Genomic DNA, 72,089 nt, shown 5'->3' on the forward strand with positions numbered 1-72,089 from the left:
TATGATATTTGGTTTCCTCTTATTTTGCCTGAGAATAATAATAAGTATTTTAAAGTTTGTTGTGAAGGGTGAATGGGTCCCGTTTTGAGAATTCTCCTAGTTCCTATTAATTTCATGTTAATTATTCTTGGTAATTTCTTGCTTCCTTGTTTTGTACTTTGCTCCCTTTCCTTAACTTGGATGGAAGTTTTGCCTGTCCTGCACTGTGTTCTATCCACTCAATTACAATAAAAAGTATTTGAATAATGAAAACTTTAACTTTTTCATCTTCAAATAGAATAAACAAAGGCTTTTTCTTAGGTGAGGAAAATTAGAGAACTCGATTTTTAAGTAGAAAACAGCTATTTCATATTCTTTGTCAGATTGAATAGTTAGGATGACAACAAGAAGAATCAGTCTATTTTCTAAAAATTATTTTTTCAGGATATAGTATATCTATTTAAGAAAAATCTGATAACTTAGATGATATTGTGTCTATAGATTAGAGTATTCTATTACTTTTCAAAATTCTTTTTCTTCTCAAATTGTGACTAGAAGGAGATTAGATTTGTCATCTAATTCTTGTCTGAATAATTATTTGTTGCTTTGTTATTTTGGTTCTTGGGATTTAGGGATTCCTGAATGTGTTAAGGGCCAAGCTGATATATTTCTAGATTTAAGGTTTTATCTAATGTGGGGGTGAGTGAGGTAGTCACAACATTGTTTGGGGGTTCTCTCTTTCCTTGGAAAATTATTACTTTCTCCCTGAAGTTAGGAGATTAACACAAACCTGGAAAAAAACCCATTGACTACCTGTGCTAATATGCAATAATCAAAAAAATATTTCACAAAATCAAATTGTGATATTTGACTAAAACATTTTTTCATCTCATTTGTAAATGGAATGAGACTGTTTCACATGTTGGGACTGTAAGACATTGTAGATCTTTCTATTTCCTAAACAATTTCTTTTTATATAAATTTGAATTGTAGGAGGAAAGTATGTATTTGCAAAGACAGATCAGTCTGTGTTTTCAAGAATTGCAATGTTGTAAAATGCTGGTTGTCTTAATAATGATTTGGAATGTGACATACTGCTTGTCCTAATGATGAATTTCTCTAAAATTTTTGTTGGGTTTGGCAAAAGTAGCTTCAAATTTGAAATACTAGCCTGGGTTTGTATTTGGTAATTTTAGTATTTTAGTCTTTAAAGACAAAATACATCATGGAACAAACAAAAGGAATAATGGCTTTGTGGGCATCAGTAGTTATGATGGTGCTTCATGAGTAACTGGTAACTAGCCTGTGCTGGTTACCAGTCAATGGAATTTGGAGTGATGTGTCAGGATATCAGGCACCAGAGGAGTAAAACATCTACCCCTTTTTATAGACCAGAATCGCTTAGCATTTTCTGCTTCTACCTGTTACAGTTTGGAGTTACCCCCTTTAAAATAAATCAGCTAAGCTGTAATCCAGCATCTCTCTGACAAAAGGCTCACATTCCTCAGAGTTTCTTACAAATTTTTTGTTGTTTTTACCCTTTCTCCCTCTTTTTTTATGGCCTGAGATTTTGAGCTTCTGTGGAATATGTTAGAAATACAACAGTGACAACGTGAATTTCATAATTCTGTGGAATAGGGTTATAAATGAGTTTGGGACATACAAACTATTTTCTGGTTCTATTTCCATTTCTATTTCCTTGATTTTACTGTAATACAGCCACTGATTCAGAGGTTGGCTGGAAATGGAGATTTGATATTCCACAGGCAGCTCTTTGCTCCTCGTACTTTAGGGTATTTGGAAGATGTGGATGAGATCCAGCACTTCAACAAGGCTCACAGATATTTTCACCAGAAGTCTTTAAAAGAAATGGGGTTGGACTACTGAAAATATAGTAAATGCTACATGCCATATTTATTATGTGCAAGGCAGCCCTGATCTCTGCCCGCAAGCGATCTCCATTTCAGCAGCATTTTCACTACTACATGGCCCGGCAATTCTTCCAGAAGGCTTAGAAGGGAGTGAGAAGGCTCTAGGAGTTTCTAGCAGGAATAAAAATATCAAAATGGAAAAAATGGAAAGAAGCAGATTAACATAAGGGGAGAAGGAGGGAATGGTTGGAAAGGGGATTAAAAAGTAGTGTATGCTTACTGAGAAAAGGGGTTGACAGGACGCAGGCATCACAAGACAATTGTGTTAAGAGCTGCTCAATGACCTGGCCACCTACCCCTGTAGGAGTTGCTCATTGTTAAGGCATTTCACACCATTACAAAGGTCCTGTATGTGGTGTTATCAGTTTTGGGCAGTTACAAGTTGCTGAGAAAAAGCAGGATTTCTGACCACTAGCACAGAGTATACTTCCTCTCTTTTATGGCTCATTGTAAAAACATTTGAACTGACCTATAAGTTGATAAATGCCAACTGGAGTCAACTCACTTGTAAAAAAAAAAAATATTTATGAATGCAATTTGGCTACAAGGATTCTTTAGTATTTTTGCTACTTGGAATCAAAGATTGAAATTAATAAGACCAGAAATTGTATTTTCTCCCCTGTGTGGAAAAGATATTCAGAAGCTTCACTGGATCACAGTAGATGCTTGTCCTCAGGACACACCCAAGTAGCTGTGGCTTAGCTTTTTCCTAATCATACACTGCCTTCGCTGCCTAACTCATTCTTTCAGGAAACACACTTCTTGACAAAATTTCCCTTTTCTTCAAAAAGCCTTTTCTGGTCTGTCTGGGTTATGTATTGACCTATTTATTTTGTGTGTGGGTGGTTTTTGTGACTCCACCTGGCTCAAAAATTTAATAACTTAAGTCTAAATTTTCAACTATGATTATAATGGAAATCCTTACCAAACTACATGTGCACCTGTTTCATTTCTCCTGAGTTTGTATATCTATGGTTGTTTAGCTCAGTAAAATGGGTTGTGTTAATGAAGCACAGGTTATGGTTTTGATGTGTAAGTGCCAGATAGCACACATGTCCCACAGAACAGACTAAGCTTTGAATCCAGAGAGGGATCCTGCACATGAATGGCCATGGTTCTGGAGGGCCAGGCAAGAGAATGAAGGTAAAGCTGAGTAAGTCTGTCTTGATAAAAACAACTCACTTGCAAGCCTTCTTTATGAAGTGTCTTCTCTCAGTAGCAACTTCTATGCATATGAAAATGAGTGCATAAATATGTGGTGGATGCATCTGCAAGTTTTTAAAGTGAGAACTTGACAGGTTTGGGCTAGTCCCAGAAAGCAGAATAAGCAAAATTACTACAGTGCCAGTACAAGGGGTGGAGTTTCCATAAGAGTTAGGCCACTGCTGCTCAATTTCCTGCCTCTTTAGCCATGGAAAAAAACAGAGTCTGCAATTTTCTTTATAAAACATTGTATAAACAACTCTATGGGGTGGTAAGACACCAAAACCTTTGCTGAAGGGTCTTTTCTGGTCTTGGAGAAACCAATTGTTCTTTTCAAATCATGGATTGAGCACATTCCTTATGGCCGGTTGCTCTGTGTAAAGAAAGGAGACAAATGGAGACCTTTAGGAATCAGAAGAAAATACTCCAAAACATGTTCAAAAATACACAAATTAAGTCAACACTGGAAACATGAGGAAATACAGTAGTCCCCCATGATGTAGTTTTCACTTTCCCTGGTTTTAGTTACCCACAGTCAACCACAGTCAGAAAATGTTAAATGGAAAATTCCAGAAATGAACACTCACAAGTTTTGAATTGTGTGCTATTCTAAATAGTGTGATGAAATCTGATAGGATCCATACCCACTTCATGGGAGATATGAATCATCCCTTTGGCCAGTGTATCCATGTTATATATACTAACTGTCTGTTAGTTACTTAGTAATCACTTGGGTTATCAAATGATGGTTACAATATTGCAGTGTCTGTACTCAAGCAACCCTTACTTCATAGCCTAATGCCGCTTCACAATGTTTACACCATTCACTTCACTTCATCTCATTATGTAGGCATTGACATTATCACAAGAAGGATGAGTATAGTACACCAAGTTATTTTGAGAGATACCACATTTATATAATCTTCATTACTGTTTATTATTATGGTTGTTCTATTTTGTTAGTTATTGATGATCTCTAACTGTGCCTAAGTTATAAATTAAATTTTATCACTGATGTGTATATGTGGAAAAAAAGGGAAAATATATAGGGTCCCGTACTATCCACATTTCAGTCATGAGTTGGGGGTCTTGGAATGTACCCTCTTTACAAACGGGAGGACTAGTTTATACTTAACTAAATATAATTGGATTCAAGTGGGCAAATAGTTTCATCAAGGGACAGCATCATTCATGAAGTGATTCTCAAGCAGAGTAATATTCCCGCATTGGGAACGGTATTCTAATAGGGTATTAGACATGAATGATGTTGACTGGATGCATTGCATGAGTGAACACAAAGTGTGAGCTATGGAGCATGATCACAAATGTATGTCACCCAGGCTATTGTCTTTAAAAACTAAACAAACAAAAATCTTTGGTCAAACTTAAAACTATTTGTTGCTAATTTCTTAACCTACTCCAGTTATGAGATCTGTGTGCAAATATCCAGGTTCTCCTCTTTCTGGACACATGGTAGCATGGTACTTCTCTGCCTTGTGTGACCATGTAACTTGCCTGAGCCCATAAAGTGAATTGGTACATATTGTGAGACACGGCAGTTTTTTTTTTTTTTTCTACTTTCTCTTTTTATTGTTGCAGCAATGGTATATTGGATGTGTTGAGTTGGATTCTTCATTGGCCTGGGCTTCTGCATGAATATAATAAGCACAGCTTCCCTAATGGCCTGCAATGAACATGTACCACAATGAAAAATAAATCTTTTTTTGTGTGTTAAGTCACCAGAATTTGAGACTTGCTTGTTCCCATGGCATAAGCTAGTTCTTCTTGGATGATAAAAATATTATACTCACATTCTCTTTATGCCTGGCCAGTCATTCACTCCTCAACTCCCTACATTCTGATTTCTATCTTAATACTAATGGAATTATTATACAAAATGATGGTTTTAGGCCTTATTTTACTGGACATCTTTCCTGCAGTTGATGTAACATGGTGTGGATGGGTGTGTTCTTTGTTTCACAAATTTGAAGAATGAAGTTTATAGACACAGAGAGAGCAAAGTAACAGAATTTATTAGAGTAATAATAAAAAAAATTCAGAGCTCTCAAAGGGGGCAGGATCCCAAGGTTTCCAATAAAAAAGTTTACTGTATAGGGGTTTTTGAAGGCATGTATGATGACCCAGTGCAGACATTGGTGGGGCAAGGGATGCTAAAATCAAACTATCAAGTTCTTTAGCTGGGTGTGGTAGCCCATACCTGCAATCCCAGTGCTTCGGGAGGCTGAGGCAGGAGGATCATGTGTTCAAAGCCAGCCTCAGCAAAAGCAAAGCACTAAGCTACTCAGTGAGAGCCTGTCTCTAAATAAAATACAAAATAGGGCTGGGGATGTGGCTCAGTGGTTGAGTGCCCCTGAGTTCAATCCCTGGTATCCCTCCCCTCAAAATTCTTCAAGCTCTGAATTTAATAAGCCAATCAGAATTGTATAATTTCATCCCTTATTGACATAATTCAGAGGAGGGGTCCAATTTTGTGGTTTGACACATCTGTTGGGGAGAGGAAGTGCTCCAGGTAAGGGTAGATTTGGTGGTTCAGCTGTTGCTAGGGGTAAGGGTAGTTAAGGAAGAAAAATTGTGGTTGAAGTTGTTAGGAGCAATAACAGGTGTTAAGGAGCCCTTGTGGTTAAAGCTGTCAGAGGCAGCAAATAAGAGAATGTTCTCCAGACCCAATGTCTTCTTCGAAGATGGCATGATGTTCTCCTCTCTTCCTTCCCCTTTCCAAGGCCCTTATCTTGTCTGCCTATGGGAGGTCTACTTTCTGCCTCATTCCCTCATTGACACTGTTGACCATTTCTTTCTTAAAACTGCTTTCCTTGATATCCACTTTTGATTCTATGCCAGATCATTGACCATGTGTATTAGGTGTAAAGACCAAATAAGTCCATTCATTTTGCTGTTCTAATGAATATATTTGTAACCAAGATGCTGATGACCTCCAATAGTTCTTCTTGCCCCAGTATCTACTCTGCAATGTGGACTTGTACAGAGAAGGGTCCTTCAAAAGAATCATCCTACCTCCAAGTGAGCTTCTTTCTCTCTCCAGAACTGTTGATTCTTTAAAGTCACAAAATCATTAGCTGAGAGTCATATTGGATTTCTCCTCCCTCATTCATGGTGCCCCAATTCAATTTGTAACCAGATACTAAAATTTTGTTTCTAAATTTCATCTCCCTATCTTTCCTTCCACATTGACTTCTCTCCCATGAAAACCAACCATTTAAGTCCTCATGTTTGCCTCCCAGGTTCCTCTAAGAATCTTTGGATTGGTCTTCCTATATCAATCCATTCTCTGTGTTTGAAAAAAAATCTTTCTGAAAGAGAAAATGTTTCATGTTCCTATCATTTTTACTCAAAATCTTAAATGTAACCTCATTACATTAAAATTATAATCTAAACCTTTTGCAGGGCTCTTAATGGGCTGTTTATACTAACAGTCTGGTCTTGTCACCTACCACATGTCTGATTCCAGTTCGCCTGTGCTTTTCTGCAATTCTCTTTGTTTTTGTGCATTTTGTCCCTTGGACTTTATTCATCTGGCTGATGTCTACTTTTTATTTAAAAATCAACCTAGTCATTATATCTTTCAGAAAACTTCCAAACTCTTCAACATTGTGTTTTAGAGGTCTTTTCTCTGAGGTCCACAGTACTAATGACACTGCTTGGTGGAAGGTATGGGTCAGTTTCTCCTCCAACACTGTGTTTTGCTCAATTCTGTAAGCCCATCTTTCATCTCTTTATTCTCTATATCTAGCAAATGCCTGACACACATTGGTTAAGAAATAAAATGCTGATGAGTGAATGTAAAGCTGATAAGCCTGAAAAGTTGATTATGAACATTTTTTTTTTTTTGGTACCGAGGTTGAACTCAGGGGCACTCGACCACTGAGCCACATCCCCAGTATGTTATTTAGAGACAGGTTCTCACTGAGTTGCTTAGTGCCTTGCTTTTGCTGAGGCTGACTTTGAACTCATGATCCTCCTGCCTTAGCTTCCCAAGCTGCTGGGATTACAGGTGTGCACCACCATACCTGACTATGAACTTTGTTTTTAACTTAAGAACTTTTGGGAACCATTATAGATCTTTAATTAGGTCATGGTATACAATGACAGCTGCAGAGAGTAATTAGAATGGGAGGGAGTGGGCATTTTTTATTTCTCAGAGATGACGTGAAATCTGTTGCTAATGGTAAGAATGAGGAGAGAATGAGAAATTGTGAGACTGTGGCTCTTGTTCTCCAGAATTCTGTTTCTTAGAATTCTCTCTATAACTTACTTTTGCTATATTTAAAGGAGAAGGCAAAGTTGTTAAAGAATTTGTTAATTCAGTGAAAAAGAAGCCAATATATTTAAGAGGTAAACATCTAAATTTTATGTTTGAAACTTAATAAAAATCTTTCGCAACTTCTCCATTAATGATCACCTTAATTTTAACATTTCTGTAATGATCTAAGAGTCTTTCGCTTTTGTTCTCACTGTTTCGTGGAAAGTCTAACTAGTTCTATTATTCGATCAATTAACCTCTGCTTTATTCTTACAGTTTTGCTTTTTCTCTTTTTCCCACCTCCTTGGACTGTCCAGACACCACAGGAAAGAAGAAAAGGAGATTGAGAGGGGTTGGCTCTGACCAGAGCTGTACTAAGGAATAAGCCTCCCAACCATTTCTTGGGCTCTTGAATCCTGTGTCCTCCCAATTTTTTCAGGGCTGGCAGCTTGCTTATCTCTAACAAAAGTTAGGCATGACTTGAAATGTCATACTGCAGAGAAATCACTTTCCTTGTCACCAGGAAAGAAAAGAGAGATGGCTTCTTATATCTGGAATCTGGCACTCTCCGCCTTTTGGAACTCGCTTCTCAGGCTCTGTCTTGGCCTTGGCTTGAAGAAGGCAGGGTTGCTGTGTAGCACAAGGAGGTGCAAAAACAAACATGGGCACAACACCAGATACTTGACTGCGAGAAATGTTCTGAAAGTTATAAAAGTGAAATACTACTTCCAGCTGTCACTTTATGCGAGGATTAAGCTGAACTCAAGGGGCTGCAGAAACTAAAAGATAAAGGGTATTGTCCATTACAATACCTATGCAAATTGCACACATTTCCTGGTTTTTTTTTTTTTTTTTTTTTTTTACTAATGAATTCTTCTTGAACCCTTTGTCTACTCATCTACTTTCTTATTCTTACTTGATGTTGCTGCTGCTAAGGTATTTGGCAACATTTTGTATTATTTCCTTCTTATAGCTAAGAGCACCCTGCCCACTGGTCACCCTTCCTTGGTAGGACATGTTGTCCCTTGTGGTGGCTTCTTCTTAGCCTATGGTCTACATAAACCATTATTGTTTAAATGAACATGGCATCCAATGATCAGAGTGTAACACAGAAGTAAGCACACAGTAACTTCACGTTAAGACTTTCTGGTTGATAGTCTATCTTTAGACAGATGTTGTTTTCTACTCATTGATTTCTATGATTCATAGCTCTTCATCACAGTGTTCTGTTCAATTTATACCTCAATGACTCAACATGCATAAACTGCTCAGATGATACATCATTACCGGTGCTCGCACATGACCACTCTTCAGACACCTGGATACAAACCCTCAGTCCCTGGGAGGCCTTTCCTTTGCTTGGTTTTGCTCCATTTCAAGGTCAATCGCAGCTCAAGATCACATAGCAGAGATCCAGAAGGGGATGTAGCCACATTTTGCACACACTTAACTAATTTTCATTTTTACCATGGCAGTTGCTGGGCTGCTGCTGAAAACTCATATAGATGTATTATAGGTTTCAGATGAATGGGACAGGGAGGATTGATTTTTAAACACTGTTAAACTAGAAGAACCCAAGTCTTCCTCCCTATCCTCAAACTTGTTAAAATAAGATCCCATCTGAAATCCAGCATCTCTCAGATGGACTGCCTTTATTAGACTTTGATTATTTCTGACTGAAGGAACTCCTGAAGTATGGGCGTCATTGCTGCTACTCTCAGAGAACCACTTCCATATGTGGACTCAGGAGTCAGGCACTTGGAAGAAAATAGGCTAATCTGATTATACACCATGGAGCCCTCCTAAAACTGTGTCAACACTGGCAGAGGTATTTCTCAAAGCTCCTGCCAGAAGGAAGGCAATATTTTTGTGAAGTCTGTGAACCTTCATTCAAATTCAAAACCTTCATTCAGCCTTAGGAATTCATACTAAACAGACTGTCTCATCCTGTGCCAGCTGACACCCGGAGTAATATTCTGCAAAATTAAATATTTTTACTAATGGTGCTGTTCCTTAGCTATTTGAAAATATTTTCTAATAAAGGAAAATGTCAAAGCATATTAAGAGTAATATTTTATGCCATTCAGTCATTAAAATCTTAGGCTATGTAATGAAAAACAACCTTCCTCACCATAACTTCAAGAGTTTCCCTTGTCCTATGTTAGATAAAAATGTAGCAGGTATTAATCTTAAGGTTCATTTCAGTTTTTGCCTTGTCAGTATTGTTCATCTTTAAAATTCTTTCAGAAAGACACTATCAAATAGCATTTGAAGTCAAACCCTTTAATAAAGAGAAGTGCCATTATGTTGTTATCTCAGAAAAGTATTGCAAATAACTTTATGTTCATTAGTCATAAATGCCCTCAATGAAAGTCTTACAATTGCATAAAAAAATCAAAGATTTTTAGGAGCAATTATCATTTCCATTTTATAGTTGCATGATCTTAGGCACAAATAAATCTAAGTAACCAAAAATTATGGGAAAAATAATGGATCAAGAAGAGCAGGTTTCTTTTCTATTTTTACAAAACCCCCTTTCACATCCCCCCTTTATTTTACTCTAGCTTCCACATATGAGAAAAAACATTAAGACCTTAACTTTCTGGGTCTAACTTATTTCACTTAACATGATAGTCTCCAGTTACATCCATTTACCAGCAAATGCCATAATTTCATTTTTCTTCATAGTTGAATAAAATTTCATTGTGTATTTTTTTAATATTTATTTTTTAGTTGTAAGTGGATACACAATATCTTTATTTCACTTTTATGTGGTTCTGAGGATTGGACCAAGTGCCTCACGCTTGCTGGTGAGCACTCTAACACTGAGTCACAACTCCAGCCCTTATTGGGTATTTTTACCACATTTTCTTTATCTATTCATCTGTTGAAGGGCATCTAGGCTGGTTCCATAGCTTAGTTATTGTGAATTGTGCTGCTAAACATTGATGTGGCTGCATCCCTACAGTATGGTGGTTTTAGATCTTTTATGAATATTCCACAGTGAATTTCACCTTTATGTATGTCCATAATGCACTGATTTTTAAAGTAAATATAAGTAAATATATAAGTAAATATATAGAAGGAAGATCAGGGAGAGGAAGGAGTGAAGGGATAGGGGAAGCACTGGGAACCAACTTGGAGCAAATTTTATTCCATGCTTATATCATTATGTCAAAATGAATCCTAATGTTATGTAAAACTAAAATAAACTAGTAAAAGAAGAGTGGGTTTTTATTTTGAGAATGTATCATTTATGTATCTTGATATTTTTATTGGCTTTATAGATACGTATCACTGACAGAGATACATTTTGAGAACTACTTCATTAGACAATTTGTTATTATGTGAACATGCAGAGTGTTGCACAGACCTTCATGGTATAGGTCCATCATTTGTTGTCTCTTCTTGATGCAATCAAGAGTTACAATAAACACCAGATTTAAGGCCACTGCCATTATAATTTGACCTACTTTTTACTGAAAACTTTAAAAAATAAGGTAGAAGGAATTCACCCTGAAATTATGATGAAAAGGTCAGTGTACCAAGTACCTCACATAGTTGTTATGCATTAATAATTGTTATAACATAGTTGTTATGCATTGCACATAGTTAATCATATGCACTAGACTTTCATGGGACTGGAAGCAGAGTAGGCTTGTTTTCACCAGCATCAGGGTAAACTTTTGAGTCACACATTACACTGTGATGGCTCTGATGTCACTAGTAGGAATTTTTCAGCACCATTATGGTCTTATGAGACCACCATCTTATATGTGATTCATTATCAACTGAAAAATATTTTGTGGCATATGACTGTATTATAAATCACTTGAGGAAAAAAATGTAATTGTCACTATCAATTTGTGTATTCCTGCTTTTTAGACTTCCAGAATCACTTAGCAACTTTTGGCTTGCAAAATTTATCAAAATATTCTATGACAGGAACTCTGAATCTATGTTCTGTGAACCCCTGCCAGTCCCTGAGACACATTCAGGGTGTTTTCGAGGTCAAAACTATTTCATAACAATGCTATGAAACTATTTGCATTTTCCCCTGTGTTGTATTTGCACTCACAAGGAACAAGTGACATGAATAAAACTGCTGGTGGCTTAAATCAAGACAGTGGCTCCAGATTATACTAATAGCCTTTTTGTTTTTGTCATCAAATATTTACAGTAAAATTAATAAATAAATAACAAATTTTAAAGTGCACTCTCCCTTAATGTCCTTGGTTAAGTGGCACAAAAATTACTGAATTTATTATCTTGACTCTTGAGTACACATCTTTTTAGTGTGCTATGGGAAGTACACATAAATTACTCTGCTCTGTACCAAAGCATAATGGTTATCTCCAGGGAAGTACTTCTATGATTATTGGGGTTGTAAGCTGAATCAGCCACTTTTTTCATGGAGCACCAATTTTAGTTGAAAGAATTCTGCCAGTCAAAACTTGCCATTCACACTTGGTTACATGTTTTCTCAAAAATGAATGGAAGTAATCCTTTTTGGTTCATAAGTGCAATGATTGAGTGTTCACGTAGTTGTGTGAGATGTGCCCGTCACTAAACCTTGTTGCAACATTGGCAGACTACTGTTTGATGTGAAAAAATAATTGAACAAAAGTGAGCCTGTCTTGTTAGGGAAAAATAACTGACTATATATATATATATTTTTTGTCAACAATAAAGTGCAATTTTTGAACCAAAATCCACAATTGTGAAAAAGTTGCATCTAGCACAAGCTTAAAAGCATACCAATACTTTAAGACTTTTCAGTGAGACTGTGATCTCATTGAAACAAATGATCAATATACAACCTATGAGCAAAAGATTCATTCAAATTCTAAGATACATCGATGGATTTTAGTGTAACAGAATCCAAAAGTTTCATTGAAAGTTTTTTAGATTCCACGTTGCAACTAAGAAATTCAAGAAATTACTTATCATTGAGTTTTGGTAGAATGGTAGATGAGTATCTATAATTCTCTGAGATGTTCGTTAGAAAACTTTCCTCTTTTCTTTCTATGTATCTGTGTGAGACTGGATGTTCTTCATATACTTCGTTAAAACAAACAACACATTGCCACAGATTGTGTGGGGATGTAGATATGAGAATCTAGCCTTGTTCATTCTCATATTAAAGTGATTTGTAAATGTGAAAGAATGTCACTTTCCTTACAAATATTTATTTTTTTGAAACATTTTTATAAAAACATGTCTAATTTCCAGGGCAGTGAGTACCAAAAGCTAAAACACATGAAACAAAAGGTCTTTAAAGTCTGGTTGATTTTTAAGTGGGTAAAAGGGTCCCAAAGGCAAAATGTCTGCAAACCTCTGCTCTTAGAGAAACAAAGCCCCCATCAGAAAGAGAGAGGAGTCTATCTGCTCCAGGAGCCTGCTGGAGGGAAGACTTTCGTGTGGGATGTCAGTGAAATGAAGGTAATAACATGGCACAACAGGGCGGATCAGGGCCAGCCAGCAAAATGGATTAGATTGTCTACGTTTTATTTTAGTTTAGTAAGGAGACTTTTCCTAAAGTGATTTTTAAAGCAATAGTACTAGCTTGTTCTCTCTCTAAAGACATTTTGTTTTTATAAAATTACAGCCTGGAAAACACACTATGTGTTTAGTCTGAGTAGGTAGCCTGAGTTGTTTGTTAAATACTAGATCTCAGATTTGTGGCTGTTCCTCAAAAATAACTACACGACACCAGCAATTAAATTTATGTATCATTTTGATTATTTATACTTTAGCGAATCAAAGGAGGTAAATAATGGTCTGCAGCCGAGTACCTCATCAGCATTTCGTTGGCGAGCCCTTGAGATTCCGTCCATCACAAAGGTGGACACAACACATAATCTTCCCATTAACCAGTCTGGAGGGAACTGTCATCCAGGCCTGCTTCCATTCCAACGTCTTGCCATTTCTAGGGTTGGGTGTTCTTGTGTCACAAACGTGCCTTTTGAACCATGTAATGCAGGCATGTTTAGTCTCAACTATTTTCATATTCCTCCTTTCTTTTAATCATCCCAATTTAGGGATTTGTTAGCCTTGCCTCCCAGAGTACTACAATACTGAACACAAATGTAATATTGCATTGAATTATACCGCCAGCCAATGGCTTCCCTACAGAAGATTACTGACCAGGGGGTTCTCTGTCTTTCATGGGGTTGGCTGTTCCAGCCAGCTTCACGTTAGTTCATGTGATGAACATGCTTTTCATTCCATCTTAATAAACAAATAAGCTAGGCAACTTTCATTCTGCCTCAGAAGGTGGGCTTCAGTGACAGGAAACCATACCTCAGATGGGAGAATGGACTAAATCACCTAGACTTACCCTGCCCATTGAGTGAAAACTAGCTAAATGGTGGAGGGGAGCAATTAAAGCAGCTGGGGGCAAATGTGGTCTCAGTCTCCTCATCTGAAAGAAAGCCTGAAGTGGAGGAAGCCCAGCTTGCAGTTATTCCACACAAGAGTTAGTGGCCTTCCACCTTATGACATGCTACACAATAATCTTACACCAGTCTGCTGCTTGTCATCCCTCAGGATGAAAACATCAATGGTATTTGCAGCCAAAATTTTTATTTATGAGAACAATCAGGAATTGAGGAAATTTTAACTAATGGGGATGATCCAGTGGGGTTTGAAAAGTATGAATCAAACAAAAGGATAATTTAGGATTCCAAAATGAGTTATAAACTTTAAAACCAGTAGTTTTTAATCTATCTACCTAACTTTGTCATCGGTAGTTATAAAAACCCTTGATAAACTGAAAAAGTATATCTATTGAATCTCTCTGAGAATTCCGTTTGATTAGGAATGGTTGGCTGCCTGAGGTTTTGTGGGATCCGGGGCTCAGTCAAGATCAGAGGGGAAGAATAGCACAGCTGATTAATGATTGTGTTTAATTCTCTCCATAGTGTATGCTGAGTAGTGTTATCCCTATTTCATTTATGAGCTGAGTGCAGAAGTAAAATAACTTGCCAGAAATATATAGCAGACCTGGAATTGAAATACTAAATACCTCTGAGGGACTATTAGGCACTCTGTTACCACAGATGAGCCACAACTAAAAATCTGCAGGCTACAATTGCTTTGTGAATGCTGTTCAGCTCAAATGTGCTTTCCTCTCTGAATAGTCCAATTAAGCACCTCACACCCTGGTGATCTTACCTTCCTTTCAACCCTTGGAACATTTACCATCATTTAGCCCTTTGATGCAAAGCTGGTATCTGCACTGTTTGCTAGCCTTTTACGTGATTAAATCACATTTTTTTTTTTTTTCAAATTCATGGGACATGCATTGAGAGGTGGGATGCTTCCATATCCTCCCAAAGACAAGCCTAGTACCTTGTACCTGGGTAGATATTTAATAAATCTTAGTTGCTTGCTTGATATGACCTGCCACCCTGTGTTATATTAAAAACTGCTTAACCTAATATTTGCCACAGACTGAAGGGGTAATCAGATAATTATTTCTGGGTCAGTACTACCTGGGTATGTGATTTAGAATTGCAAGTGTCCTGTAGCCCACAGCCAGTGCTCTGGGCCCTTCTGACCATTATGAATGCCTGTTTATCTTCTTGCCTTCATCAACAGCAGCTGTTTATTTAGCAGCCTGACTTAAGACATTCCATATATATACTCAATGAAGGCTTTCTTTCACTATTATTTTTCTGCAGAGGGTGAAATGCTGTCTTGTTTTTCCAGTTCTCCTCCTAAGTGTGATGATTTAGATGTTCCTGCTGTTAACTGGCAGCTTTTCCATTTCCTTCTACCATCAAGTACCCCAGACTTCACAGAAGCCACTAATGAGCTTCTTGCCTTTCAGGCCCCTGGTTCATTAATAACATAGAATTTCAGTAATGCTTGAAGTTCTGGACCTTACTTTTTTTCCCTCTTTCCTTCCATTAGAAAACAAACAAGCAAGCAAACAAAATATGTTATTTGCTGCACCTACTCACTCAATCTTGCCTGTTTAGTGTCCTAAAATAAAGAAGTAGTGCAAAAATCAGATTCAGCTTTCCAAATGAGCTGAAAACTCACAGACTTCAAAAGGAATATGCCCCCCCTCTTTTTCTCTTTCTACCCATATTTAGTCTTTTCCAGTGGTACTTCATGTTTCTAAGTGTGCTTCTTTCCTTCGTCCTAATATTGACCAAGTTCCCAAGTGTATGAGGAAAAATTCTAGGGACTGTGTGGATAGAACACAGAAATGAAAATGTTCCTGCCCCATCCCTTCTGCTTGACTTCTGGCTCTAAATGATGCCATTCATTCTGCCCGCCTGCTGGCCCTGAACACAACTTTCTCTCATTCAGACAGTGCCAAGAGAGCATCAATGCCCTTTTGTGCTGCCTCCCTTAAGCCTTGCAGTAGCACAGAGTACAACATAGCTGTCAGCAGCAAAATGCCAATCCCGTCAAACCTGCTCTTCCTCCTGTCCTCTGCTGACCCAGCAGTCTTTGCGGCTGTGTCTTCTCAGAGTGGGTTTCCAAACAGAAGGCCTGAAGTCTTCCCTCCCAGGGTCTGCCCGAGTGCTTGTTAGAGTTGCTCTGCTGGGCAGAGAGCAAAGCCTGCTCCTCTCAGCGGATAGTTCAGCCTGCTGGTCTCTTCCCCTTCACAGTCTCACTTATCTCACCTCAGGGGAGAGTGGGGTACTTTTACTTTCCTTTTACTATCTTTTTATTTTATCCTTTATTTGGCTTCTATGTCAGGGCTCACACACTCCCGTACATCAAAAATACATATAGAGATAATTGCAAAGAAAAATAAAGGCATTTCTGCCTTCTCCAAACATACGGAAGTCATCATTCCCTGGGTTCATAAACACATGTTATGTCTGCCTCTGCATTCTTGCCCAGACACGGACAGTGTTTTATTTTCCCTTCTGTGAAAAATTCTAAGTTTCATCTCTTGTGAAATTGTCTTGTGAAATTGTGTCTCTAGACTCAAGTTCAACTTGTGTGAAGTCATACAGAGGAGACAGATGGATTCCCAGAACCTGTGGGGTAACAGTCAGCTTTTCCCAGTCCCCTGGTCAATCCCCTACCTTGTCAGCTCTGGGAAGCTAGAAGTAGTCGCTCCTCATATCATTACATTAATTATGCAGGGTGGAAGCATAGGCAAGCCTTCTTTAAAAAGGCAGAAAACTAGAGATTACACTTCTTTTATGTTTGTGAGGTACTCATCACTGCTCCACTAAAAGTTGCTGCTTTTTTTTTTTCTTTTCTAAATATCCCATTCCTGAAACTTGGAGCTTTTGCATTAACCCAGATTCTACTAAGGGGAATTAGTCCTTATCTGAGACTTCAGACAGTAAATTTTTTCTTTTCTTAGCATTGAGGCAGGTTTGAGAATGGTTCCCTGGTCTTTTTTTTTTTTTTCTTCTAAATGATTATGAAAAATTCTTTCCTTTATGCTCAATAAAATAGTCTTCAAAATTTCACACCATGAGCACATAACTTACTTACCACTTATGTATCAATTAATGTACTAAAGAGTTGAGAACCACACCCCCTCCCGCACCCATGGACTTTTGTGAATTTATTGCAGGGTCCCTGCTATCTCCAGCCTCATCTCTAACTTCCCTTCAGTTGCTTTTCTCAGCTGAAATGTTTCAGTATCTATTGGACACTTACAATGTGTGAGACCTGTGCTAGTGACATGAGGATCACTGAGAAATGGCTTCTGCCCCATTAAACTTGAGTCCTGGGAGTCTGGGGGAAGAGTACCTGCAGAGAGGCATCATGTGTATATGTATTTATAATATAATGGGATGAACTTGCTAAGAGGAAAGAAAATCAATTTTGTGCAACCTCCTACCCACTATGAAAAGGTTCACAACTCTGTTTAGGGGTGTCCGTTGTAAACAAGCACCACAAATCACAAAGCACATTTGAGTTGGCTTGGAAGAATGGTTACCAGTTGCACAGCACTCTGGAGAAGAAAAGGCATGTGGAACAGAGAATGTACCATGCTTGCAAACATTTAATGGCTTGGTGGCCATTAACAGGCAGGGCTGGTGTGAATAAAATGAGATATTTGACATGGCTGAGTTGTGACTAGGGAGCCTTCAATATTTGACTAGCTTCCTATTGCCATTTAAATAATATATAAAAAATAAAGATTATTCTACTATACTGAATGTATAGGCACAGATTGAAGATTGTTAAGAATGGATTTACCTACTGTCTTTGTCAGTCCTTTTTTTTAATAATATTTTTAGTTGTAGATGGACACTATACCTTTATTTCATTTATTTATTTTTATGTATTGCTGAGGATTGAATCCAGGGTGTCACAAGTATAAGGCAGGTGCTGAGCTACAGCCCCAGCCCCCTCTGTTATGTTTAAGAGTAACACTGTCAAAGTAGTTAAGGTCAATTAACCAATGTTAACTGGTGTTCCCCTTCTCAAACACTGACTCTGGTTAATCTTCTCCCCAGTCCTTTATCCTGATGTAGATAACCCAGGCCTTCCTCTTACTTGTCAGTTAAATGACTGAGTAACAGACTATCAGTGTCTTCCATATTTATATCAGTTCCTTGCCTTATTGTCAGGAATCGCTAGCTTCTAGTTTTCAGATAGAGTTTGTTGTATAACAATTTCAAATATCAATTTAGATATCTTTATTTATTTTACTTCCCCAAAGAAAAGGTATTTTTAGCAAAAACAGACTATTTGTACTGACATGTACTATATATCATGTACTATATGATTCTCCCCTTGATATTTGAAGATTCCACTTTCACAAGTCATGTAATCAATCATTGATGAGTGACCATGAGATGTTGGAGTTTGAGAAGAGTCTCACAGATGCTTTAAGGGCTGCAGACTACACATTGCTGCTCTATCTGCCCAGTTGTAGACTTTATCTGGGGCCTTCTCAGAGAGCAGGACAACAACAACTTCTATACAAATTAAATCCTCTGCTCTGGTAACGTAGAAACAAAAAGAATAGTTTATGCATTTTGCTTTGGCTTTATTCCCTTCCTGACAGCTCCAAAAGTGTGTGAGAATCTCTGGGTTATATATTGTATTGGAGGGATTATATGCATAAAGAAGGGGGAATGACAACAGCAGAAAGGTAAGTGAGAGGGAAGAAGAGGGTGGAAGAGAAGAGAGCAGGCTGGAGTGAGGACGTGCTGTTGTTCACACTGAGTGAGTCTGTGTGCAGGTGCCCTGTGGTCTTGTGTTAATATTAACAGCTAGGAGAAGGTGGATCTGGAGGTGGAGAGCCAGGGAGGGGCGGGGCAGGATTCCTTTCTGCTGAAAGCAGAATGCAGTGGTGGGCTCTTGTGAAAATTTCCCTTGGGATTGCAGCCTTCTCTTTCATGAACTTCTCACTCCTGTTATTTCCAGTTCCGGACCATCTGATCAGAGACTACTGGAATTTCCAGCTCTCTAGGCACTAATTTCAGGGGCTGAAACAGCAGCCCCTTGCTGCTCCTCCCACAACCACTGCTGCCCTGCTGGGCTGTGGGGTCCTGCCAGCCCAGGCACTCTTGCCCAGGAAATAGAAGGTGGCATTTAAGTAGTACTTAGGTCTATCCTAACCAATCCTAAAGACACTGAATCAGGCCAATTCTAAATTAAGCTTTCTTGAGTAAATGAATAAGGACTCAAGAAACCTCAGAGTGGGGGAAGAAAAAAAGATATGAACACTTGAACTTCCAAATGTATTTCTACTAACCTCCAGTTTTTTTTTGACAGGTATTACCATGATTCAATGTTTCTATGACTTATTTTTATGTTTTAGGTATTTCCCATATTTAACTTTGAAAATGTATCTCAATCACATCTCAATATTTAAAATACCCAATAATATTATCTCAGAATTGGAAGAAATCTTTACTTTTTTTTTTTTAATGAGGAAGCTGAAGCTTAGGAAAAGCAAATAGTTTGATTAAAGTTTCACAGCTGGCAGAGGAGGAAAAAACTGATTCTCCTGGTATAGGATAAAACAGGCTTTCCATCATAAAATTAGATCAAATCAGATTTCTGGGACATGTAACAAAGTGATAAAGAAATGGGTATATTTTTATTTCATAGAAAAAAAAAATTTAAGTCCTTCAGAAAGTCACCTTGGAGTAGCTACATGCAGTTTCCCATGTTTTGCTTATCCAAAGGGTGAATTGCTTGGTGTCTCCAGATACTCTCAGAACCAAGGCCTTAGAAATCTATGGCTAAGATGCTCCCTTTTGACCTCGGAGCAATTACTTTCTCTGAACAAAAAGCACACTACAGGATGCCAGTGCCTACTGTTCTGGAAAAGGGCAGCATTGCCTTAGGATTCAAACTCAGATTTCCACAGTGCTCTAAAACTCGGCACTGGGTCACTGGGCCTAAGCTCTGCGCTAAAGCCAAGTGGTGTTTAAACCACCAGACTGAACGTTTGTGCAGCATGGCCATAGCCAAGCTTGCAAATGGGACTCGACTGTGGTTTCAGATCTGTCTGTGTGGGGTTCTGGAAAGAATGCTGGTTTGGGCCAGGCACACAAAATTCTAGCTCCACCTCTGCCTCTGATCGGGTGGTCCAGAGTAAATCCTGTCAGCTCCCTGGGCCCGGGTTACTCATCTTACATGCCTCTGTTAGGCTCGGGATCTTGTCTATAGACAGTTCTTCCCACTGACAAATGAGCTGGCAGAAACGAAGCGTATTTGTGAAGGTAATAGTTTAAGAAATATATATTACTATTTATGTTTTTAATTCTTAAAATTTACAAAATATTGAAACAATTAAGTCTTCGTTATGTCAAATATCTCCCAACAGACCTGTGTGCTAAAATACAAAGGTAAGCATTAAAGCCAAATCTGTATCAGCACACATCATACAGAGGATGATCATCTGGTCTCTGTGCCTTTTAGATTACTTATACTCAAAAGCATGCATTGTTGTAACAACTAGGGAAAATATGTTAGTGAACTGTGGGCTTTGGCATGAATGATTCACAGCCTGTGTATTCTTGTTTCAGAAAATCCTTTCCTTTTGGAACCATTCCCTTTACCAGATCTTCATTTGTGAGCAAGTTCCATAACTTTGTCTTTTAAAATTAAAGCTAAAATAATTTATTTTTCTGGATCTTTTTTCCTACTAATTTTGTTCCTTTATCTGGATATGTTTGCCAAGTGTTATCAATAAATTCAGTCATCCACTCAACACCCATTTTCCAAAGCCTGCTGTGCACTACTACTGCATCGGAAACAGATTGGTGACCAAAACAAATACAGTGCCCTGCCAGCATCATGGTATTTTGGATTCAAATAATATTTCTAAATATCTCAACTTACATTGTAGGATTTTCTATGCATTCAAGACTAAAAGTGAACAACCTACGTTGATCAATGTTCTGTCTTATTTGTTCACCTCCATTTTATTCCTCGATCTCTGGTCTTTCAGCCATTCCTCTTCTCCCTTTAAAATCAGATTCTGACCTTTACTCCAGCTGAAAGCTATTAGATAATCCATCTTTGATTACAAGAAAGCAAAGGTAGGCAGCTCCAGTGTAATTATTTATCTATGACGATCATAACCTTTCACTCTGTCATTCTAATCCTAAGCCTCAGGTTCTGCTCAGTCTTAATCCTTCTTGGTCGCTTAGCATTGCTGGGTCAAGTTTTTCCCCCCACATTTTTTAATTGATGCATTATACTTGTACATTTTGATGGGATTTATTGTTACATATTTGTACATACACATAATAATATAATTTGGCCAATATCAATCCCCAGCACTTCTTCCCTCCTTCCCACTTCTCTCTCATCCCTAGATCCATTTCCTCTACTGATCTCCCTTTGATTTTCATGAGATCTACCTCCACCTTTGTTTTCCTTTTCCTCTTTAAATTCTACTTTTTTATGAGAAAAAATAAACATATGACCTGTAACCTTCTGAGTTTGACTTATTTCAATTAACATCATGGTCTCTAGTTCCATTCTTTCTCCTTAGGCAAATGCCATAATGTTAATTTTTCTTTATGCCTGAATAAAACTCTGTTGTGTATATATAGCACGTTTTCTATGTCTATTCATCTGTTGATGGACACATATGTTGGTTCCATAGTTTGGCTATTGTGCATTGTGCTGTTATAAATATGGGCAAGCATGTATCACTCTAGTAAAATAACTTTAATTTTTCAGAATAAATACTGAGGAGTTGTATAACTGCATCATATAGTTGTTCTAAGCTGAGTCTTTTGAGGAGCCTTCATTTTGATTTTCATACCAGTGGTACTAATTTACAGTTGCATTAACAGTGTAAAGTATTCTTTTCTCTACATCACATCCAGTTTTTATTATTATTTGTATTGATAATTGCCATTCTGACTGGTGTGAGATGAAATCTCAGTGTAGTTTTGATTTGCATTTCCCTAATTGTTAAAGATGTTGAACATTTTTCATATTTTTATTGGCCATTTGTATTTCTTCTTTTAATAAGTATTTGTTTAGTTCTTTTGCCCATTTATTAATTGGGTTATTTTATTTTTTTGAGTGTAAAGTTTTTTGAGCTCTTTATATATTCTAGATAATAATCCTCTGACAAAAGGGTAGCTAGCAAAAATTTTCTTTCATTCTATGGGTCCTCTTTACATCTCTAATAGTTTGCTTTGCTGTGCAGAAGCTTTTTAATTTGATGTTGTCCCATTTATTAATTCTTGGCACTATTTCCTGAGTTTTAGCGGTCTTATTGACAAAGCCATTTCTTGTGCCTAAAAGCTAGGGTGTTGACCCTACATTTTTTTAGGGGTTGCATAATTTCTGGACTAATTCTAATTTCTTTGATCCATTTTGAGTTGATTTTTATGGAGGGTGAGAGTGGGGAGCTCCCCACAGCAGCCAGAGTAAGGGTCTAGTTTCATTCTTCTACATGTGAATAAATAGCTGTCCCAGCACCATTTGTTGAAAAGACTATCTTTTCTCCAATGTACAATTTTGGCACCTTTGTCAATGATCAGATGACTATATCTGTGTGAGTTTGTCTTTGTGTCTTCTATTCTGTACCATTCGTCTATGTGTCAATTTTTATGCCAGTACCATGTGGTTTTTGTTACTATAACTCTACAGTATGATTGTGATGTCTCCAACATTTTGTTTTTTGGCTTAAAATTGCTTTGGCCATTCTGAGTCTCTTATTCTTCCAAATGAACATTAGGACTAGTTTTTTTTTCTAGTTCTGTGAAGAATGTCCATGGTGTCTTGATGGGGATTGCATTGAATGTGTATATTGCTTTTGGTAGTATGGCAATTTTAACTATTAATTCTGCCTATCTATGAACATGAGAGGTCTTTGTATATTCTGAGGTCGTCTTCAATTTCTTTCTTCAATGCTCTTACTTTTAATTGTAAAGATATTTCACCTTCTTAGTTAGATTTATTCCTAGGTATTTTATTTTATTTTTTATTGAGGCCATATGAATGAGATTGTTTTCCTGACTTCTATCTCAGCAGATTTGTTGCTGATATAGAAAAACTATTGATATTTGTATGTTGATTTGGTAACCTGATACTTTGACAATTTTGTCCATTAGTTCTAGCAGTGTTTTGTGGGTTTTATTTATTTTTCTATTTTATAGTTATAGGATTATGTCAACTGCAAACAGTGATAATTTGATTTCTTATTTTTCTATTTTTATCCCTTTTATTTCCTTCTCTTGTCTAATTGTGTTGGCTAGAATTCCTAGCACTATATTAAATAGAAGTGGTGAGAGTAGACATCCTTGTCTTATCCCAGATTTTAAAGGAAAAGCTTTCAGTTTTTCCCTATTTATTATGAAGTTGGCTTTGGGTTTTTCATATATAGCCTTTATGAGGTTGAGGTAAGTTCCTTCAATTTAGTTTCTTCAGTGTTTTTATCATAAATGGGTGCTGAATTTTGTTGAAAGTCTTCTCTGCATCTATTGAGTAAGTAATTTTTGTCCTTAATTCTATTTATGTGGTGAATTACATTTATTGATTTGCATATATTAAGCCATCCTTGCATCTCTAGAATAAAACCTACTTGGTTGTGGTATACAATCTTTTTAATATGTTGTTGAACATGATTTGCTAATATTTTATTAAATATTTTTGCATGTAAGGTCATCAGGGATATTATTGGCCAGTATTTTTCTTTTCCTTAATGTGTCCTTATCAGGTTTTGGTGTGAGAGTGATGCTGATATCATAAAATAAATTTGGAAGTGTTCCATCCCTTTCTATTTCATGGAATAATTTGAGAAATATTGGCATTAATTCTTCTTTAAAGTTTTGTTAGAATTTAGCTGAAGAATCATCTGGTCTTGGGCTTTTCTTTGTTGGAAGGCTTTTTATTACAGCTTATATCTCATTACAGTTATTAGGCTGTTTAGGTTTTCTGTGTCCTCTTGATTCAGTTTTGGCAGATTGTATTTGTCTAGAAATGTATGTAGAAACAATAATAGCAACTTTTCTATTATTATTCTAGTATATCCATTCCATTAGCCTGTATCCTGCAGCCTTCTTCAATTCCAATAATTCTTAAATTTAGTCTCTTCCTGTTATCCCATAGTTCTTGTGTATTCGGATCATGGTTACTTATTACTTTTTCATTAATAGTGGCTGAATGTTCAAGGCTGGCCATTCTGTCTTCCAGCTTTGAGATTCTGTCTTCAGAATGGTCTACTCTATTAGAAAAACTTTCAACTGAACATTTAATTTGTGTCTATCATTTCTAAGATTTCTGTTTGATTCTTTTTCAATATTGCTGTCTCCTTATTGAACTTCTCATTCTAATTTTGTACTTAATTCATTCAGTAGTTTTCTTGAATTCTCTTGGAATTTATGGATCATTTTTATAATGATGTTCTTAAATTCCTTATCTGATATTTCAACCACTTTAATATTTTGGGAGTTATTTGATGGTGAATTATGACCTTTAGTAGATATTTGGATAGCTTGTTTTTTTCCATATTTCTTATATTCATGTATTGGGCTTTATGCATCTATGGAAGGGATTTCTCATCCAAGCTTATGTGTGGGCCTTTTGGGGCATAGTTTTCACTTGCCAAAGTGTTTTAGAGTGATCTGGATTGAGACCAGGCATGATTCCACAGCCTTGATACTATTTCTGATTTTGCAATAGCAATAGATGTCCCTAGATGGAATGTGGGGGTCCCATCCCTACCCATATATATTTGGGATCTGATTCTTAGTTTGGATTTTTGTTTCTTCTATTCTTCATATTAATGCATAGCTGGAGATTGACTGTCATTAATTTGTGTCTGGAGAAAGGTGGTGTCTTTTGGTTGACTTCAGTTTCTACTCTGTGAATGTGTACTGTTCTTATAGGTTCCTAGTACCACACAGAATAAGGAGAAACAAATAATAGCAATAACCAGTAGAGACCCAAATTAAATAATTGTACATTCCTACTACCACACAGAATAAGGGGAAACAAACAATAGCAAAAACCAATACAGACCTAAATTAAATACTTAGTTCCAACTATAACATCTACAGTGTTCATTGCCACCAAAACAGAAATGGTAGAGTTTTCAATTGCCAGCAGCAAGAACAATAAGTAACTATGGACTATATCTAGCATTAAAGCAAACAACAGTTGTCAAATATGTCATCCATAGCAGTAATAGTAATGGTGGACAGGATTATAGAAACCAATTAGTTCTATAAGATAGTAAAAATACAGTTAATTAGAGGAAAGAAAATGTGATAGGAAGGTGGAAAAGAGTCTACAGTTTCAAAAAGTGAACAGAGAGAATGTAGAAGAGATGTAGTTTGTGATGGTTATAATGAAAGAATAGGAAAAAATAGAAATAATAAAGTAAAAGGAGAGTGAAAGAGAGAACAATAAAATTTGGCTGTTAGCAGAAGAAAAGAGAGCATAAAAATAAAAGAAATGGACAAATGAAAAACAATACAAAACAAAACCAAAATATACTAATCAAAACCCCTAACCATCAAAAGAATGAACAAGGAAAAATGACTTTGGATAAAAATGTTAAAAATGAGAAAAAAAGAAACAAATATGGGTATGTATATATGTCCATGGACCAATCAGCACAAACACACACACACACACACACACATAAAACCACACAAACATAAAACAATAAAGAAAAAATTCTTAATAAAAATAAATCAACTAATGGTTCCCATTGATGTGATCTGAGAATAGATGGTCAGTGTCTATGCCTGACTTTCCATTCTTCTTGAACTATGTACTAAGTGTGAGAGCAAGGGCTGAGGGTTGTTAAACCCTTCCTCATTTTGTGTTTCTCACAAAGCTGCCATTTGAGTGGCCTAAGACTGAAGCTGGTTCAAGTAATTCTCAGCTTCTATAATATATGATGTAGGATGGGGTGGAAAGTACTGTCAGTTGGAGTTTGTCTGCACATTGATGCACTCCCAGGATAGGGCCACCACAGAGTTCTAGGAGTTGAGTTTCTGCAGGTGGGGCTTAGGTATAATCAGTCCTCAGGAGCTTTGTTGTGTGCTGTCTGCTCTGGAGAGATTAGATCCATACATTCCTATGGCCTGGCAGTTGCTGATCTCGGCTGGGAGTCTGGATCTCAGGAGCCTCCTTGGGATCCTTCTCATAGAGTAAGGGAGCCTATCCTTCATCCTCTCTGCTGTCATTGAACACAGCCTTTCCAGGCTTCCTGGATTGGTTTCTGAATGTATTCACACCCACCTGTTCAGATTCCCAGCTCATCTTTTGCTTGTCTCTTAAGCCACCAGATTCAAAGGGAGCAGTGACTTGGGCTCCCCTTTGCTGTTCCAACTTGAATTCCCCTGGGTGAAATATTCTCTGTACCTGTTTCACTCCTGTTCTGCTAGGTACACCTTAGGTCATGCAATGGGCACGTGCCAGGACAGTGTAGCCACATTTACTCAGATCTCCTGGCTCTACAGCAGCAGTAGCTATCATGTGGCCACCTCAAGATAGCTCCTGTCTCAGCTCTCTGTGGCCAATTGGGAAACATGGGGCACATTTCATGCACCAGTGCACAGTGCAGCTTCTGGGTCAGCTAAAGGCAAGCTGCTTTTCTGATCTCAGGTTTTTCCATACTGAATCTGTCCATTGTGTTTCACTGTGTTCTTCTCCCTCTGTACTGAACCAGCACTGCTTGCAATGCTGTTGCTATTGGTTCTACCATCTTGGCTCAAATGTAGTCTTTCTTTTTTATTTAATGTACACAAATTTCTAAGTCTCTAAGAAAGGTGCCAAAAACATGCACTGGAGAAAAGATAGCATCTTCAACAAATGGTGCTGGGAAAACTGGAAATCCATATGCAACAAAATGAAATTAAACCTTTATCTCTCACCATGAGCAAAACTTAACTCAAAATGGATCAAGGACCTAGGAATTAAACCAGAGACTCTGCGTCTAACAGAAGAAAAAGTAGGCCCTAATCTTCATCATGTGGGATTAGGTCCCAACTTCCTTAATAAGACTCCTATAGTACAAGAATTAAAACCAAGAATCAATAAATGGGATGGAATCAAACTAAAAAGTTTCTTCTCAGCAAAAGAAACAATCTGTGAGGCGAACAGAGAGCCTATATCCTGGGAGCAAATTTTTACCCCTCACACATCAGATAGAGCACTAATCTCTAGGGTATATAAAAAATTCAAAAATCTAAGCACTGAAAAAACAAATAACCCATTCAACAAATGGGCCAAGGACCTAAACAGACACTTCTCAGAAGAGGATTTACAATCAATCAACAAATATATGAAAAAATGCTCATCATCTCTAGCAATTAGAGAAATGCAAATCAAAACTACTCTAAGATGTCATCTCACTGCAGTCAGAATGGCAGCTATTATGAAGACAAACCACAATAAGTGTTGGCGAGGACGTGGGGAAAAAGGTACACTCATACACTGCTGGTGGAACTGCAAATTGGTGCAGCCAGTATGGAAAGCAGTATGGAGATCCCTTGGAAATCTGGGAATGGAACCACCATTTGACCCAGCTATCCCTCTCCTCAGTCTATACCCAAAGGACTTAAAAACAACATACTGCAGGGACACAGCCACATCAATGTTTATAGCAGCACAATTCACAATAGCTAAACTGTGGAGCCAACCTAGATGTCCTTCAGTGGATGAATGGATTACAAAAATGTGGCATATATACACAATGGAATTTTACTCAGCAATAAAAGAAATAAAATCATGACATTTGCAGGTAAATGGTTGGCATTGGAGAAGATAATGCTAAGTGAAGTTAGCCAATCCCAAAAAAACAAATGCTGAATATTTTCTCTTATATAAGGAGGCTGTCTCATAGTGGGGGAGGGAGGGGGATCATGGGAGGAATAGATGAATTCTAGATAGGGAGGAGGGGTGGGAGGGAAAGGGAAGAGGCAGGGGATTAGCAAGGTTGGTGGAATGTGATGGACATCATTATCCAAAGTACATGTTTGAAGACACGAATTGGGTGTCAACCTACTTTATATACAAACAGAGATATGAAAAATGGTGATATATATATATATATATATATATATATATATATATATATATATATGTAATAAGAATTGTAATGTAAAAAATAACAAAAATAAAGTACATGTATAAGGACATGAATTGGTGTGAACATAGTTTATATACAAAGATATGAAAAGTTGTGCTCTATATGTGTAATAAGAATTGTAAGGCATTCCGCTGTTGTGTATTTAAAAAAAATAAAATCAATAAAATAAAAAAAGAATGAATGAATAAAAAAAATAAAAATAAATGACCACTTTGTCTTCCAGCTCTAAGACTGCTCAACATTGAGTTTTAGTGAAATCCCTCTTTCCACCACCTCTCAGAGAAGCAGTACTCCTGCTGCTTAAATATTGAGCTACAGATTGACTAGGAATCCAGCCTTCCTCTAGACCATTGGTAAAGTTTTATAGCACTTGATAATTTAGTCCATTGTTCATTCAGCTTAACTAATTTTCTTGGGCTCTTATGGAGTAAAGAAAAATCCATGTTCATCTTTGTTAATGACATAATGATCTACCCAACATTACTACTTGGATTTTTATTGGGACACACACTTCATTCTCTATCCAAACCAGGTATTTACCCTCAGCTAGTTGCCTCTCTTTCCCATATCTCATTCCCTGCTTCCCATCTTACTCTCTTGCAAAACTTTTGGCACACTAAATCCAGAAGAATATTTCTGAAACTAAAGTTCAGTTGTGGAAATCTTTTCTCTCAATGGCTCCTCAGTAGTCTTCTAATAAAGTAGTTGAAAATTCTTAACTTGGTTCACAGGGCCCTTCATATTCTGTCCCTCACTAATGTCCTATATCCCTTTGCTCTAGTCGAATCATGTCCTTTCACGCCTTGGGGTCTTTGAGTGTATTTTCCCCTTTCTGGATTAATTTTCTCTTTCATCAACAGTGCATTCAAATAATTGTAATTCATCCTTCAAATATAACTCAGGGATTACTTTCACCAGAAAACAACAGCAATAATAACAATATCACAACACAATAAAACTTCCCAGCCTTCCAGTGAACTTTCATGTCTTAGCCATCACCTATCATCTTATGTTCCAACCATCTAGTTACTTGTCTATTTCATTTATCTAGAGATATCTGAAGTAATAATTCCTCTTTTGTTTTATTTTAAGTATTCAGTCCAGTGTCTGGCATGTAGTAAATGCTCAATAAATGATTATGCAATGGATGAACACAATTTAAGTTTCTGTGTATAATTCTTCTCAAAATTGCCAATAGGCTTTTAATCTATGATACAGTGCTTTTTTCTCTTCCATCTCAACTTCATAATCATGACACTGTTGATTATTCCTTTAAAAACTAATTTTTTTCTCTGTTGTTGTAGATACAACTGCCCTCTATTGGTTTTCTCTCTGCTTCCATCCTGTCTTTACTGTGGATTCTTTATGTCCTTTAAGTCCTTGTCATAGATACCTTCTTTGTTGCAAATTTATCCTTAAATTTTCTGAAGTATCTTATATTTCATGATTACAATAAACTTATATGTTTAGATCAATCCAAAATTCCTTGTTCAATCCATATCTGTCACTTGAACTCAAGTCCTCCTTTGTATCTACTGGGGCCCTTTTCTCCCAGAATGTAACAGTTCTGAATTTGTGCTTATCTTCTTTGGTTTTCAAACAGCTTTATCTTAACATAGGCCCTTATTAATAACTCAAAATCATCTTAAATTTCTTTCCTATTGTAATTGACATTAAATAAACCACTAAGATCTATGAATTCTTACTTGATATGTTACTTGATTCCCCAATCATAGTTGAGACCCCATGCTTCCTTACCTGCCTCCCTTAAATATCTCAATACTGGCCAATGTACATGCCTTAGGATTTTCTATATATGCATCTTCATTTTACAATACCCTCCTGCTTATCTGAATTCCACTCCTCTCTCAGGTTCTATCCCAAATTATTTTTTATTGTAAGTATTCCTGAGTTGCACCAATACACACGAATCTCTCTCATAAAACTAGTACACCTTTTCTTTATTTTTTTTTTGTCATTTAATATATACTGCAGTGAGTATTTATTATTATTTATTTATTTCCTTTTTAGTTCTCTGATCCATTCAGTACCTTAAGATAGAAAAGTAGGGCAGTGATATGAAAATCTTTGGATTCTAGAGCAACAAATTTGTATTTGAATCAAAACCATTTTAAGACTATGAATCTAAGTGTGATGTGTCCATAGGGTACCTGAGCAAGAAAGAGGGAGGAGTGAAAGAGGGAAGAAAAGCCTAAGTCAAAAGGGAGAAGAGATATCAGGAGGCCAGCTGAAGGAATTTATGATTGTGTCTAAGATAACAAGAATTGAAATTAAAGTGGACACAGAAGGCAAAGGCCAAGATACAAAAGTGAATGATAGTATAAAAGTAGAATTAACAGGTTTTGGCCACTGAGTTGTTAAGAACAATGGAGATAAAGGATGATCAAGTCATTCAACAAATGCTTGTTGAGCTCCCAGGGTAAGGCACACTCTAGATGGTGCCAAGAGTTGTCAAGGCAGGTGCCCTTCTTTCTAACTCACATCCTAGTGGATGACACCAAGACACCATGACTGGAAGCTGATGAAATTATTAGAGAGTAAATATAGTAATTGCATATTTCTCAGGGAAGTTAATAGTTTTGCATATAATTATCACGAGCTTACTCTGTTCCACACACTATTTTAACCACTTTTTATGTGATAACTGCTTAGTCCTCATTACAATTCTAGAAGCTATTGTTATTCTCACTAAAAAAAAATGAGGAAACAAGGCATAGAAAATCTATGTCACTTGGCTAAGTTCAATATACTATTAAATAAAGAAACAGATCAAAGAGAGACAGCATGTCTTGTGAATCTGCAGACTTATTACTAAAACATATTGCTTTATAGATACTTGGGGATTAATAGGAGAATTTTAGAAGTTAATTAAATGCATAATAGAGGTTTAGGAGATAGACTGTGTATAAAAACAGTTAGTAGTCATCTGTACAAGTAATACTTAGGTCTCTGAAACTAAATGACATTACTCAGAGAAATCATATGAAGAGACAAATTTACATTTTAATTTACCTTGCAATATATCAATGACACATACTAAAACTTTCATATTGGATTTGTGTCATTGCTGGTTTCTGACTCTTCTCATTTACCTGTGTCTCCTCTTTTTTTTTTCCTACTCACTCAAGTTGGCTTCTCAGAATGCACTTTTAAGATATGCTTTCTTTGCACTCAACATATTCCTTAAGAATGTTAATCTAGGGTCACTGTGTCCATAATTCATATGTGACAATAGCCCATGTCCAGTCATCTTTCCAGGATTCCAGAGCCAAATGTTCAATGACTTATTGGATATATTGAGTTAGGTAGACAAGTCCTCTCAAACCTAATGTAACCAATTGGAATTTATTTCCTTATCTTCAAGCTTACTCTTCTTGTAAGCTTTAATGTCATGAATGGAACCATTATTTCTGGAACAGAAAACTCGGAGTAATTTTGACCCCTTCTCTTTTATTAATCCTTCCATCTCTCCCACCCAAGAGGTCATCAACCAGTTTTAAGTTTGTCTCATATTCATCGTAGTTGATCCAGTCTTGCTTTTCATTCAGTTCTCATTTCCTTTGAGATGGAACTATCATTAAATTTAAAGGATACTGTTATACCCCTGTTCAGATTTATTCATTGGCCAATCATGAGTTTCAAGATGATTTTTAAATCCTCAGCAGAGCTTCCCTGTCTACCTATTAATCGCATCTACTACCCCTTCTTGTCATGTGTATACTGGTCTTTAGCAGCTTCCCAGACACATCATGATGTTTCACTCCTGCCCCCAAACCTTCTGCCCCTCACTGAGTATATGCTCTTTTTCATTTGGCAGAAACCTATTTGTTCTTTAAGACTTCCTGTCACCCAGGTTCCTCCATGGACCTTCTCCTTCTCTGTGAGCCTGGTAGATGACCCTTGTTTGTATTCCTAGGCAGTCTCACATGCTTTTAGAGCACACTTCTTCCATTCTAGACTTGTTGATTTATTCATCTGTATTTCCCCAAGGCTGTAAGTTCTTTCAGAGTAAGAACTGCCCCTACTTGCTTTTATTGTATAAGCATAGTTAGAATGTACTCTTGATACATTTGTTAAAAGGATGACTATCAAGAAACAAGAACCATTCCTTAAAAAAATATCGAATAACCCCATTTTTAAACCCCATCATGTGAGAATTGTAATAGTTCCAAAGAATAATGGAAATAATTATAGAACTATGGGAAGAATGTATCGGGGTTATTTATTAGTATTAAGGATGCAGATAGATGATTCTATAGCATCTATGATTATTATGAAATGCCTTTATCATATAAGTATCAAATCTAAACTGTAAGCTACACGAGAGAGTGGTACCTATCTACTTTGTTTTTGTTGATCACTCTAGCTCTTAGCCCAAGTTAGGCACTCAGTAAATATTTTTTGAACTTTGTTGAATGAGCACACACACTACCTGGCATTTAAATCAGGTGGAATATGTTTTGTTCATATAAACAGAATAAAGCAAGTGTTTTGTTTGATTTCTTGGAAGTCTTTCCATATTATCTATTAATCCTTTAAATGTATATTGTAAGTTCCTTCTTCTCCAGTGTGTTTTTATTTTTAAAACTATATTTGAGGTGTTTTGGTTTTCAGACATTATTAATTTATTATTATTATTATTTTTTTTTTAGTTAAACTTTTCATTCTTTTCCTTTATTGTTTCTGGGTTTTGTGCTCACATTGTACAATGTAGCCAGTAAACATTATTCATGTTAATAATGTGCTTACAGAGGCTTACCCTATTACCCTCTATATTTTACTATGTTATGGTTTTGTTTTCCTATATTAAGATCTTCAATATAACTATTTATATCTGCATACCATTATCTTGATTTCATGCTCAATGTACACTCTTTGTTGCATATTACTTTATGCTTTTGTTTTGTTCTATTTTGCCTTTGTTTGTTTGATTCTGAAAGACAGGGAGTATGTATTGAAATCAGTGAATATGGTCTTATTCATAAAATTATCCCAGGTAGTGAATCTTTTAACTGGAGTCCTGCATTCACCATTTCTCTGTTTGACCCTATGATATTTCTTATTGGTCTTCTCATAACTTTGGCTGCCCAATCCCTTTACCCAGAAATCATCAGGATGTCTTTTTTAAAAAGCTAGAAAAAAAAATTTGTGTGCCACAAATATTTGTGTTTATTTTGCTGTATACCTGATGCCTAAAATGGTGCCTGACATACAGTAGACATTTGATAAATACATGTTGGTTCTATGAAAAGAGTTGTGCTTCTTCTCTGCTTAAAAATTTTCAAGCATTTTCCATTGCATCATAAGAAAGTGTGATTCCACTCAAGGTCTTGTATGGGCCCATCTCTGTCTGAGTGATGCACTCTATATAATCCTACTCTCTCAAGTTCAGCAACCCACTGTGACCTTACATCCTAATTAACATCTCTCTATTGCACAGACTAAGTCCTTTCCCCTCTCAGGGCCTTTGCAGACCTCACCCAGTTCCCATTTGAGAAACTTCTTGTCTACTAGATAGCAGCTTAAATGTGATCGCCTCAGGGAAGTGTTTCCAGACTCAGCCATTGAGAATATAGGGACCTCAAGTTGTTTTTTATTTTTCTTTAATCATATTTTTGTGACTCACAATCTCTTTTATTTTTTTATGATTTATTTTTTAGTTATACATAATAAACCTAACATTAAGTTTTCCTTCTCACTCTCCCAATTTTTAACTTCCCTTATCCTATAGCTCTTTCTGCTATTCACTTTTCTTTTTTATTCAGTGTCTTGTGTATGTACATGATGATGAGATTCACTGTGATATATTCATATATAAGAAAGTTAGGTCAGATTCATCCCCCTGTTCTTCCTTCTGTTCTCCCTCCCTGTGTCCCCTTCATCTAGTTCACTGGTCTTTCTTCTATTTTGATGGAATGTCCCCTCCTTTTCCCCTTTTCTCTCTCTCTCTGTCTTATTTTGGACTAGCTTCACATGACTCACAATATTTTGTAATCCAGTTTGTTTTGTTTTTATTTTCCTTTTTCCTGGACAGAACATAAGCTGTATGAAGGTATATGTTTTGTTTGTATTTTTCTCTGATGTGATTCAGTGCCCAACATAAGGCCTAGGACACAGCAGGTATCCAATAAATACTCGTTAAAATTTTTTAAAAGACTTATTTTTAGGACAACCATTATCATGCCAATGCTGGTGTGTCCAGTAATAATCTTGACAATTTTTAAAGAAGTAACCCAATGTATGGAAATAAATTTATCATGACAACATTGTTAGCTCTAATTTTAATGCCTCAAATGTAACAACAACAATGAAACAACATATGTTCCAGTAGATTGGGTTCATCATTTTATTCAAAGTGCTTAAAAGTACCAATGTGTGAATTCATCTAAAGGGACATAATTTAATTATGTCATTTTCATTGACATAATTATATGGAAGTTATATGGAAATAGTGGAAAAGACATAATAAAGAGAGCATTAAAGGTGCTACATACTTTAAGAGAAAATATGTGATACCTTTGGAAGGACAGAAGAAAGGAAAAGACAAAAGAAAAAAAAAGCTACTGTTATAGAAACTGGGAAAAAAAATTAAGATGAGCATAGATTAGAACTAAGGACAAAGGCCTGAAGCTACCACCTGACAAGTCTAAAGTATGTGTTGGTGCTCAGAACAATGTTAGGGATGTAGGGGCACAAAGAGGTCAGTTAAAGCTGTAAAGTGAAAACATCTGGACGGCTGAGAACAAAGAAGCAATTGCAAAAAACAGAACAGTGTAGAAACACTAGATTGGACGTTATTTTAAAAGATAAAAATTATATAGCAGAGAAGAATTGAAGAAATGGATAAAAGCAAAATAAGGAGAAGAGAATATGAAAAAGTCTAGAAATTTTAAAAATATACAAAGACAGAGGAAGAAATTCTGGTAAGAACTCATGCAAAATTATAACTGTCCTAGAAACTGAAAATAAGCATGTGTTAAAAAGTACACAATGGCCAAATTGTAAAAAATCATGATGCCTGACTGGTAGCAGCTCTGCTTTATGGTATGTGTCAGCTTCCAATAATTTTAAAGTGCTTTTTTTTCTTTCCAAATTGAAAGGCAAGCCTTGAAAAATTAAAGTAAATAAAATTCTTCTTGCTCTGGAAATTGCTTTACCTTTTTTCTTGTTTTGGTACTGGGAATTGAACTCAGGGATCTTCAACCACTGAGCCACATCCCCAGCCCTATTTTGTATTTTATTTAGAGACAGGGTCTCACTGAGTTGCTTAGCACCTCGCCGTTACTGAGGCTAGCTTTGAATCCATTATCCTCCTGTTTCAGCCTCCCAAGCCAATGGGATCACAGGCGTGTGCCATTGTTCCCAGCTGCTCTACTTTTTTAGAGGTATTTTTCCTCTTCTGCTATCAAAAGGTGAACTCACAAAAAATAACTAGACAAAACTGAAAAATATTTATGGAAATTGTTCTCATTACCCAATACATATTTAATAACTGAACATTTGCTATGAGTCCTGTGTTTTGGGATGATAGAGATAATAAATGTGGGATTGTTTTGTTTCTATTATAATTGAGGAGTTCAGAAATAATCACATACTGGATTCATGAAAAGGCCATATCATACCTATTTTCAATTTATTTGCTGATTTCTCATTGTGTAGAATTTACTCTACAAGATGCCAAGATGAAGAAGGCACTCTCACCACTGCTAGCAGAACACTGATGGATCCAGTGTTTAATGATTGAGAGTTTAATGACTGAATTCCAGATCTGCTGTCCTTAGCTGAGGAGTTATGGAAATGCTTCAGGTTCTGTATCTACAACACAAAGATAACGTTCACTCTATAGAATGTGACAAAGACTTTTACTGCTCATTAAATGTCCATGTTCTTCACATTTCCCAGTTCCTTTGTAGATCTTGCCAGACATATGAGTAATTCCAGCCCAAGAACTGGGAGTAAAACTGAGGTTGTGTCAGTTTATTCCAAAGAATTATAGACCTGCTGTTCAAGTTTTAGCTGTTCCCTCTTGAAGTAATACCAAAACTGAGGAAGACATCCTTCTGGAAATTTAACTGACCCACATTGGATTAGAATAAAATTTGTGGGCCAGAAAATAAACTTGTGCTGTTAACTGTGTTGCAATTCCTGGGTACATTTGCCATGGATCCAGGGTTGACCAATGTATGGAATAATTGTGAGAATCACAGAAGATGTTGCATGTAAAATTCTTCGTATAATGCTTTGCGCAGAGTAAGCAATCATTAAGTTAAAGCTATCGTTTACAGACCTTCCTAAATAAATTAGTTATTAAAAGATTTTCCTATTGTTTTGTTCTAGAAATAACTCAATATTGGAAAGGAAACTCTGAGAAGTGTTGGCAGAATATTTGCAGAGCTCCTTTGATGACTTTGGTTCTTCTAACGCTTCTTTTCTTAATTAAATACACTTGATCTTTTGTGATAGGAGTGGTTGCTCATTGAACTTGTACTTTTTCTAAGCACAGTATATGTTTTTGGTTAGAGGTCTCTATGGTTTTTATTTATGGATAATTCATTGCTCCAAACCAATAGTGAAAACTAGTGATCTTTCAAATGTGGAAACACCCTATAATTTTCTTCTGGCACTGCAACAACTTTGATGTTCATCTTTCTCTTTTCTGGCTGAACCTATATGCGCTTAAGTACAGGATCACATTAAGAAAATGCTCAGACCACATGTAAACAACCTGTGGCTAGACAATTCCCGAACCCTATGCAATGTCCACTTTCAATGGATGTCAGCTTCTGTGTTGCTTTCTTTACCATGTTTTTTATCCAGAAAAATGGGTCTTATTACTTTATCATGAACCAATGCATTAAGGCACAAGTCTAGACATGCTGTGACCTTTAAAGAAGTAGATATGCCCTTTGGCCCTGGAGGTAAGGATTTGGTATCTCTTGTGCCCTGGGACACTTCTGGATATGTCTAGATAGCACATCCTGATTTAAAAGAGTTAAGGAAAAGATTTGGAAGGATGTGTGAAGGAATTAGAATACATTTGATTCCTCTACAGATGAAATGAAAGTGACCAATGAGAAATAAAGAGAAGAGGGAAACTGAGTTATGCTGATTGAATTGTTGATCAATTTTATTTTTTCAATAAGCCAAGTTATCACTTTAAAGGAAAAAAAAAGAATTGTGGATGTATTTGACAAATCAGATGGCTCTATATCATGATAGAAAAACAAACCCAGAACTTTTATTCAGTCAGTGGATTTTATAAACTAAATCAGGAACCTGTTTCCCTCAGCTTTTCTTCCCTCCTCTTTCTCTCAGTAGTTAAGATATGACTCATCAGGATTGATTATACAGCTGACAAAAACAACCATGAGAAGCAGGATGAGTGCTGAGGGTGGGGGTGAGCACTGCTCATTTAAATACTGCAGAAGCATCACCATTTATAGCTCCTGGGTGATTCTCTCACTCTCACATGGGAGCTCAAAGGTGAGCAACCCGGCCTCTACACAAGCACAGGACTAAGAGGCCAAGTGGGAGCAGAGTTGCCAGAATGGGCAGGATCTCAGCTGGAGGCCACAGAATCGGAACTGGATGGGCCTTGCCCTGCACATGTGACTAGAAACTTGAATAAAGAACAAAGCAGTGGCTGCACTTCCAGAAGGATACAAGCACCAAGCTGGGAGGTGTGGAGGGAGTGAATGGTGGCATCCTGAAAGTGCCTGGTGGAGTGGCTGGAAGGAGCAAGAACAAGGTTTACAAGGATCCATATAAAAGACGCAGAAAGGGGAGGGGAGAAAGAATAAAACAAGTTGTCATTGTTGATTAGATTATTGCTAAAAAGTGTTTATACTGTCATCTCTACATGAACCTATAAAAAATAAGCTTGGAGAAGTTCAAAATAACAGAATATAAATGCCTTTAAAAAGTCTATAAAATAATGTTAAATTTCACACATATTTACATAAATGTGAACTAAAGTAAAAATAAGATTGTGTTTTTCCTTCCTTAGTGGGCAAAGAAAAACAATTTGATAGTAGTTTGTTAGCTCTTGGGTGGGCAAACAAACATTTTAAAATCCTGTTTCTATTGTTCAGAATGCTTGGTAGAGCAATTTGAAAATTATAAAATTTAAAATAAATGAACTCTTTAATGGAGCAATGTTTAGCTCTATTTTCACATGTTCAAAGACACATACACACACATACAAACACAAAACACAATCTTCATAGCCTTTTTTTTGTAATAGTGAACACAATTAATATCCTTCCACAAGGGTTGGTTAAATGAGTATGTTATGTGATCCAGTGGAAAACTTTGTAGTATGTTAAAAATACATCAATATGTGTTGATGTAGAATAGAGTCATAGACTATGGAATAATCTCCAAAATATATTGTCAAATGACACAAGCATTGTGTAATCCTTCACATAGTTTTCTCTAATACTAAAAAAAAAAAAAAAAGATAAAGAAAACAGTCTTCAGGGTTAGTAAACAGGAGTGCATTGTAGGGAAAGATGAGTACTTGAAGCATCTGCAAGAAAGTGTGCAATTAATGTAGGTGTGAAAGATCTTGGAGGTCCAGGAAAGAGGGAAGAGTCCACTTAAGATGCATGCCAAAGTGCCTTGATGCTAATTTTACATTAGTGCTTCCTTCCTTTGAATCCTGGTGTGCGTGCCACTGTCAATGTGTATGATATCTGAAAAGAAAACAATTCCTGGTTACCTAGAGTAACAACTAACATGGTTAGAAATGATTCAAACAAACACACTGACAGGACTTGCACACATAGAGAACACCCTAGCTCTCAGGAACAGGACCCATTTACTCCTCCCCAGAGCAGAGATAGGAGGCTCTCAGGCACAGCCCAAAGTCAACTTCAACCATCTCCCATGGCAACAAGGGAATCCACGTCAGCCTTTTAAGTAAACAGGTACCTATACTGTTAAAGTATCGGACATCAGTTGGCCAAAAAGGCAAATATTTACCCTCTGAGCTGGCAAATATGGCAATTTAAATTTCCTTCAGTGGAATTTTGAGTTAATTCTGAGGACATTATTTGCCTCTCTGTGTATGTATATGTATATGTGTGTGGGGTGTGTGTGTGTGTGTGTGTGTAACTGGTAGTTTTTTATTTAATTACTATATTTATTCAAATTTGCAGATCCAAGTCAGGAGGTAGACTTTCTTAGATGAAGTCGATTTTAGAATCATAGTCTTAACTTCTTAAGTCTTTGGTGAGGCTAGGTATGGTACCATACTCCTGCTGGATCTCATGCCATTAGCTAAAGTGCGAAGTTGACAAATTTTTCTTTTGTTTTCATCCAGCTTTTTCATAAACAATCCTATCTCAATACTTGTTTTTTCCCTAAGTCATCATTTTATAGGTCTCTTGGTGAATCTGACTCCTTGTAAGTCACCATGGAGACCACACACGCTTTACTCAAAATTGTTCCTAAATAGAACAAACAAAAGATGTCCCAGTAGAAAAGAACTTTTATGCTTTTCTAGTGATTTTTTCTCTATTTCATTGTTACGATCCTTGTAGACATCAATAAAAAGAATATAATATTTATTTTATATATTTTGCAAAAGACTTTTGGTTCTTGATTGTCTTCCTTCACTAGAATCTTGATGCTGCTCCTCGCCTGTAGTTGTCAGCATATTGGTGAATGTGTCACTTGATTTTTCTTCTTGCATGGACCAGAACTCAAAGGCTTTCTGGTGGCATTATTTGTGATTATTTTAATAAATTTTGTTTTCCTGCAATTGCTGACTTTGTGGTCTTGGATGTTTTCTCGAAACCATCAGTATAATCAATTAATTGTGAAATAAAAATTTCAGGGAAGTTTTTCTGTCATAAGACTGTATAACTCTATAATCCTATGCTTCTTGTCAGCTAATGATATTTTTGGTGACTTAGAAGTTGGTGTCAGCCATCAGACTCTCCTGCCAGTTTGGTATCAGTCACCTGTTCCTTCAGTGGACCTCTCTCTTACACAGGAACTTTTTGATCTCAAAGACAGCTCTGTAAGGTGCAAAGCAAAGCAAATACCAGGCTACTCCCCTCTATAGTTCTCATGACAACAAGAATTGACCAAGAGAACAAAAAAGCTTAAACAACTGTTGCACTCTCCTTGAAGCACTTTTCACAAGTGCCAAATTAATTTGTATCAACACATAATTTTTAGGAAGAAATTTCCCCAAAACAAAAGGAACAGAATAAGTGACATTTCAAGATGGCTTTGATTATCCATTTTCGTCAATGTAACAGCAACCTGGGGGAAACAAATGCTGTTTTTACCACTGACTACATTCTCCAGAGATTTGAGAGTGATTTTTATATCAGTCCTTTCTTTATTATTAAATTATATTGCAGCAGCATACATGTAATTTGCCAATGAACTGACCTGCTTTGAAATATTCTTTTGCTTAAAATAATCAGTGTATCAAGCATGGTTATACATAAATTAATTTGATAATGAACATGCAGGAGCAGAAAATCTTTAATAAAATATGACCCTGGTGTCTTCCAAGTAAAAAATGTAAGGACATTTAATACGGAAACTAACAAAACATTGAATGCATGCTAAGTTTAAAACCTGAGATAAACAAGAATCATGAGACCCGAGTTAAGACATGCTGCTGTCACACAAGGCATTTCTGTAGGAATCTCATTTGATGGGAAAACACTGAAGAACACTAACCCAAAGCAGATATACATGATTTATATTTGGGAGAGACAACTCTACAATTGCACAGAGCTCCATTTATATGTGTATTTGGAATATTATTTAAAATGATTTATGTGAATAATGAATTTCATTCCCTTTATGATAAAACAAAAAGGCAAATATTAGCCCTCAAAAAACAACAGTTTTTTTTTGTTGTTGTTTTATTTCTTGTAACAACCAGAGAAAATACCCATGTGTTTCTACCTTCTACTTCTATAAGAACACAGTGTTGGGAGTTAGAAATATTTTGCATACTTGCTGGGTGACCATATTCTCTAAACATCATTTCTTTGCTTCTGGTCTGGAGATAATAAAATAAAATACTGTGTATGAAAACATATATTAGGGGCTGATACATGGTCAGATAAATTTTTATGGCATATTTTTCTGAGCTTTCTGTGCTTCTGTAGCTGATGGACATGGACAGGCATCTGTTTCTCCTGTTCTGTAGGTGTTTCTGGAACTGAAAGAAGGAAAAAGCTGGAGCAGCAGTTCTGCTTTATCCTGATCAGGTGTGAGGTCTGGCCATATGATCTGAGGTTGCAAGGATTTGAGATTCATTTAGGAGTTTGAGAGATGGGCAAATCATAAAAAGGAAGAAAAAAATTATTTGGGGGAAGATAGAGATGTTAAATATTTATCATTCTAAAAACATAATCTCACCCCACACCTGACATGGCCTCAGAATCTTTCTCAATATAGAACACCAATTAATTGGAGTTAACTCAAGAGATAAAATTTGTTTGTCATTAGTTAAAATGATCAATGACACACAAAGTGTTTCCTTGGACCAACATCGTCTGGGTTTAAGTTAGAAGTACCAATTCTGAGGTCTACTCTTAGATTCATTGAACCAGAATTTCTCGGGGTGGGGCCCAGAATTCTGCTTAGCAGGTCCTCCAGGTGATTCTGATTCATGTCAAAGGGTGAGATGCCTACTTAGATGAACAGTGAATTTAAAAAGAACCTATTGGGGAACAAAGAACAGCGTTCCAGACACTGCCCATCTGAGGGGCTCCTCATGTGCTTATTCCTTCTAAAAATCTTTTGAGTTTTTTTTTTTTGTTTTGAATTTTGGATAAACAAATATTAAAGTACTCAGAAAAGTAGATGAGAGAGAAGGAGAGAAATCTAGATCTCATAGTTGAGGTATAGTTTTCTTGAAGCAAAAAAGAAATAGAATACAATTTTCAATTCCAAATGTAAAGCCTACCTTTTTCTTCTCCTATTCCACCTCCTCCTTCTCCTTCTCCATCTCCTTCTTCTTCCACTCTGTCACTCTAAGAAATACAGGTAAGAAACAAATATTTATGTGGTGCCAACAAAATTTAGTTTCTTAAGCCAGAAAAAAAAGTCACTAGAAAAATTAGATCTCAGTTCACTGCTGTTTTCACAGAGTAATATCATTTCTCACGAAAATCATTAGGAACCAAATAGTCATCCAATTTCTAAAATCTTGGAATAACTTTATCCACCATGAAATCTAGAGAGGTTGTGGAAAGAAAAGCATGTGTCAATGCAGAATTTGGCTGTTAGAGCTTGAAGAGAAAGTTTTGGTCAGAGCTTGGGGATTGATAATAAAAATTCCCACTTTTAAAATTTTTAGCAGATTATGTGTTATGTTTTCTAAAATGGCTAGCCAGATAAAGTTTCAGGAAGAGGTCTGAATAAAATGTTCCAGCAACTGTTTCTTTTTCTTCCATGTTTTCCTTTGGAATACTTCTCATTTTGGCCAGAAAGAATTTTTCTTGTGCCTGGCAAAATAAGCAAAATGCAAACTAGACAAAGAATAATGTACCGTAAAAAATACTGTATGAATGTATTTATTTTGGCTAATATTCCTATAAGATCCAAAGTCTTCCTATCAGCCACTTTAATTGGAAACACAGTGTTTGATCAGGTGGGTCCCTTTGCACAAGGAAGTAGAACATGAAGATCACGTGGTTGCCTCTCAACTGGATGATCCTTGGCAGGTTGTTAATGATAGCAATGCCACTGATGGTCATAGGTTGTAAGTGCTGGTACAGCCTGGGCATTGGTGTCTTGCCAAAGGCACCTCATCATTTCAGGATGAAGACTGCTCTTTTGTTTTCACTTATTGTTTGAGATACCAACAATTATTTCAGCAACTAGAGGGAGAACTAACCAAGTTAGACATGCCAAGGACAAAAAGGCTGGATCTTAGCTGACTGTCCTGCTGCAGATATGGCTTCAGTCCCAGCAGTTTCTTAATATGAACCAACTGGTTAGAAAAAAAGAATCCTGACTTATCTTTCCTCAATACTACTTTGTCAGAACCTATTGATGGATTTCTGTGTGGCATGTTGAACTGCATCTAATATTCTGTGTAGAAGTTTTCTTTTCTTCCCCCTTCTAGCTGTGGTTGTTAGGCAGGTTATCACATTTCTAGAGACTGTTTTGAAGCTCCTACTGTCTCTGTTCTCTGCTGAAAGTTGATCAAAGTATGTAATAAAGACAAAATGTATTATGCTCTTATAACCAGGTTCCCAAATAATCAAATTTCAATGTTAAAATTATTTCCAGGAGGTTTACTATAGCAAGTGGCAGAATTCCTCAATTTATAATATAATCTTTTTTGTCAATCACTCCTCTGGTTGCCCTCCTATCAAGCTCAACAAATATTTCCAGGCAGTCTCTATGTATTTTGGCACCTGCATCAAGCTGAGACTGCCTTGTTAAAATGGGCACAGCATTTCCAGCCCTAGAAGCCTTGAACTCTCCAGCCTGCTGAAGCTGACACATGTGGTGCTCAGTATGTTGTTATCCAGAGGGCACACCATTGTTCTCTTGAAATAGATGTGTGCATAGGATTTGTGAACAGTCACCAACATCATAGGTGGCAATTTCAACATCTCAGATAGAGGGGCAATTTCCTAGACCAAGGGTGTGGCATGCCAATGGCTGCTGTTTCCCTATTGATAGAGGACTGAGGTCTGTGCACTCGGCAGTTATAACTTTAACTGTACCCTCAACACCAAGACTTGTAAAACTTAGCACACTTTATTAAAATTCCAGTTAAATGCAACAGATTTTTTACTGAGAACTGTACTTGGCATTCTGGATAAATAAATTGCAATGGACTGTGTGCTCTTACTTTTGTGAGTAACTGTGGAGGCAAGGCAAAGTTATATCCTATTTACAACCCCCAAATGATAGCCTTTCCTCAGGATTCATGATGATAAACACAAGAATAACTGGGAATGAAAATCACGTACTGTGAAATAATTACCAGATTGTGCTAGATATGATGCTTAGCTTTTTAAAATAATATTTTTAGTTGTAGATGGACACAATACCTTTATTAATTTTTATGTGGTGCTGAGGATTAAACCCAGTGCCTCAGACATGTGAAGCAAGCAATCCACCACTGAGCTACAATCTTAGCCCAATGATTGACTTCTTATTCACATCATTTCCTTTAAATGAAAGGGGAGAACTCTCTTTACATATTGCTATTTCTATATTACAATTGAGAAAACTGAAATTCAGAGAAGTTAATTATGTAAACCTACTGAGACCAACTAGTGTGGATAAATCTTGACTAAGGGTTTGTGCTGTTTCTTTTTTTGTTCTGAATATTTACAGTCCCCAACTGGCAATTATAATGCTGGTATTTTGAAAAAGAGAGTTGGGTGGCACATGCCTGTATCCCAGCAGCTTGGGAGGCTGAGGCAGGAGGATTACAAGTTCAAAGCCAGCCTGAGGAACTTAGTGAGACCCTGTCTCAAAATAAAATAAATAAATAACAAAAGGCCAGAGGATATGGCTCAGTGGTTAAGCACCCCTGGGTTTAATCCCACAGTACCAGGAAGAAAAAAAAGAGAGAAAAGAAACAGATAATGATATGGTTTTAATAATAACACCACATAAAGAGGCATATTTTATAAAGTGAATGTCTAGATATCTACCATTTTGAGAATTATTACCATTTTATATGAATTAACTCTTAAATCCTATAGGGGTCCTATTAGGCAGATAGTGATATTATCCACATTTTACATTGAGGAAACTGAAATATAATATGTAAATATAATGGATGCGAAATTACCCAAAGTAACTCCACTAATGTGGTAGAAAATTTAGAGGTTACTTTTCCTTTGAATTATTTCCAGTTTTCCATTGACTTCATGACAGTTGAATAATATACAACATTATTTATTTTTTAAATTTAAATTTAAGCTCTCTTAAATTACTTGAATGAGCATTTATTGAGCACAAACTGTATGTATATGTATAGGAAAAAAAGAAAATATACACATTCAAGTTCTTCCTATTCTTCTGTTAAGGTGCTCACCTTATTGGGGGTTAATGATATACAAAAAGAGAATTTAACATAATAGATTGCCAATAGATCTGTAGATGGTGAGATATGGAAATACTTGATGCTCTGGGAAATTCAGAGACAACTTTCTGAGGGGAGGTATTAACCAAGTGTTTGAAAGTGTAAGTAAGAATTATCCAAATGAAAAAGTTAAAATAGGGTATATATGTCAAAATAGGTTAAAAGATACTACAGTAATAAGTAATTCCGTTTTATTTCTTCCCAGTCTTCATTCTGACTTCAGACACTGCCCTTGCTCTGGGTCTGAGGCTGATAGATCCTCTGGAAGTCTGCTATTTGCCATGGCAGGAGGAAGAAAGACGTAAAAATCATGCATATGCTCCTAAAATCTTCTGTTTGGGTGTGTCATTCATAGCTTTTATTTATTCTTCATGGGTCAAGACAAGTCATGATCATTTTCAAGTGGGTGAGAAGTATTATTCCACCATAAGCCCTGAAGGGGTTCATCTGGAAATAGAGTGGTAAATAGTCCTAGTAAATCCAAAAGGAAGAGACCTGAAGAGTTTTCCAGACACAGCCAAAACTTAGGCTTGATCAAGTTCCATGTGGATAAGAATATAAATAATATGGTTCTTTTGAGTAGTGCAACAGGAACTATCAGGAATTTTTGACAATGTAGACTAAAGTCAGGTTGGGAAGGCCTCATAGCCACTCTCAAAAACTTGGGCTTTATTCCATAAACTTTAGAAACCAAAAAGGAGAATGAGTCTCAAGTTTTGTTTTAGACAGGTGACCAAGGTAGAGCGAATGAATTTGAAGAAATCAAAACTAGAAGCAAGAAACTCAGTTAGAACATAATTAAAATCATGAGATGAAAACTACACTGGAGATACTAGAAGCAGCAAAAGTATTAATTTAAAAAAATATTTAGGCCAGGCATGGTGTTACACACTGTGATCCCAGCAGCTCAGGAGGCTGAAGCAGGAGGATTACAAGTTCAAAGCCAGTTTCAGCAATTTAACAAGGTCCTAAATAACTCAGCGAGATCCTGTCTCTAAATAAAATATAAAAAAGGGCTGGGATGTGGTTCAGTGGTTAAACATCCCTGGGTTCAATCCCCAGAACAATAACAAAAACAAAAGATTTAGAAGGTATTGGTTAATTGGATATGCAGGGTGAGGACAAAGAAAACATCAACAAAATTCTTAGATTTAAAATCTGGTTGATGTTGACAGGGAATATACGAGCAGCAGAATTGAAGAGGAAGTGAATTTTGGATATAGCCTGTGTTTCACACATGATTAAAAATATCAAACAGGTATTTGTAAATGTGAGTTGAAAGTCTTAAGGAAAAATTATAGATAGAGGTTGAGTTTTGGAAATTACTGGGATACAGAGGTAGTTAAATTCATGTAAATGGACTTGACAGTCCAAAGAGAAACTCTCCACTGAAGAGCAGTGGACCAAGGATGGAATTCTGAAACTCCAACATTTAGGAAAGGTACAAGCCATGGGTAGCTCACAAAAGGGATTAAGAAAGACTGGACAGAAGAAAAGATGGAGGCAGGAGTAGGAATTCAATGGAGCAAATGTTTCAGACTTAATAATGATGATAAAAAAGGTCTTGAAGTGCTCTTTGGACTTGGGAATTAGTGAGTCTATTCATAAACATTGACAGAACATATCAATTAATTGGTTGGGAGAGAAAGTAAATATCAGTGGGGTGGAGGAGTAATTGGGGAGTGCCAGGATGAAGACAACAAACACAGATTATTTTGTCAAAAAATTGACAAAAAAGAGAAGTAATAACATAGTATATTATGGGGACATAGGGTAAGAAAATTATAAAAATTGGAGATGGGGGGGATGTTTATGAGGTATGGAGAAGGAGATGGAAATGCTGGAAACACAAGAGCTAAAAATAAATAGTATCTGTGTTTCTTAAGTAGTCAACAATTGCAATTTGACAGCTATATACTTTACTATGGAAAACTGAAATTTTTCCAGAAAAGAGTCAATAAATTGGAAAGCAATAAAATCCTTATAAAAGGCAGAACTATTTAGGGAACTGAGCTGGAAAGAGGCTGAGGGTTTTATTTTGACCAGATTTGCTGTATGATTTTAGCCAAGTTATTTTGATTTTCAATGGATCAGTGGAATGCAAAGTTTAGTTAACTCAAGTTGAACTTATCTCTCTGTCTTGTTTCCACATATGTAATATAATGGTGATCTAGTTCGTGAGTAACTAGGACAGATAATTAGGATGTTTGAGTGTTTGAAGGATAACTAGGATGTTTGCAATAAAAATGAAAACACTGCACAAACGTTTCTCAAGAACCTGTCATTTTCCATATAACTTCACACTGCTTTATACTATATCCTATTTAATGCCTAAAAGTCTAGACTTGAAAAAAAACATTTAATAGTGGTAGAATTTCAGAGTAAGAAGCATGGATGTTATTTTATAAAAGAATAAGGTAGGGAAACAACAATCAAGAATTCTCTTGAAAAGATTCCAAATACCCCAGACTAGAGATATTGCCAACCCTATGGAAAAAATCTTGAAATAACTCCTGTGCAGCCATCGGTTCAGACTTGCATTCTGATAGAACTTACCTGTGTGAAGTGGAGCAGCCTTCTTGTTCTTGCTCAGTTTGCAACTATGTAGACACTTCACATATTGTATATTGAGGTGACGAAATCTTCCATACTTCAATTCACTTTCTAATTTAATGATTATTGAACATTTTTCATTTATTCTTGCCTGGTGACTGACCTGGAAAGCTTTCTCTCAAAGCTCTGGTCATAGCCTCTCTTCCATTTGTAACTCTAGCCTAATCTGAAGCAAGTATTTCAAAATTGTAGTCCTTATTTCACATGAAACATATTTATAATTGGTTGTTGGTAATGACTTCAGGCACTGGGTTGAAAAAGTTGGTGAGGAAAAGCTGCAATCCAATGGGAAAGAATATGGTGATTACAAATTGGTGTCGGTTTAGAGTGTAGAAAAAGGAGAGGCAATGTGAATACCAGGTTTTTCTCACTCCCACTGGTGTCTCACACTCTGGGGTGTATTATCTATCATTGGAAGCACTGAACCTGTGCCTAACTGTCACCAATTTTCTGTCTCATTCCATGCTTGGAAACTTTATCTCCATATTGTGCACTGAGTCAGTCTTAACAAATTCCATTAACTTGTGGGTCCTGAGATGTGACAAACATATGTCATATAGAAGGCTTTGTGCTAATTATTCTAAGAGAAGAAAAGATTGAAAAGTTATGGGTCCTGTTCATAGGCATGAAGCCGTTCAAGTTGCTTTCTTATTTGGTTCATTGGTTGTAATTTTTCAATTTACTTTCTTGGGGTGAGTTTTTCATGTGGTCAACTAACTTTAAAACAATTATTTTAGGTTCATTGGACAGAGAAAGAAAAGGGCATTCAGATAAGCCACAGCCTTGATTCTTACCAAATACAAAATAATGTCTACATTTGAACTATATTTTTATTATAAAATAAAACATTTTAATTAGCTTAAAAACACCAATTAAATGCTTACAAGCCCTGTGTATTATGGGATAGGATAGAGCAAATGAGCAAATATGCTGATGTTATTGAGATTCAATATTCACATTGTGGGAAAAACAATGTGTACATATGGAATTGGAGAGATAAGGAGAATGTTGGATTTGAAGTAGAGTTATCACCATGAACTCATGATTTCAAATATACATCCTTTCTTAGTTCTGTCACCTGAAGGGGCCTAGAGGACTATTAATAATTTTCCATCATCAAAACTTTGACAGCTATTGCATACAAAGCGTATCATTTGAGCTACTTGATTAAAAAAAAATTCATCACAGGGAAGATGATCACCATGGATGCCCAAATTATTTCAGTTATCCAGTATATTTTAGTCATGGTAATGTATTTTTTAGCTGACTTTAAAAATCTGAACTCCAATCAAAGATCAGACAACTTGCATGTAGTTTTGCTGTATTATTAAAGTTCTTTAACCCAAATTAGTTTTCCACTTATTTCAACTTTGATGGAACTGCCAATTTTGAAGAGTAGAATACCTCTGAATTCATGTGTTTTTAACTTCATGATTAGATTCAGGTTAAACAATTTCATCAAGAATACTACACAGGTGCTGTTGTGTACATCCCAGTATATCAATGGGGGATGGTGCTCAGTGTGTTAGTTTGTGTGTGTGGTTTTGTCACGTGGTTAGGCTGGTATGTGTCAACTTTTTTTTCATTTGAAAGTATGCTTTTTTCTTTATCTTTAATAACTATAAGATGAAATTCTGATACTATATCAAATCATGTTCCCCCATACACTTTCGCCCACTAGTTTCAGCATACATTGATAATCTGAATTACTTTGGAGATTGCAATGTAGTCATTTTCTAAATTTATTTTCTGGCACTCTTCTGTAAATAAAAGAACCCCTCTTTCAGTACAACTATAGAATCAAGAATTTTTAAAAACAATTCAATGTGTTACAGTCCATTATGTTCAAACTTTAAGCCCCAAATCATCACATATTTGGTCCTTCATTCTTCCTGCTTTGTCCTTTTGAATTCTCTGGGCACTTCCTTTGCTTTCTGACACAAGATGTTCTTGGCTTACCTTGATTCTGATCTGGAATCAGCAAATTCTCCAGGAAACAAGGTTTCCATTCAGTGGGAAGTATTTCCAAACCAAGATCTTGGTACTATTTTTATGTTCACTGCCTCAAGGTGACATTGCTTCTGGGTCATGTCAGGGGACAGAGCTAGGAAGGGATGTATGTTTGAAATCATGGGTACATGTAAAATTTGTTTAAAATCCAATAGTTTGGGGATTCTCTTTTTCTTCCTCATTTCATATTTATTCATTGCTTTCCCCCTATGTGGACCCTGAATCCAACAGTACCATTCTATTTATTCATTTGCTGTGTCATACAGTACACAGAAAAATTTAATATCAACAAACCTGCTAAGTAATGTTTACAACATTCTTATTGTTCTTTTTCCTGAGAAACTATTTTATTAAGGTTACACATTGATAAACATGTTCAAGAATTATTTGAACAATTTTTAAAAATGTGTGGTTATATTTTCCCTTTGATATATGATTTTGTTTCTGTTGGAATTAAATTTTAGCTTTTTGTTTTTCAACCTTGTTGATATAATTTTATTTTCAAATATATGAACTATTTACCTGACTCAAACCCCTCAAAACTACAAAAAACATTGTTTTCAGACTAATTGTATGTACCTTACAATTCCTGTTACAATCCCTTCTCTTTCCTTCTGATGCCAGATAGTGAACTATCTATCTGCATTCATTTTTGTTTATTAGTCCTATTTTTCTTTTTCTATTTTTGCTAAAATGAATGGTGTAAGAGCTATATAAATACAGATACAAACATATGGCAGCATACTCTTTGTGCCCCACTTTTTTTTAACTCTATATCCATTCTCAGAAGTCATTCCTCTTTTAAAAATAGCTTGTATTGTAAAATAGCACTACAGTGTAAGCATGTAGCAGAATTTGCTCAATTAATCTACAGATAGACCTGGGTAGTTTCCAATATCTTACTATGGTATATAATACCCAGTGAATGACCTTTCACCTATAAGTCTTTTGCACTTGTAGTAACATAAACCTTGAAGTAAATTCCTAGAAGTGGAATTTCTGGGTCCAAACACATTTTGATAGGTATTACCAAACTTTCCTTAGAGATTATATGATAACAGAGAGGTTTGAGAGAAACTTTCTTCATAATTTTATGAATAGAAAATTATCAAGCTTTTGAATTTCAGGGAAGGTTTTTTTTTTTTTTTTTTTTTTTTTTTAATTCTTATGTAATTCTGATGTACAGTTGGGTCAGGAACCACTGGCCTGGTATATCAGTGATCCTAAGAAACTAAGGAATGAAGGTAGTAGTGATACAGTGGTAGCCAGTCACACAAAAACAAATGTCATATGCATGTATATTCACAATGAGACTCACACCTTTCTCTATAATTAACATTCACCTGTAAAAAAACAAACAAAAAACACAATAAAATAAAATAAAATGAAGGAGTAGAAAACAACTCATACTAATGTTATTCATTTTTTCCTATATTTGACCTGCCCAGAGGTAAGGATTAACATCCTGTGATACTCATGTGAAAAATACATCCCACACTTTATCTTAAAATGGAATATGCCTGTTTGGCACCACTTTACATACCTTACTTATCTGAAGATGTCCAAAATGGGTTGATGCCTGTTTAGACACCAGCTGGAGAGCACATTCATGGTGCCTGGCATCCTATATGACTCATTCAAATTAATACTCATTCAAACATTAGTATCAAATTGAACTGATAGAAACCAGGCACCATATTTTATAGTTTCTTAGATATATTTTTTAACATCTCTAAATCAGTTTGCATCTCACAGTTGATAGCATGTCATGCTTGAAGGGGCACCTTTTTTTTCTCTTAAAGGTACATAAAAATAGTGTATCTTGCAAGTAAGGTTGTCTTGGATTTAGTAAAATATGGCATTTTTCTATATTAATTTTCTAGAGCTATGTAACAAAATACCACAAAGTAGGTGGCTTAAAACCATAGAAATTTGTTGTTTTACAGTTCCGGAATCTGCTAGTGCAAAAGCAAGGTATCGGTAGGCCCCTGCTCTCCCTGAAACCTGCAGGGACAATCCTCCCTTGCTCTCTGTCCCAACTTTTGGTCTTTTGCAATCCTTGGCACTCCACAGCTCACAGCTGCAGCATTTCACTCTCAGGCTCTGCCATCATGTGACACTCTTCCCTCAGGTGTCTGTCTTCTCCTCTTCGTGCAAGGACACTAGTCAGTTTCACCTGACAGCCCACACTACCTTCCAGTTACTGGGTGGTAACTGATTGTGTCAGCAATGACTCTATTTCCAACAATTATCATTCAGAATGGGATACTGGGGATTAGGACTTCAATGTATCTTTTAAGGAGGACACTATTCAATCCATACAGTTTTTAATACCTTTCATATGAGGTTTTACATATAAAAGAGTAGTTAACTGAGAATCAAAATGACATTTAGGCGAATTGTACGCATGCTTTCTTCAGTGACCCTGAGCACATGTATAGCTAATCATAGCAGAGAATCAATTGACTGTGGTTACTCTTCAACGTCTCTGCCCTAACCCCTGCATCCCATGGTGACCACAGGCATCCTGGTCCCTGCATTCTTTTTTTTTTTTTTTTAAGAGAGAGAGAGAGGTGGGGGGAGAAGGAGAGAGAGAGAATATTTTTTAACATTTATTTTTCAGTTTTCGGTGGACACAACATCTTTAGTTTATTTTATGTGGTGCTGAGGATCTAACCCAGTGCCCCGGGCATGCCAGGGGAGTGCATTACAGCTTGAGCCACATCCCCAGCCCCTGCCCCCTGCATTCTTTTGCCTTAGTAGTTCAGTCTTCGTGTCCTCCCCCTGACTCTCAAACTGGAGAGGGTCAGTGGAGCCCCCTGGGCTGCCTCTCTTTGCCAGTGTCCATTTATTTATGTGAGACAGAATTGCTTGTCTTTGCCCCTAAAAATACTCTCTGCCACAGCTACAATCACACTACTTTCTCTGTCAGGCACTGTGTCCTTCATGTATTCCAGGGCCATCTGCCCACTAGAGGCAGCTTCCTACACTACAGAGTGACCCACCTTTGCCTACAAGGTCAAAAGGCTTCCTGGCCTTATCTTTCCTTCTGTAGTTGATCAACCGTGACTGTCTGCTGTACTGTCTGGTCCCACACAGTGATCATGTGCTACATTGGCCTTTCAGTGGACTTTTGTTCTGGCTTAGGCTGCCCTACCATCACATCCAGTGTGTGGTAACATGAAGCACTCCTCCCTGCCTGATGGATCACAACCCTAGGACAAGATACACTCATTCCATGGTTTCAAAGGGGGGAGAGAGAGCTTCCTGAAAGATTATACCTAGAAAGACTCTCCTAAGAAGAAATGGAATTATGTGCAATGTAAAAATCCCTACAGGGAGCTAATTAAAAGGCTATTTTACATTATACACATTAGATACAGAAAGATTTAATTTGTCAGTAATACCTCAGTAATGGTAGGGGGAAATAAACATATAAAAATGAAAACAAAAACAAAAAGCTTAAACAAGCTCTGACCACTACAAATATGAGGACTGCCACACTTTAATCTACTTCTAATCTATTTTTGGAATCTATTTCCTGATTGTTAAATCTAAACAAATTTCCAAGTTAATAAACTGAAGTTTGTGTTTTTTGATTTCCTTTTATAGCAATGTGTTAAATGAGATTAAGTGTCACATTTACACTACGATCAAATAAGTTAGGTATGAAATAAGCAAATAACCAAAAAATAATAAATAAAAGTATAACTCTGGGCATATAAATAATATTTTGGGCAGGTATATGCTAAGAAGGAGCAATTTTGAAAAATAAAAAGTGAAAATAAAATTGTTTTAACGAATAACAAAAAATATTTCTGTTGTAATTTTGCTAAAGAAGGTGTCAGGGGCTGGGTTGTGGCTCAGCGGTAGAGCGCTTGCCTAACATGTGCAGGGTGCTGTGTTTGATCCACATAAAAATAAAATAAAGGTATTGTGCCCAACTACAACTAAAACAAAATATCTTTTTTTTTTTAAAGGAGGTGTCAGGAAAAAAAAAGGCCTAAATTGTGTTAAAGAATTTTATTGACTCTCTGACTTCTAAGTGAATATCTACATGGACAGACATATGAGAATGATTAACATCAATCTAGTTGGAGTTGAGTATGTAGTTTGGGATATATATATATATATATATATATATATATATATATATATATATATATATATATATATATTTTCTCCATAGTTCCAGTGGTTTAGATAATGAAGAAGCTTAAAAGTTGAGAAGGCAATAAAACTATAAATTCTTGTTTGAAAGCACCAAAAAAATCCCAAACCCAATTTTGTCCAACTTTAAGGCTAAAAGAAATATATTGACAACTTTGAGAAACAGAGAAACAAGGCAAACAGCAGGTATAATTTGATTCAGACACTCATGATGTACAAGTTGGAGATGACTTTCTCCAATTTGCACCCTTCTGGCCATCGGGCTCTCTCTTTATGGCTTTTCTTAGGTAAATTCTAGAGCCTCCCAGAACCACACACTTCCTCATTCATTTCCAGGAGGGAAGAAACAACTTCCTCATATCTTTGATCATAATTCCTGAGCTTCACTACTATCAGGCTAATCTAGATACACATCTGCTCTTGAATCACTGTCTGTCACCAGAAGACAGCCAAACCTTGATTGGCTTGGGGTGGGATATATGGTTCTATACTTCTGTCTTTCTCTAGGTTTTGGTAAGTGCTTCCTTCTCTTACTCCCTGTGGCCCAGGGTAGCACCCATCCTTTCTCCCAACACTGCAATTACTTGCTTCAGTGTCTCTCTCTCTCTCTCTCTCTCTCTCTCTCTCTATATATATATATATATATATATATATATATATATATACACACACACACACACACACACACAAATACATACATATACATACACACATATATATGGGGTGAGGAATATATATATATATATATATATATATATATATATATATCCCTTTATTGAGGAGCATACCATGTGTTTTTTGCCAAGACCTAGACTGATAATCCAAGCAAGCTGCCCAGCTACCTTTCCATAGGGAAGCACTGTGCTGAACATTGAGAATAGAGCCACAGGGCCCTCACTGCCCTCTAGCTACCTTGATTGTCTCTGGAATAGTGAGTTCAGTTGGCACAGGTATATATCTAGGCATGAAAAGGAAGATTTCACTTTGTATGGATCTCTATTTAAAATTATAGTATTTGAAAACTGCAAAAACTTGAAAAAAGCACACACAGTTTTACATTAGCACATTTTACTCTAAACTTGGGAGATGCAGGCACCTTTTAAATCGTGTATTAGAATTTTGAAAAGTTTCAGACCATTTTTGGTGGGAGGCCACAAACAATATTTTATTTTTATGAGGCCAAAATATTTTAAGAGGCCAAAATAACAAAGAAGGAAATGAAAGAGCTCAGCAACATCAGGATAGCCCATCCAACATTCTGCCTTTATCTTAGACAGCTTTTGTAGACAGCTGTGTTAGTCAAAACTAGGTACACCTACATGAAGGAGTATTTAGCTGAGGGAAACAGATGCAAAAAGTAAGAAAAAAAAATGCACTGCAAGTTTGTCTTGATGTCTGTTCTGTGATGCACAATCTTTCTAAGCCAAAATTTTAACCTTGTGTACAATCAGTTCGGTGTGGCCCTTAGTAGAGAACCATAAATTAAAGATAAGCAATGGTTCAGACTTTCCAAGGCCTTGACTCAGGAGTAATTCTGGAATCCCAACCAAATCTGCATTTGGTTAAGCAATTTGGCACATTTTTCTATTTTGAGGACTTAAACTATAATCACAAGTCACTATTTTTTTCCTTCCAAATAAATGTCCTTAAAGTAGGTGTAACTAGGGAAGTTTCCTCCTTCTTTTTAAAGGAAAAAAGGAAATTACAACAGCAACAACAAAACAAATAAATAAAACCAAAGAGAACAAAAGTGAAACAAAACACAGCCAAGTTGGATAATTGTGTATGTGGTATGCATTATGTCTTAATCAATGTACAAAATTTATAGTGCTAGGCATCAGGATGATTCAGTAGGCAATCAGGAGGCATGTCTTATTTGGGGAATGAAGTTTTAAGTTCTGAAACACCAACCTAATCAATACAGTGGTGATTCAACTTCTTTACAGGTTTTCTTTAGATTAAAAAATGCTTTTTCTATTTTGCTCTAATGCTCTTCTAGATGGCTCATTAGAACTGGTGTTTTTATAATTGGAAGAGTAAGCTAATATGAAGGGTGTAAGTTTATTGATAGTCAGAAAGTGAAAAACAAAGAAATCTGTAAACTGCAATGAAAGGAAGAAAGGAGAGGAAAGGAAATGTAGGGCAGAAGGAGAGTGACTGTTTCTTCCTGTACCAGCCAAAGCAGACCCACTGTCCATCTCTGGGTCCCTAGCAAAAAGATTTTGGTGCTGAATTATGTGAGTCTATCTTAAATCAGGATGATGGATTAGGAAATCTCTTTAATCCCTTCAAGTCTCATGATTTATGCATTCAGGGCCATTTTTTTTTTTTTTTTTGTATAAGTAGCAGAGGCAAATGTGCCAATTTCTGATGGGGGATAAGTAGAAAAAGAAAATGTAATTTCTGCTTTCAAATAGCTCACAATACAAAAAGGCATTCACATACTGCTTAGATAAGGAAAATTAGCTTCATTTTCTATAATCTATCTAATGTTCCTTAAACTTGGGCTCTCTTTCTTCTCACCCCACCCCAAACCTTATTACTCTTGGTAGTAAAGAAAAAGAAAAATACCGTCAACTAATGATTTCTCTGGCTCCTTCAGTTTGAACAGCTCGGGTTTTTTTTAGATCTCTTTTCTTTTTAAGATGAACATTCTATGAATTCTAAGTTCAAATCCACATGATGGTGGCTTTTTTCTTGGCTTTTTCCTTCTTAAGAGGGTGTCTGTCCTTTGGATCCCCGTGGTACTGAGATGCGGAGGAGTGTTCTGGTCTTCTGTTGTTTTTTTGCTGACTATTACCATGAGTGACTGGTCTAACCCATGGGAGCAGCCTGGTCAGTCAAATGTGCTCTGTGATGTCATGTTCTGAGCCTGAGATTGAACCCTGGTGCCAAAGTCAGCAACAGGGAGCCCATGATCTTCTATTCAGCACGTGTCCTTTCCTGTCTGCATTGTGGTTATGGATGTCTTAGAGGCAAGCTTGGTGCCTGACTGGAATGGAATTTGATCAATATATTTATACTATCAATTGCAACTTCCTTTTAGTACTTTAAATGAGAGGTTGTATATTTTTAAGAAGCCTATATATGTCATATAATAGGTGTTCAATAAATGTTGGATTACCACTGTTTATAGTAATTAACACAATTTTACATTTACTTTTTAAAAACATTTTATTTTATTGTTTTTTTCTTAGTTATACATGACAGTGGAATTCATTTTCATGAAATTATACAAGCATAGGATATATATTATTCTAATTAGGACCCCATCTTTATGTGTGGGCATGAAGGTGGGGTTTACTTAGGTAATTTCACATTTACTTCTTAAATGGAAAAAAATTAGCATGCTTTTTCACTTCAAACTTGCAGAGTTATAAACTGTTGGGGTCCTGTCACAAATGTAAAATGAATGTTGTTTTAGTAGATGTGTCAGCTGCAGCAGAAAGGGAGTAAAAATCTAAGAATTCATGAAATCCCTCAGTGATCTAAGATATCAGTTCATCAAAACATCAGTTGCTTGATTAGTTTCCCCTTATATTTCATATATATGTTTGTGGGTTAATTCGATATTTATTGTTTAAGTATCAGTATAGAACATTATAAAGACATTTACTCATGATTGTTTCAGACAAAACCTAGTTATTTCCCCCAGTTTCCTGATTGATTTTGATCATACAATTATATAAACTATTTATAAATATATTGGTACAAAGATGCAGTAATAAATATACTTATGCACTTTTAATTTACTTTTTCTCTTTGTAATAAAAAAGTATTTTCCATATTGCTAGTGTTTGCTTTTAATAGTGTAGTGTTCCATCAAGTAGACATTCCCCTATGAGGTATTTAGGTCATTTCTTAGTTTTCCAAAATTACACATAACATTACAATAGCCATTTTTATGAACCTGATAGAGTTTATCTCCACCCCCACCCCCCATTCATTTCTTAGCACTTAATTTCCCAAGAAGAGCTCAATGAGAGTCGGAGAGTGAAAGCTAGATACTTTTTGGTCTATATTCTTGGGCTGTCCTCCAAAAGGACTGTGTCTACAAAAATGCCTGCAGGTCCTGATTTCACAAGGTGGCCTCTGTTTGCAGTAGTTAAAGTTTCACAGGCAATTCTTTCTTCTGCAATGACTGGGTCTTCGCTTATCAGGAGTCTTCTATTTCAACTCTAAGTCGGATTTGAAATATATTTCTTCCACAGCTAATGGACTAGTGTAATCAAATTAATGTTCTCTTTCTTTCTTTTTTTCTTTCTTCTTTTCTTGTTTTACTTGTAGCACCTTTTATTTTCAAACATAACAAGGTAGATTAAAGTAACTTTTACAGAAACAAGAGGTTTTGGTTTTTGTTTTTTAAGTGCAGGGTATTTGGAAGTAATGAGTAAAGCTAATTGAACAGTTACTATGTTCTAAGCTTTGTGTGAATTGACTCATCAAATCTTCACAATTGTCCATTATCCCACTGTAAAGAGGAAAGCATGGAGACAGGACAGTTAAATGGTTTGCCCTCTGTCACACAGCTAATGAGTGGCAGAACAGAGATCCCAACCCACAAATCCAATTCCAGTCACCCATTAAATTACTGTGTGCTTCTGACAGTAGAAATGGTGTCTACTAAAGTGGCAGTTCCATAGAATCCTTGTCATTTTTTAGAGATATAGATTTAGATTGAAAGGGGTCTGGAAAAATCAATCCTTCTTTAATAAAGCTCTTGTCTTGTCCTCTTCCTCCTTCCCAATACACATATATACAGAATGGGAAAGGATAGACTAGAGAAGATAAGAATGCCAGTCATCTTTCTATTTCCATAAATTCTGCAATTAATTATCAAATAAAATTCAAAACCAATTCTTCCGTCAACAATTTATGAGCTAAGCTTTTAATTATATTCTGCAACAGAGTGTAAAATCAGCAAGTGATATGTACAACAATAAAAGGCATCCCTTTTCTAAGGTCCACAAAGAAGTTTACAAATAATAATCATGAAGGTTGCCAATTATTTAGTTTTTTTCTTCTTATTTTATTGTGGTAAGAACACTTAACAGGGATCTTCCCTTTTAATAAATTTGGAAGTGTAATTTATTTTTCAAAATTGGAGTTTATTTTGCTCATTATATTCATGTTCTGTTTGAAGTTGTTATTTAGAATCTTGTTGATCTAGAAGAGTTTAAGCCTTTTATAGATTATGATTTTACTTTTGGGTATGAACAATTTTCCTCTGTATTTGTAAATAATAAGTATGAGGATAGAATAAAACTCAAAACATCGAAAAGTCAATCGCTTAAATAAGAGGAAATTCATTTATAAAAAAAATTATGGTTTTCATTTTTAACTTTTAAAATGCATATTCTCATTTATTTTATATTCAGCTTAATACCAGGAGGTAACTTTAGACAGTTATTTGTCTATCTCATTTAACAGGTGAATAAACTGAGGCAAAAAAAAAAGTCACTCATAACCTCAAGCGAATCTTTGTTTCTTCCTGTGTACTTTCTCCAGTTTAATCCAATTAGAATGGTAAACTGATGTCTAATCTACAATTCTTAGCATATACCTCACCCCACCTGCTGATTAACAATATAAGGTATATAAAAACATGTCTTAGGAAAATTTTAGGCCTAACACAGATATTCTGTTAAATAGTTGCTGTCTTGGGCTGCCTGCGTGTGCAATTTGGCAGCTGTAGCCAATTTGCTGAAGAATCATATCTGTACCATCTTTCTGTTTCTCATCCAGGTGGTAAAATGATAGCCTACGCCTAGGAATCTAGTCATTTAGTTTGCTGGTGTCTAATTAGAGAAGAAGGAAGCCGTTCTTTCTCTCACATCAGAGGTGCACTGACCAGCTCATCCAGGTGAGCTCTCCATCACGCCTGGCTGGTAAAACTGAGTCAGCATCTGTCTGGGGAGCTGACTGTCATGGGGGCCCCTCAGGAGCAGAGTGATTTTAGAAGCTGCTTAGGATCAGTGGAGAACAATGCCCCTGGGGTTCTAACTGCTGGAGGAGGGAAACTGTGGCTAATAAGACACACAGTGTTTAATTTTTTTTTTTTTCCAATTCAATTCAGCTAAATTTTTGTAGACTTGGTCTTAATACCCTTCATGAAAATTCTTTTGAAATATTCTAATAAAATTATACTTTCTTTGTGCCTAAATTGGGCCTATAACCATTTAGCCAAATATCATCTTATCATGCTGCTTATTATATTTATTGGAGCCTGGTTTCTTGACCAACATAAGGATTTGAGATGTGAGTCTTGACGGCTGGGATGGAGGCAGGTAGACATTCTAGGTGAAGAGTGTTGGAAGAAGAACAACTCTTTCTCTAAAACGTCATATATTATTTCATAAAGGTTTTCTAGAGTAAATAGCTAATTAAGATAATTCCAGCTCTTTTTTTCTTTATTTTTAAATATAGGTAGAGACTGGGTATATAGCTCAGTTGGTAGAGTGCTTGCCTCACATGCATAAGGTCCTGGGTTCAATCCCCAATACCACTGGAAAAAAAGATGTTCAGTTATAAATATAGGTAGATACACATATCTCTGTTTTCTGGTACTAATTTTTTCAGGTTTTTTCATGTTCTTCTCGTCTAATGGATTTAAAGAGCAAGACCTTTTATTGTGTGCATGTTTTATACATTTTTACATGAGACATTATTTGTCTGTTTCACATCATCTAATACACATCCTTATTCATTTCTAGCCAATGAGAGAATCTTCTTCTTTGCATGTATAACTTATTTTACATATGTCTGAAATGACCTAAGTTGCTCATTCAGAATGATCTTTTTAGAATCAACTTTATTTTAGTTGAGATTTGATTAATGATATCAACATAACTTTAAACAGTAGAGTTTTTCTTTGTTCTTATGGAAATTTCGTTTTAATTTGGAAAATGTTCAGTAGTGTCATAGATTCTTTTTAGAGAGAATAATGCTTTTCAAATATGTCTATGCTAATAACAGAGGAATGATGCCTCATTAGTTCAAGATGCATGTTGAACTATTTATAAGAGAATAGATTTAATATTTGCATTTAAATATTCAAAAACAAAGAGTTAAGGGAAAGATGAAACAAGATTGGAAAATTGTTGGTAATTGTTAGAGACAGGTGATGAGTGCATGGGTTTATTTTATTATCCATACATTTTTGGACATTTGAAATTTTCCAGAAGAAAATAACCATATTTACCATTGTAGAGTGTATTTTCACTGTTAATTGAAGAGGACTTGTCATCGTTTCTGTCTCATGCCTCCAAGTCTTTTTCTTATTTCTCACATACTTCCTGGGACTGTAGAGAATAGAAACATGCACCTTGATGTCAGATAGGTGCTAATGGGCATCCTCACCCCACTATTCCTCTTTGCAGAATACATAATGTACTTAACTTCATCTCAAATGTTTTACCTGTAAAGTGGAGATGATATTCTCAAAGCTTAACTGTGTAAATTAAACAAAATCAGTGCCTAGCATTAAGTGCTATAGGCTCTTAATATTTAATAAATGATCATTTTAATAAGACATATTATTATGAATAAATGTTAGTCATGATTATAAGTGTTGTGGCTATCATATGAATGTTACCTTGGAGTCATGCGAACCTAAGAGTTGTTATTTAACTTATTCAAATAGTAGTCCATCCTCAAATGTGTTTCTTGCTTGACAATTTAAATATCAATCCATTCTCAGATGTGTCTGATTTTCCTTTATAAACTTTCTGCTTAGCAATGCTATGGATTGCCTCTGTGCTCAATAAAGATGTTATTGAAGAAATGAGTATCCATCTGTGACCAACTGCTTCCCAGCCACCTTCTCTCTAAAGCCTCCCTGGACTCTGCCAGGAGGGGTTAGAAATTCCTCATTTATGTTCCTCCACAACTCTATATATTAAAGTAATCACCCAACATGATAGAGCCATTTAACTTGGAGATTTTACTCCCAGAATTCAGCATTCTGTCTATTTTCCTATAGGTTTAATTCCTCTTTCCTCCTGCCCCTAGCAGTATCCATGCCACATATTAGCTGCTTAAAAAGTATGTGATTTCCTGCCTGAATGAATGACTGAATGAGCCTGCTCAATTAAGAGTTTCTTTTATTTTTTGATAGCTCTCTTATTCTGGCCTAAATAGAGACAAAAGTCCAAAACTATTTCTAATCTCCCATTTATATCACTGCATATTCAGGTTGTATGATAGTCTGTTAATGATTCTTCTTACATTTCTGGGAAAGTTGTCTCTGAGCTATTCCAGTTTTATAAATGGAGAGTGGTAAACATGAACAATTGAAAATCACATTATTCATCCGATTTTCTCCCACCTGAGGGGAGATAAATACTTAGGGTAGAAATATATCTGTGTGACCTATCAAAACATGAATACCATGCATGAGGAACATATTTTATATTGGTAAGGTAAGTCTTTTGAAGAATTATGTGCAATCAGATACTATGAAAAGGAACTTAAATAAGTCAGTAAAAAACTTCCTGACGCTGCCCTTCCCCATAATTTTGTCCACATCTCTCATTGTGTTTTAAACACTCAACTTCCTATAATTGTGAACAGCTACCTTTTTTTTGACCAGAGTCAATATATTACAGCACTAGACACATCAGGGTAGCTCCAGTCTGCATTAAGTAGAATTGAAAACACCAGAAGCTCAAGATAAGTGAGAAGATTACCAGATAGTAACCTAGTAACACCAGTCAGGCACTTGTACTCTAGTTACCTTTCTCCCTTGTTAAACCTTCTGTGATGTCACACACCTCATGAATCATGTTTTAATTGCTAAAGGAGTGCACCTGCATCTGTACCACCACAAACACTCTCAGAAGGAAATCAGAGGTACATGGTTATATCTTCATTAAAAAATTATGGTTAGAGGATAATCAAATTGGGAACAGTATTATAAATTTCCTTCTGCTGCTCACTAAATGCAAGTGAGCCACAGTAATGAGCTAATGTGACCCATGGAGTTTAGCTATTCAATAGGGTGTTTCTCCCTATATGTGCACTGGAAATTTGGTTGTGTTTTTATTATGAGAAACTTTTTTAAAAAAACAACATGAGTAGAACACTAGGGATTAAGATGGAATAGAAGCATTTCAGTCTTACCAAACCTTATAAAATAACCCTACTTAGTGGAGAGTTGTTTGAAGAGGAACCAATGTGGACTCATGAAATGCTTTTACTTCATTCATTTTTCAGCTAATACTATTTAAGCACCTATTGTGTGCTGGGGACTATGAAGTACTATAGAAACACAGAGGAAAGCAAGAGATATTGACCCTGTTCTCATGAAGATGACAATCTAGAGAGGGAAACACAACCAAACTAACAGACAGTAAAGTGACAAATATGATAATCATAAAAGCGATTAGTAGAAAAGGAAGAATTAAGAGAACTATGAGAGGAGGAAAGCTGGTGTTAGGAAAGGCTTTCTAGAAGCAATAGTTGAGTTAGAAGACAAGATAATCTACAGTGGATTGAGGGAAGAATAATAAACTCTAGAAGTTTATTGCAGTGAGTGTCATGGAATGGAGGGAATGACTCACATAAAGGAATTGAGGAGAAAACAGTGCTTTGGTATCTTTGAGAATATACTGTAGAAGGTGCTGGAGACGGGGTGGCAGAAAATAGGATGGAGAGTCAGTGGAGTGGACACCATCGAAGGCTTTCCTTGAAAGTCTTCCTAGAAATAGAAAATTTGTATTAATATATCCAATGAAAATGTCTACTTGAAATGCTGAGTTATGCCTATTGACAGATATAAGAAATAATAGCAATATCCTCACCTGTACCTCTCTTGCTGTCCTTCTGGGGAATTCTGGAAACCTAAGGTAACACCCATGCAAAAGAATAATTTGGGCTTACCACAAAAGGGATCTTATTCCATGCATATGACAAACATCTTCACATTAATTCATTTAGTCAATAGCTATATACTAAATTTCAGCTGTGTGTCACATATGGGATGAAAGAGGACCCAGACCTGGGAGAACAAAAGGAATGAAATTGTGGAGAAGAAGAAAGGATTCGGACCTTGGAACTGATTATGTATAAACTCCTTTTCACCTGCAGTCCTTCATTTAATATTTCTAGAGGTTTATGGCAGTGAGTGTTATTAGGTACATTCTAAAGATGAGAAAATAGGCACTCTTGAAGGTTAAAAAAGCTGTCCATGTAAATGCTGCAGCCAGTGTTCTGACCCAGTTCTTAGGGACTCCAAGCCCATTTCCCTTTCCATCACCTTAAAAATGTAAATCTAAAAATTATAATTGACAAATAAAAATGGTAAGTGTTTATGGTATACAACAGGATGTTTTGATTTATGCATACATTGTGGGATGAGTAAGTAAGTCAAGCTAATTAATGGTCCACTGATTCACATTTGTGTGTTGTATGTGTGTGTAGTGAGAATATTTAAAATTTACTCAGTCAGGTGCAGTGGCATATGTCTGTAATCCCAGCTATCAGGAAGGCTGAGGCAGGGGGATGGCAAGTTTGATGTCAATATGGGCAATGTAGTGACACCCTATCTCAAAACAAAAAGGGCTGGGAATGTAGCTCAGCGGTAGAGTGCCCCTGGGTTCAATCCCCAGTCCCAACAAATAAATAAATAAATGTATGAATAAATAAATAAATCTACTTTCAGCAATTTTCAAGTATATAATACATTGTTATTAACTATCCTCCTCATATATATAATTAGTCTTCTAAATTTATTAGTTTGGCTTAATTGAAATTTTGTATCCTTGGACCAGCAACTTCCTAATTCAACTTCACTCCACACCACCACAGCCCCTGGTGACCACCATGTTACTCTGCTTCTATGAGTTCAACCTTTCTAGATTCCACATATAAGTGAGGCCATACAGGATTTGTCTTTCTGTGCCTGCCTTATTTCACTTAGTATTCATCTGTGTTGTTACAAATGACAGACTGACAGATTCCCTTATTTTTTAAGGTGGGATAATATTCCGTGGATTCCATTGTATATACGTGCCACAGTTTCTTTGTTCAAATATTGATGGAATATTTTGACTATTGTGAATAAGGCTGCAATGAACAAGGCAGTGCAGACATCTATTCAACTTTCTGACTTTATTTCGTCCCTTTCTGTTATTATACTGTGATCCTTGTCCCTGAGTTACCTCCCTCCTTCTTAATTAGGCACTAGCACAATGATCACTGTGCCCCTTGACAACACTCTCAGGCCAACAATTAAACCTTGTTAAGAGTCTGGGACAATTTGGCCAAGTGGAAAGAAGTCACAGGAGTCTTTCTTGGGAGCCCAAACAAATAATGATGATACTAATAAAAAATAAATAAATAAACAGCATGAGAAAGGAGCAGGATGGAAAAGGAGTGAGAGACAGGACGAAGGCTGTACTTGCACAGACCATTCTGGAGCCAGGTAGTGACTTGTAATTAAATATACGAGTCAGATAAAACTGCGTGTAGAGAAATAGTGCACTGACTTGTTCCACATTATGCCTACACACCCCAGGCCCCTCAGGGAAGGGTCCTGATACATAATAGTGGCCACAAATAAGAGGGGACGAGAAAAGGGTAAGGGTCCATCAAAACATAGTGCATGCAAGAAAGACATAAACCTAAGAAATTAGCTCATTGGTCAAGAAGGTTGATAGGAAAGGATGAGGAGACTGGAGTCAACAGGGCAGAAGTCCTCTCCCCATCCCTCCCTCCATTAGATGCCTTCAGCACAAGACTGCAATGCAGAGTAGAATTAAAGGCCTTTTCAGTTTCAGAGGACTGGAGTTCCTAAGTGTGTCTGCCTTGGGACAGAATATAGATCAGTCTATTGGGCCTGGAAGATCCCAAACCTAATGGATTTTGAGGGGTTTTGTGGGGTGGCACAACCATTAACATGCCTCTGGGAACAGGTGGTAAACATCTATATGTTTAGGATTATTTTGCTGTATGATTTATCTTTTTAAAAAAGTATCATTGGCAGAATGCTTTTCATTTTTTTCTTGTTCTATATGCTAATTGCTTGGAGAGCCCCATGGGCTAGCCTATCTGCAGTTCATAGTACTCTTCCCTCCACTTCCCTGATAATGTGAAATAGCCACAATGACGCATGATGTTTATCTGGTTTCCATAAAAAGACTACATGATAGCTGGTGAGGCCTCAGAACTCTGCAAACAGATGTAACAGGGCCTTGACTGCTCTAGCCTCACTTCCTTGTGGTGCTGGGAATGGCTCTTTGCCACTAACTGCAGGAGGCTCATCTTTTCTCCACTTGGGAATTTTCTACTGTCTCTTCACCAATGAACTCAGCAGGACTTTTGTTTTCAGTGTTCTTTTGGATGTCTGTTTTCATTTCCATTCCCTGATTCTGAGTCATCTTTACAAATTCTCCATCTTCCTTGAAGAAAAGGTGTGGGCTGCTTTCCCCTATGGTGTGTGATGTTAGAAAAGATCAACCCTAATCAGTTACCTATTTTGAGCACAGCTGTTGGCCAAATGCTTAGAAATCAGGTGGCCAAAATTGTCTCAGGAGGACAATATTGCCTCTAAAGATAGCAAGACTTTTAGCATTTTAAAATTTCCCTGAAGCAGAAAAGAACAGTTTGTCCCCCACCCCACCCCAGGTAAGAAAATACATCTGCTGTTATAGTTCTCAAACTAGTAAGTTTTCAATCATAGCTAAGAGAACCCTAGACATTTCCAGTGGGGCTATACAACTACATATTGAAAATTTTGCCACTTAAAGCACTACTTTAATGCTGTGCTAGGATTTTGTTTTATGGCGATAAAACATAAGATAAAAAGATTTTCAAAGGTGGCTGAAAACCACCAGAGCTGAGAGCATCATTTGTTCTGTCTGTTTCTTACATAATTCTCCTAGTTATCTCCTGTTCAAGGTTCAGTTTCATAGCTTACATGGGGTTGAAGTGTTTTGAATGTTATTAAAGGCACAGTGATTGTCATCCAAGGAAGCCCATGGAATGTCAGTGGCATGCAGGTAAAAACACAGTACTGACCCTGCTTCCTTGGTTCATAGTCCAAATCCAGTGTTTTTTGGTGTAAAAAGAAGGCAGCAATATATTTAGAGAGAGAGAGAGAGAGGGAGAGAGAGAGAGAGAGAGAGAGAGAGAGAGAGAGAGAGAGAGAAATAAAAGATTATTGGTGACATTCATCTTCAATGATTAACAGTGATTTAATATATTAAAAATTAATGCATTGCAAAAAAAACAAGCTGAAATTCATAAAAATATTTTATTCATAAGATGGTCATTGGATTTTTATTTATTATACAAAAAACCCCCCAAATGCTAAAATTATTAATAATGCAGTATTTCCATAAATTAAAACACATTTACATGTTGGGATATTTGACAAAAGTTTAATATGATGTTCTCATAGTATTTGTAATCACAAGGGGAAAATGCTAATATCATGTTTTGTGAAAAAAAAAAGTAGGATTAAAAATAGATACAAGTAGGAAAGATGGTGGAATGAGACAGACATCATTACCCTAGGTACATGTAGGGTTGGTGTGACTCTGCTTCATGTATAACCAGAGAAGCGAAAAATTCTGCTCCATTTGTGTACAATGAATCAAAGAGCTTTCTACTGTCATTTATAACTGATCAGAACTAATAAAACAAAGAAAAAAATACATACAAAATAGAATCTCATTTAGGTACATTAATCTATACATTGAAAAAAGTAGGGAGCTTAAAATTAAAAAAAAATTAGTAGTAATTTTTTCCATTCAATCAACTCTTTGGTGTTTCCTATAAGGCAGATAGAGTATACAAATCAACTTCGAGGCTGGGGTTGTAGCTCAGTGGTAGGGCACTTGCCTAGCATGTGTGAGGGACTGGGTTTGATCCCCCACATCACATAAAAATAAGTAAAATAAAAGTATTGTGTTCATCTACAACTAAAAATAATGTTTTAAATTTAAATAAAAATCAATTTATGTTGATTGATAGGAACAGGATATCTTTTAAAGATATTACTGTGTTTGTTCAAGTTCTCTTTCTCTTTCTTTTGTACCACCCAGTCATGCTCCAAATTCTAAAGTGTAGCAATTTTATTAATGAACAGAAATTCCATTAACTGTACTATTTTTTCCTGGTGACTTTAATTTTTATGCATACTTATTCTTAGAACTTTTGTTTATAAGGTCCTGTATTTACTAATCTCTCTCAAGTATTCATCTCCAGGAAGCTGGAAAGTCTTAAAGGTTTTCTTCAGTTTGCATTGGAGATACAAAGATGAAACCTATAGCTAGCAAAACCAGTCCTGTCTTTAGCAATGCATGGCTGAACTCAGATGACTTTACTGGACTGCAGATTTCTTCCTGGGATAGTGAATTTTGATGTTCCCTATGCTGTGTGGTGCGTGGCTGGCTTCTACCTATTCTGGGTCAGAAGGAACAGGGCCCCAATCAAATCTACATCAACTCTCCCTGTGAAGTGATTTTATGGCTTCCAAAGGTCGCATGAATTAAGAGGCTGGCTGAGGCTTTTATGTGGAAAATGGTGATATAATTTGAAAGGTCATATTTTTTCTAAATAGTTGCCTTATATGAAATGTGCTTTTATAAGCTCCATTATAAAGGCCTTGTGATCTTGCAGCATTAGAACCAGCCTGGGAATTAAAGAATCTGGACTGCCAATCTGTCACTGAGTTGTTGGGTGGGTCTGAGCAAATTGAACCATGAGAATCTGAATTGACTTTGGAATAAATGGACCATTGTTATGCTATAACTGGCAATCAATTATTTATTGTTAGGGGCCTAGAAAACAAAGTGTTAAATGAATGCTTTCTGATGACTATAATCTGTATCATATATTTAACCTAAACATCTGAAATACTTTCCTAATATTATATCCAGTACCTATTCCACAAGGAGTTCTTGCTTTGCCTCAATGTTTTATATAACTTCTGTTTCCAGGAAGGGTCACAGTACTTTTATATTTTAACTTGGTGTCTTAATTTCTAATTTTTGTTTGTAAATTAAAACACTGGAGTCTCATGCATGTAGAAAAGAGGATATGTTGTTTTAGCTTCTGAATGAAATATAAAGAGAAAAAAAAAAGCCACATAAAATGTACTAGACTTTCCCATTCAAATGGGGGACATTTAGAATACACACTGTACCAGTTAACGTATAGTATCCAAGGATTTTATTGTTCAACATGCAATATTCCTGTACAACACTAGCTTGGCTAATAATCAGGGCAGCTGATTAATCATTAGCCATTATGCAGCCTTTGATTATAGGCCTGTGATGAAAAACAGAGATGTATGAAAGAAAGGAATGTTGAGGGAGAAAGAAAGTTTGGCAAGATAAATGCATTGAACCATTTTCCTACCTTGATAGTGAATCTCAAAACTCAGTGTCATAATACTTCACAGTCATGTTCAGTGTGAGAACTTGCCTCTAGAAAGCATTTTCATGTCCTTGTCCAATCAGTGGATGAGCTGGAACCATTGGCACAAGATCAAACTTAACTTTTTTCTTTTTTTTTCAGAGAAAGGGTTACTTAGAGTATTTGTCACATTTTTTTTTCCCCTTAACAAAAATCTCTACCACTTGTAATATAATGTCAAAGGGGAAAACATGTATATCTATACATGCTTGAAATGAGCTTGACTTCATCAAAATAGTTATATGTCTAGGAAAAAGAGTGCAATGGAATATTCAAAAATGTTAATGACACTTGTCCTCAGAATATAGGGTTATTTGTGACTTTCATCTTTTTTAGATCTTTTCATAAGCTTTTTAAAGATTGAGATAAAATTCGCATAGCATAAAATTCACATCTTTAAGTGTAAAAATCAGTGGTTTTAAGTATATTCACAAGGTTGAGCAAGCCATACATCTGCTATGGCTAACACATTTTTGTCATACCTGAAAGAAACTGCCATTGTAGCCGTTCCCTGTGCCTTCTTGCCCCAGCTCTTGGCAAACACTGAGCTGCTTAATGTTTTCATGGAGTTGCCTATTCTGGATAGTTCATATAAATTGAAATATGCAATATATGGTCTTTTGTGTCCATCGTATTTCATTTAGCATATTTTCAAGGTGTATCTTTGTTGGATCTTGTATTAATACTGTATTATTTTTTATGACTAAATAATTTTTCATTGTGTGCATATACCATGTTTTGTTCATCCATTCATCAATTAATCCACACTTTTGTTTCTACTCATTGAATATGTTAAATAATGCTACTATGAACGTGTGTAAGTTTTTGGATGGAAGTATTCCATTCTCTTTTGTATGTACTTAGGAGTGAAAATATTTGTTCTTATTGGAACTGTTATGTTTTTGAGAAACTGTCAAATTGTTTTTCACGGTGGCTATATCATTTTGTATTACTACTAATAACTTATGAGCAATATTTTACATCTTTGACATTATTTGCATTTCTCTATCTCCCCCCGCATTCTAAGTGCTGGCAGTTGAAGTTGGGGCTTTATATGTGCTAGGTAAGCACTCGACCACTGAGCTATTTCCCTAATCCTACCCATTGTCCATATTTCTGATTTTAGTCATCCCAGAGAGTGAAATCTATATAACATTGTGACTTTGGTTTTCCTTTCTCTTGTGGTTAATGATATTGAGCATTATTGTGAAATTTAAAAAAATTGTTCAATTTTTATCAAATGCTTTTTATGTATCTATTGGCATGATCATGTGAATTTTATTCTTCATTTTATAATTATGGTGTATTTTAAGAGCCGAGCTAGAGAGAACCGAGTGTCCAGTTGTCTAGGTGATCAATTAAAACAATAAGCCAAAGTGAAAGTAGCAATCAAGTCTTTAATCACTTATGGTGATAATATAAACAGTAGGCTAAACAGTAAAAAGTGTTAACTTTCCCAATATTCCAATTTCCTACATGTAAAAGTGCTTGGAGAAGGTGATGATCATACATGACCTTCACAGAAGCCTTTACAGGTAACGCTTCATTCTTGAAAATTTGTTGGCAAATCAGACCACTGTACAGTGCAGGCGAAAGTATGCTATTTACATCAATTCTATCCTGAATCCTGCTTCAAGATGAGAAAATGCACCTATAATTCTTGTATATAAATTCAAATTTTTTGAATAGTAGATTTTGTTTAAATAGAATTACATCTGCATCTATTCTTGAAAGCAAAGTTAAAAGAAAAAGTGTGATTTTCGGTAAAGTCTTGTGTGGGCGTTATTTACACGACTGACGTAAAACCATTATTTACATTGCAAAGTAAACTTAAACCAGCTTTGAAATGGATCCAGAAAATTAGGTTGCTGTTATCTACAACTATCATTATCATGGCAGTTGCAAAGTTCTCACTGAAGCCCATTTAAAGGGCAGCATTTACAGGGATCAGAAATAACTTTCATTCTACTGACACAGAGACTCCATAGTCTCTACACAGAGACCTCAGATACATACATACATTTTTCTCATCCCCGAGTTCAGCCCTCCCTGGCCAGTGAAGCTCAATCTTCAATCTTCTCTAAGTGGGAAAGAGAATATAGGAAATGAGCAATAAGCCTAGCTCTGATCTTGACTGCATATTTTGGGATGGCCAAGAATTTATTGAATGCTTATTCAATGCCAACCACTTTCCAAATATTATTATTTTTAACTGTACAGATTGGTAAGATAGGTGTTATACTACTATCCAAGCCTGAAAAAAAAATGAAGCTTGTTGAAGTTAAACAATTTGTTCAAGGTCACTTACCTAGGAACTTGTGCCGATGGGAGAACACCTAATTTCTCTCTACTATGGTATTCTTCTTTTAAAAATGTAGCATCCTATGGGATAGAGGAGGATACAAACCAAGAAGAGGGTTGACTATGATCTGAACTTCAGTAACAAGGGAATTGAGGTAGTATTGATTGTAGCCCCATAAAAATTTTGTATTTTCTGATGGCTCCAAATTCCTTTCTGGATGTCAGGTACTATGTGGCATTTCTTGGCTAGAGTATTAAGTTGTTGGCCTAAGATCCTTCAGCAGTACCGTCTTCTCTGGTGAGGTGATCAGCCATGTTAAAAGTACATGTTGAAATAAAAATAGAACAAGATCAAAGAGGCTACTTTGTAGAATCACTTTGACTAGCAATAACCTGAGTGAGGTAGAAATAAATGTTTGTTAATTTGAAACACTGTGGTTTGTGGGTTGATAGCATAGCACAGGCCTAGCTATTCAGAGTATGTTAACTTCTCCCTGTGTAAAGCATTCATTAATTTTTCTATATAATATTTACAAAGCAAGATTATGG

The 72,089-nt window shown here is 36.2% G+C and overlaps 1 non-coding gene across 1 annotated transcript; it reads left to right on the forward strand.

The window, feature by feature from the left end:
- The first annotated feature begins 11,894 nt into the window (after positions 1-11,894).
- On the forward strand, positions 11,895-11,997 carry LOC114087010 (small nucleolar RNA U13). The gene has a single exon (XR_003581740.1). It is a non-coding gene; the product is annotated as a small nucleolar RNA U13 (small nucleolar RNA).
- Positions 11,998-72,089: the final 60,092 nt, after the last annotated feature.

The sequence above is a fragment of the Marmota flaviventris genome, chromosome 6, assembly GCF_047511675.1.
Source record: "Marmota flaviventris isolate mMarFla1 chromosome 6, mMarFla1.hap1, whole genome shotgun sequence".
Classification (NCBI taxonomy): Eukaryota; Metazoa; Chordata; class Mammalia; order Rodentia; family Sciuridae; genus Marmota; species Marmota flaviventris.